Below are 72,089 nucleotides of genomic sequence, written 5' to 3'. Positions count from 1 at the left end.
GAACACATTGCATTTAATATGGAATGTTATTTACAGTTTAATGAATTATAACCATAAAACGCAAAAGAAGTTACTAACACTATCTAGATAGAAACATTTTAGATAATTTGATCAAACTACAGTAGGAAATTTAATGATATCTATTTTCTTTTTTCGCGATGGAATGGGTAGTGGTGCGTAATTTTTACTAAAACTATGTCATCCCTCCCGTACCAATTTTATTCATAATAATTTTCACACCGGATCATTTTATAGCCTTTGTCAATCTCGGTATCTGTGAACTGTAAGATCACGGAGTCCGTTATTATAGATTTTAATGCGTGTACATTATTTCAGGTTGACACACGATGGAAATATGCTTATGCGAGAAGTTTCCAATAGTTCGGCTGGATATTTACGCGTTCCGGGGTATTCAGCAGATACTGACAGACAGCCTTTTTTATCATTCAGAAGTTCGTCAAAAGTCAGAGATTAACTACCGGGGAACCATGGTAAACCTCTGGTATGCGAGAATGGCAGATTGATATTCGTATCTCAACAGATTAAATTACACTTATGGAGATCATGGAACTGAATATTTCCATGGGCTTTATCGTTCATAACTCTACTCTTCATAGCAGACGGCAAATAGAGAAGTCTATAGATCTTATAAAGACATTTTTGCATGTCTGTGAATAACGAAAATCTGAAAGAAGTGATGCTAAATTGATTTGATGCGTAAACGGCGCAGGATTTAATGTGTGAAATGTTGTGTATTACTATTAATTAGAAACAAACATCAAGAAATGCATGACGTAGTATATTACTGATCATTTTCTGCTGATTTCATTTAGGCAAAAAATGAAAATAATATATTATCGTATGAAAAGCTGTATAAACTGAACAATCCGAGCTGAAACAAAACAGAAAGTTTTACAGTTTGATATTTTATCAAACAGGAAGGAATGCTTTGTGTATGAGAGCCATCGTCAAACAATTTTAACGCTTAAAAGAATTTTGAAAATCGGACGATAGGATATTGGTCACACGGCAGTGTAAAATCTAAAACCAAAATAGCCAGCCATGGTGGCAGCAATTAGAAGGGTGTATAACCTCAATCACTGATGACATATTTATTTACCAATCAGCCTTTAACCATGATTAATTTCTAAAGCCCATTGAGTTTATGACACAAAGAATGCGAATTTCCTTCGTTCTAACTGGGAAAAAATGAGAAAATATTTTTGAACTATTATGATTATTTTCCATTTAAACCAACCAAACATGTATGAGTTGATAGAATAATCTATCCTTTTTTCTTGAAAACCTATTTTACTGTTTTCAAATTTTTTATAGAGGGATGGATTAATCTCTGCTGTAGCACAGAATCATGTAAGGTACGCGCAACGAGAAAGGGTGGTTTGATTTAACATTTGAGATTGTCAGCAAATGTTTGTTTTTTCTCACTACATGAAATATGGATAGAATAACCAATATTACCATTGTATGTAGAACATTTGGAAAAATGTGTTGGAATAAAAGATGGATTAATCCGTGTCTTTGATTTTACGACCGAGACTGTTTTAGAATTGCTTCCACTAAATGAAAAATGAATCCACCTTTTTATCAATATGTGCATCGCATGTAGAAGTTTTTGAAATGTACAAGAAGAAATGATGGATTAATCCATGTCCGCGAACTGGTTTCCACTACATGAAATATTTCGAATTACTTTATCTTTTATCAAGTTTTGAAAACTTGAACACCAAAAACGCATGTACTAATACATGTTTTGCATATATATTTTAGACGGTCTTACAATTTGTTTTTATTATATATGATATGGGTGGATTAATCCATCTTTTTATCAATATGTGCATCGCACGTAGAAGTTTTTGAAATGTGCAAGAAGAAATGATGGATTAATCCATGTCCGCGAATTGGTTTTCACTACATAAAATAGTTACGGATTACTCTATCTTTTATGAAGTTTTGTAACTTGCACACCAAAATGCATGGATTAATCCATGTTTGCATATATATTTTAGACGGTCTTAGAATTTGTTTTCATTATGTATAATAGGGGTGGATTAATCCATCTTTTTATCAATATGTGCATCGCATGTAGAAGTTTGTGAAATGTGCAAGAAGAAATGATGGATTAATCCATGTCCGCGAACTGGTTTTCACTACATGAAATTGTTACGGATGACTTTATCTTTTATCAAGTTTTGTAAACTTGCACACCAAAATACATGGATTAATCCATCTTTTGCATATATATTTTAGACGGTCTTACAATTTGTTTTTATTATATATAATAGGGGTGGATTAATCCATCTTTTTATCAATACTTGCATCGCGTGTAGAAGTTTTGGAAAAGTGCATGAAGAAAAGATGGATTAATCCATGCCGAAGAACAGGTTTTCATTACATGAAAGAAAAAAATAATTTATCAAGTTTTGAAAACATGCACTAAGAATGCATGGATTAATCCATGTCTTTGATTATATAATTCAGACGGCCTTACAATGTTTTCTCATTGCATATGATAGGGATGGATTAATCCATCTTTTCAACAATATTTGCATCGTATGTAGAAGTTTTGGAAAAGTGTAACAGGTTTTCACTACTTGAAGAAAATAATTTATCTTTGTCAAGGAAGAAAGGATGGATTAATCCATGCTTTTGACTCTACATATGAGATAGTCTGCTAATGTGTTTTCCACTACAAATATTGGGATGGATTAATCCGTCTATTTCTATATTAGCATTGCTTGTAGAAACATGTAAACATGCGCGAAGGAAGGAGGAACATATCTATGTCTTTCATTTTCAATTTTAGCATTGTCTTTACTACATGAAATGGAGATGGATTAATCCATTCTTTATATTTTTTATCAATATGTGCATTGATATGTGCTAGTTTTCAAACATGTACAGAATATAGATGGATTAATCCATGTCTTACATTTCCTGCATTAGATAGGGATCCATTAGTTCGTCATTTTATTCTATCAATATAAGCAATGATTTGTAGATGATTCAAAAACATGCAAAATAAATGCATGGATTAATCCATGTTTTTATATATATATCTATTTATATATATATACCAAGTTTATATTACCATGATTATGACATATATCAACAGTCCAAATGAAAGGATGGATTAATCCATGTTTTATAATGAACATAAAGTGTAATATTTCTTCAAAGTATGGAATTCATTTGGAGTGAATAATGGATTAATCCATTCATTATCAGTAATGAATTCTGTATTCGCAGATGAATTAAACCATGATAAAATGGAAATTATAGCTTCTTTTATTCGGGGTTCTGCCAATACATGGATTAATCCATGTCACAAATTCCGCGTTTTTTTTGCAAAGTTGACAATTTCCAAAATAGTCCTCCGATATTTGGTCAAAATAAAGACACTCTAAACGGCGTATACTACCCCCAAACAGGGAATTTTTTGTCAAATCCCTTTTTATAAAATCATCAGTTTTATGTGTTTGGATTTCCAATTCGGTCAAACGCATCAATATTTGGCCACATGCTTTCAAATTTCACCGAAGAAGAAAAACAAATTTCGAGGACAACGATGACGTTTTGGTCAAATTTTGCAAAAACTGGGTAAATATTTTTAACTTTTATTTTCATTTTGTTATCAATCAACATACATGTTTACACTACATTTTATTTAATTTTCATGAATAAACAGCTGTATCATATAACCGTATCAATTTTGAGCCCTACTGGACATGACATGTTTTTTATTAATTATTTCGTTGTTCATTCGAAATTGACGACAGAATAGGATCGGAAATCAATGTTTTAATTGCCGTTCCTATTCTGTCATTCATTTTGAAGGAACACAAAAAAAAACAAGAGGGCCATGATGGCCCTGTATCGCTCACCTGAGTACCATTGCTCAAAATGATATGATCAAGTTTCGACATAGAGCACATAGACATACACACTAAATATTATCAGGATAAACATTTTCTTGTAACACTCCCTTTTGACCTAGTCAGGGCCAATTTCCATACCAAGTTTGAGGGTCCTAGGCTCAAATGCTTCATTTTTGTACTAACATGATTATTCCTTATCCTGGTAGACTGAAATAACATTTAAAACCAATCTCATTAGATTCTGCTGATATATATTCATTTACATAAAATAAAGTGAGGTAATTTGTCATAAATTCAGTCAAAAGTTGTCTACCCTGATTGTCCGAGTCCATCTGATGGCACAAATGACATTTAAAATCAGTATCTTTATTGTTTACTGAGATACACCCATATTAATTTGAAACAAAGGGAGGTAGTTATTTGACATAAAATCAGTCCAAAGCTATCTACCATGATTGCCTCAGTCCAACTAAAGACAATAATGAAATTTAAAATGAGTACTATAAATATTTACCGAGATAAATCCATTTTTATTAAAATCAGAGGAGGTAATCATGCATTGGTATATGCATGTAGAAGATACAGAATACAGAGTACAAGCCTATACAACAAATTATCAGTGAAGTATTCATATCGATAAATGTTCAATCAAGAGATATCTAATATGACTATTTCTTACCATGAAAGACATAAATAACGTTTCAAACCAATCTCATTAGAAGCTGCTAAGGTGTATTCATTTAGATAAAAAATAAAGGGAGGTAATTTGTCATAAATTCAGTCAATATGTATCTTCACTGATTGTCCAAGTCCATCTGTTGAAATAAATGAAATTTCAGATCAGTATCTTCATTAGTTACGGAGATATACCCATTTTAATTTGAAATAAAGGGAGGTATTTTGACAAAAAATCAGTCCATAGTTATCTACCCTGATTGTCTCAGTCCAACTAATGACAATAATGAAATTTCAAATAAGTCCTGTAAGTACTTACTGATATAAATCCATTTTGATTACAATCAGGGGAGGTAATCAGATATAAAATAACTCTGGAACCTACGATTGGATCTGACAGATTCGTCATGGAATCCAAGATAATATTGTTGTTGAAGATATTTTGGAAGTTTGTATCAAATCAAACCATAAATGAAGCCTCTATATGGCTGAAAAGCCAAAATAGCAAATTTTGGACCTTTAAGGGGCCATAACTCTGGAACCCATGATGGAATCTGGCAAGTTCAAGAAAGGAACCAAGATCTTGTGGTGATACAAGTTGTGTGCAAGTTTGGTTAAAATCAAATCATAAATGAAGCTGCTATTATGCAGACAAGGTCAAAAATACCTAATGTTGGCCCTTTCAGGGGCAATAACTCTAGAACCCATAATGAGGTCTGACAAGTTCAAGAAAGGAACCGAGATCTTATGGTGATACAAGTTGTGTGCAAGTTTGGTTAAAATAAGATCATAAATGAAGCTGCGATTGTGCAGACAAGGTCAAAATAGCTAATTCTGGCCCTTTCAGGGGCAAAAACTATGGAACCCATAATGGAATCTAGCCACTTTATTAAAGGAACCAAGATCTTATGGTGGTACAAGTTGTGTGCAAGTTTGGTAAAAATCAAATCTTCAATAAAGCTGCTATTGTGCAGACAATGTCAAAATAGCTAATTTTGGCTATTTCAGGGGACATAATTCTGGAACCCATAATGGGATCTGGCCAGTTCAAAAAAGGAACCGAGATCTTATAGTGATATAAGTTGTGTGCAAGTTTGGTAAAAATAAAACTATAAATGAAACCTCTATCGTGCAGACAAGAAATTGATGATGCACGGACGCTTGGACTGACGACGGATGACGGGTGATCACAAAAGCTCACCTTGTCACTATGTGACAGGTGAGCTAAAAACAACAAGATTTTTTACATTAACATTATCATTCCTTCCTATCTGTAATCAAGGGTATGCTATAAATTTCACACGATTTGTTTCATTTAACATTAAAATCAGCTACTTGGCCATTCTGTTCACCAGACGGAACAGCTGCGACGTCATCCAAGGAACGTTCTTTCTGATAGTACGCGGACGTCGACAAAACAGCGGCCTGTTTTCTCTATGCAGCATTGAGTATTTTTAGCGCCTTTCCTTTTGGAATGTACGTCATAATATCACATGCGGAAAGCAGAGCGAATGTAAATATTATAGGTTAAACGCTTTCTGTTTCAGAAATCCCAACGTTCCAGGAAAAACCTCGCTTTTCTGGCCAGCGTTCAATATGACGTCGCAGTATTACTTTCAAATATCCAATCAAATGACGAATGCATCAGTAAAGGACATGGCGCAGTTTCACCCCAGACGAATGGCGTTTTGGTCACATCTGATCCCACATATGATAAATTTACTGCAAAGTACCATTCAGGAAACAGAGGAGATATCACACACTCGAAATGAAACAGTTCATTTTGATTTAATGCTAATTCCATCAAATGGGACTTTTCATATCTATAAATAGATTCTCTTCCGGTTATGTTTGAACATTTCTTCTTATTTTTGACAACGGCATTACGAGCTGTTTTCATCTTCTTCCAGATTTTTACAAAAGTTACTAGTTCTTTCTGATCCAACACTTTAATGAAGGATAAAGAGTCTTTTAATAATCGGCCAGCTTGATATAACTTGTGAGATAATTAAATTAAAACATTTAGAAAATGTCTGTCTTTAAAAACATGGTCTTTTAGATTCGTTTGTGACTTTCATCTGACTATGCATTTCTGTAAAATCTTTACAGTCAAAGGATAATATCTTTATCAATATTTCATTTCTAATTTATCACTATATATTTTACTTTACGGAAAAATGAAACGGTAAGTGTACAGTAATGAAAAGCACTTGGCCCTGCAAAATTAGTTAGAGTCGCCTGCCTTAAAGTAGGTCATCCACTGATAAAAACTATAGCGAAAGGATAAGCATGTAGTATACCGATGGATTAAAATGTTCCATCAGCTGTATGAAATATGATTATATACACGTTTTTGTTTTGGGTTGAACTCCGTTTGTCGTCATTATTTAAGTTATGTAACGCCGAGCAGTTACCCTAATAAATTCTGTAAATAAGATCCTTTGGAAGCAAAGAATGGAACCAAGAAGAATAATAGCAGACTCGGTTTATTTGAGTCTGTTCCTGAGAGGTAATTAAATGTGCAACACCTCTCACGCCCCCTAGCACCGGCTTAAGCGGAACTCAAGTTGAATGGACTCCATGATCCCAAAGGACCAGAAAATATAACAACACCTCATCCAAGGAGAGTTTTTGCAGCCGCCACACGGCACTTAAAGATTGCTGTCGTGATAGTTAATAAAATCTGTAAAAAAGATCCTTTGGAACCATTGTTCCTTGACTATGTACAAATACAGATCATGGAGGACAAATGAGTTCAGACACAATGTTGTTTATCAAATATAGTTTGCACATCACAATATTTTCTATTATTTCAATATGTCCTAAAGCGTTGATATCGGCTAGATAAATTAAAGTGTTAAAAATCATTTGATACATTGTCAAGTGAAACATTGACGAAAGTCCGACAGAAAACAAACCACATTCACATCACATTCAAACAAGCCATTATGCCTAGGCACACTTTTTACGAGCATGCTGCCAAATTATACAATAAATTTGAGGACAGTATAATAAAAACGTTTCCTTATTTTAAATTGAAATAGAAACGACTTAACAGCATAAAGTGTTTCAAACATATGTATTTTACAATAATTTGATTTCATATATACATGAACATACCATAACGTAGCGTAGCATAGCAAAGCATAGCATCGCATTCCATCGTATCACAATCACAGTCATGTAGTGTGATAAAGTTTCACAGTGTATAACTGTTTTACATAGAAATTCAAATCAAAACACATACTCTATATCATCGAAATTCTATGTTTCGAGATCAGTATCTTAAAAATAATAGAAACATTTACATCTGTACGATATCGTAAATTCTATATGACGTATTTAATACGATAAATTAATAAATACAAGGTGTAAACTGCGTGTAAATCTATATGTGTCAACTATGTAAAATGTCAGTTTTGTCATGAGTATTATCTAACTAAGTCAAGTGTTCATCTATTACTTCCCTTTAATATGTTCCGGGGCCTCCGGGGCCGAGTGGTTAAGGTCGCAGACTTCAAATCACTTGCCCCTCATCGAGTGGGTTCGAGCCTCACTCGGGGCGCTGAATTCTTCATGTGGGAAGCCATCCAGCTGGCTTTCGGAAGGTCGGTGGTTCTACCCAGGTGCCCGCTTCTGATGAAATAATGCACGGAGTCTGGGGTCTTCCTCCACCATTAAAGCTGGAAAGTCGCCATATGACCTATAATTGTGTCGGTGCGACGTTAAACCCAACAAAATAAATAAATTAATTAATATATTCCAATGTTTCATTACATTTGTTTTGCACTAATTTCTCTGAAGTTGTACTGAAAAATCTTAAAAACAGGTACAATTATGTAAATGCATATTAAGACTATAATTGAATGTATTAAACACAATTTTTATGGGGTTCCTGTGACCTCTGAGCTTCTGTTTTTCGATAATGGAAGTTTTCGCTTGAAGAAGAAACTGAATTTATTTAAGTCGAATGTATGCCATTTATCTTGGAGGTATGGATCAGTGAGTGCTGCTTTGCTATGGGAAACATTTGTGCCGAGTAGCGCCATAATCCCTTGCCTACTGATACGGTTATCGGTGGAAAGCTCTGAAAAGTAGACTGATGGGTGGTAGTGTTATAGATAGCAGAAATATGAGTACTGATGATAGAGTTTTTAAGGGTAAACTTGTGTACCTGTACAAACGTGTTCTCCGCAAGTAACTACCAACTTCCCCACATGAATCAGAGGTTGAGGACTTATGATTTCAGACACAATGTCGTTTATCAAATTGTCAGGGAGAACATACACCCCGCCCGAGGATCGAACTCACGACCCCGCGATCCGTAGACTAACGCTCTTACCTACTGAGCTAAGCGGAACAAAAGATGGTTCAGTTATTGAATGTAGAGTAATGGCCGATACTGGAAATAGCAACAAATGCAATAAAGGGAGGTAATTAAACAAAACATTTCAAAGGAGATATTTTTTCATGAAAATGTGTTCGAAGATTGATAGAGTGAGAGAGTCAGTGGCGCAGTGGTTAACAGGTTGGACTACAACGCCAGCGGTCTTGGTTCGATTCCCGGTCGCTGACCGTCAGATATGGTTATAGCATGCATACGTACATTAAGGTATTGGACCCGTAATAGAGTACCTCCTTTTTGAAGAGTATTAAATTCCTACCATAAACCTACTTTGACTGCAATTTTCATGGGGGCGTAGGTTCAAACCCCTCTGGGACCATTTTTTTCCCATATTTTCCTTTTTTCTTTATTAAGATTTTACTTCTTTCAAGACTTGTTATGGGTGTATTGTACAAAAGTGGAAAATTTTCATTTATAAGCGATTTTTTTACTGTTCAAAATGAATTTACCTCTGAATCAGGAGGTGTAGAGTTAGACATCTATAAAATACTGAGTTATATGCGGTGAAAGCTCTATATTTTGCCTTCATTCTTTAGATTATATATTGTGGAAGAGATGCAGGTAGGTTTTACTACAGCCCCAAGGTTTCTTTTTTTTGAATGAAGTGAGCAAAATTTAAATCAGACCCACAGGATTAGACCTTAATTTTTTATGTTGGAGTTAGAATTCTGTCTCAATAAATCTGTTTACTTGAGGTACCCTAGGAAATAATGATACTTACAGTTTTATTTTGTGTTTTATAATTGTTTAACAATAGTTTGATGTTTCTTTGATCAAACTTAATGCTGTAATGAATTCTCTGCAAACGTTTTAGAAAGTGGCCATCACATTGAAATTTGTCTCTACTTGAGCTTGAGGAAATGCCATAAATCATATAAAATTTACAAAAAAAACGACACGGTAAAATTCGTTTAAAATTTGCAACACAGTGCAAAACATGGTCAACTTTAATCCTCTAGAACCCAACCGCAGTTGTGAAATGTGAAAAATTCTGATCACTTGCTTTTTTAAGTAACTTGACCTTGGTAGATTAAAACCATGTTTATTTTTTATCTCGTTACTATGGTAACAAATATATTTTTGTAGCAGATCTGATACGCCGAGCTTTAACGGAATTGTAGCAGATCTGCTACATAATGGACAGGTTTTTTAACAAAGTAGGTGTATGAAACTCAATCAAACTTCATAATTGATGAACAAAACTTTAATACTGACTTTGTAAATCAACAATAAAACTGTCTAACAATAAACTTAAGTGAACTGTGACTAGAGATGCGATCAGTTTCTAAAATCAATAATTATATAACAGTTAATTCTATTCATGCGACTAGAGCTATGCTCGCAATTTCCATACTTTGTCTGGAGTGCCAGTGTCAACATGATCCAGACTATTTGAGAAATGCAACAACCGAATAAGATTCAAGTTTTTTTTTGAGATATGACGTTGGCAACAGGGCCATAACGAGTTGAACTTTCCCAATTAGCTCGCAGCTTGTGTACCTTGGTAAATCCCATTCGAAGGTAAACGCCAATTACAATTTGAATCTCTTTTGCGGTGGTATTTAAATCAGTTATGAAATTTTTTAGACAGGCATGAGGCGTTTGTAAGTTTTCTGGGATGGCCGCTGTATCACCAGTAAAAGAACTGTTAGGAGCCCAATATTCACATGATGTCCTAACAGAACAATAAACAGGTGTGTCAGTGATGTTACCGACTAACTGGGCCAAAGGAATATCATCATCTTCATCTTCAGAACAAGCCTTATCATCTCCAGAATCCAGCTGTCAGACTGCCACTGGGTCGTTTACGTTTCAAGTTTACTAATGTTCATCGCCACTATCAGTATCACTATCATTAGTTGCATTTTTCAGAACTTTTGTCACATCATCATCACTGTCAGATAGATCTTCTGTATCACTGCTATTGCCATCAAAGTATTTAGCGAAATCACTGATCTGTTTTTCTCTTTTCGGCCTTTGAGCCATTATCTGACATCCCTGAAATGTATAAAAGATAAATTAAAAATTATGCAAAAAGTCGGGAAATTATAGTGCAAAGAAGTCAAAATTACAGTTAAGGCAGTGGCTAGGGGTCCGAAAACCGGACCTCTAGACCCGGAGTCTAGACCGTACAGGACAGGCTAGAGGTCCGGTACTTAATATGAATATTAAGAATTGTATTACAAAGTGCAAACTTTTTCATCTTAAAAGAAACGGGAGATGATTTCAAAAGTTTGTTCACGTATTTTTTTTATTGTTTTAAAAATGGTAAGTGACAGGAAACGTAAGTATTTACATTTTTTTTTTCACGACTAATGGGTACTACTCTAATGAATTGAAATGATAAACTTATTTTTTGCTTTAGTATTTAAGACATGGATTTTGCACATGAATTGTTGAATTCGTTTTACTGCTCGGGTAATAAATAACGGTAACTACTGGAAATCGCTGTTAAAATTTCATATTTAATATGCATCGAACCGGAAAAACAACGAAACAATACTTCAACAAATTTTTGAAATCATCCCCCGTTTTAACAGTCTAGCTCTTTGTAAATATCGTTCTCAGTAGTCATATTGATTACCAGACCTCTAGCCTGTCCTGTACGGGTTGTCTAGACTCCGGGTCTAGAAGTCCAGTTACCGGGCCCTTAGCCGCTTCCTAGAGTTTAACATAAGAAGCGTAATTTATAGAATAAGTTTCAAGTGTTAACTTAAACTGTGTTGAGATAATTCAAACTTCCGATGAAAACAAAATCTAGGTACAAAAATGACAACAGACATTAGAGCCAAGCGTAGCAGATCTGCTACGGTGGAATTCTGATTCAGTTTCTGCTGAAGGTTTATAGGCCACTTCCAACCGCCTTGCTGTTCGGTTAACCCTTTAGCGACGTGGTTGAGTGTCCGCCTACAGATCTCGAGGTCCGGGGTTCGAGACCCAGTAGGGACCTTGGTATTTTCTCTCCCAGGATTTACTTTACTGCTATTCTTGTAAATTCCTATATTGAAAATTATTAACTGATGTACAGATATAGTCTTAAATTTTACGAAAATGACAATAACATAAAATTTGCCTGTTTAAACTCTGTATTTATGCTTGAAAATCAGTTGACCTTTCTAGACCATTTTTATACTACAAATGGCGGATATATAACAAAGGGACGTGACCGCGCAATACTAAAACTAAGTGTAAAGGATAGTTTTAACATATTTGCAAAGGATAGTTCTTTAGAAAAAGACACACTATTTGTTGTAATTTGTTTTTATTTTATCAAATTGTCATTATTTAAAATTGTATGTAGCAGATGTGCTACATTAGGTTTAAGAATATACCAAGCAAACGCCATTTTTTTAAACATTGCTATTAGTGGTCCAATACCTTAAAACACTTTTTATACAGAATATGTTTGCTTCGAGTAGGTAAATCAATTTTAATCAATAATGGTCCTATACCGTTTACCCTTATACTTAATTAAAATTTTAAGGTTAAAAATGATTCTATGCATTAGTGGGCACAAACTCAAATATTTGAATGTCATGAACTGAGACTTAAAAACTGAATATTCTGACAAAAGAAGTGAAAAATTGTGATTATTGTTTAGTCAGTTAGTCATACAATGAATTTACATCATGATCTTCCTCTTAACTTTGTTTGAAGCATTTAAGGCATGCGTTGTTTTAGTTAAGTCACTTTCCTCTATGTTCATAATGTTTTATATCCCCATTACTATATATTATTCCAACGAAAAGACGAGAAGTTCGTTAGAATTCAGACAAGAGACCAAAAGTCTCGGATGGATCTTGTCGCAGCATACATCTTTTAGTTTCTTTATATTATTATCCTGGTCTAGGAGCACTTCTATCTTCTTTCTTCTTGGGGATATCTTCACGACGGTGTCACTATTGTAACCAATCACATATACCCGGCCTTTCCCATCTATACAAATTCCGAGCGGAAGTCTCAAATCATCATCGCTGAATGCGCTAATAATATTGCAGGAATAGTCCAACATAAATGCGTCATCACTCTTCCAGCTGGTGACAAAAAGATGTTGTCTGTAATGGCAAGCAGTGATACGAGTAGGTACTGAAGCTAGTGGAAAAGAATGTAGAAACTCTTCAACGTTGTTAAACACTTTTATACAACCGGAAGATGGTTCATGCACATCACCGCAACACACGTAGAGTTTACCATTTGTGTATGACATTCCTCTACAGTAACTTCCTGTACTAAATGAGGTTTTCAATGCCAGTTGGTTTCCAACAGAAACAAACTGTATTTTCTTGTCTATAAATAGTGTAACAGCTGCTTCTCCTGGGCCAACATCGCATACACTGTGAGGTCCATTGGTCAGGCGAATGGAATCAACAAATGTATATGTTTTGTCAAGCCTGTTTCATATTTAATTGGTCAGTGACGAGAATGGATCCATCAACTAACTGACATATATCTACTATATGACAAACCTGAGAGTCGGATATCTCCTTTAAGTTAAATTTCCCTGACAGTTATGCCTTAGACCGACCATATTGACTAGGTTGATAGACACAATGTGCAGGAGTGAAAGCGGACTGTTGAAAGCCGGGCTCAGTGGATTTTTTGGATTCTGACGCTGGCGGTGAGGCAGATTTGTCGCTGTCGGCAAATGTTCCAAAGACATCAACTGAGCTAAAGTAGTCTTCAATTTCAGGATTGATTTTAAATTGTATAGACTCTTTTTGTTCTGTTTCAGATATTTCCTTAATCTTCCCCATAGCTTCATCAACATATTGTTTCCCCATTTTCACCAGAACAAAAAGTTCGCATTCATTATTTCTTTCAGAGACTTTCATTTGCTTTATGATATCTTCGGCCTTTGACTTTACATTTTCGAGGAACGCTGTTTCCTGATCCAAACAGCTAATGATGCGATTCTCTCTTAATTTTAACTCATCGAGACTTTTCCGTTCTAACTTAACGAAATACGTGTTGGCTTTCTTGCGAAAGTCGGCGATGATTTGCTTAGCTTGTTCTCTTTCTTTGACGACACGAGAAACGTTTCTTTTTCGGTCACTTAGGGATTTGCACACGTCTGATAAGAGTGTTTGAGTTCCGTTCTTGATACTTTGGTATTCATAGCTTTGATGTATGCCTTTGGCGGCGTCGGCTAAATTCTGCGTATTTTTACAGGTACTGAAATACATAAGCGAGACAGTCATGAGTTTCTACATCGGTTGTATGAGTTAGCAAGATACTATGTAATATGAGAGATTTAAAACAAGAATGATCGATTCCTCCGTCTTCTAATGAATGACCATATGGAAGATTAGTGCTTCTAACAAGGTAGCCGCCATATCTGAAATAATACCGCAAGAAAATCTGGTTTCTTCTATAATGAAAAGCTGGACCGTCACCGGTTAATGTATATTTGTGTCGGTGACACTTTAATTAAAAAAAGTAACAAAAAAGACTCTTGCAAATTCAGTGAATAAAAAGATACACAAATTATTTGAGAGAAGTAAACATTTATTTCTTAATTCAATACTACAAGAAACAGGAGTAAATCCTATGTTAATCATTAACTGACTTACGTTCCAATTTCCCCCTTAAGAATAATAATACACAAAGCTTATTATGTATTGTATTGTATTGTATAATACCTGTGTTGATCAGTTTTGCAAACACTACAATAAACAACACCAGGGTCACCGCAAAAGATGTTGATTAGCTCACCAGGGAGATTTATACACCGCGTAAGTGAGGACTTGCGTACGAAAGTAAATTGGCTTTGGTCCAGTAGTTTGTGTCTTGAGTTGAGAGGAAACCGGTTGTGGTACTTGATACAAGAAATGCACATATAGACGGAACATTCATCGCAGAATTTGACCGCTTCAAGGTGCCTTCCTTCTTTCTCACACAGCAAACATGGAAAATCATAGAACGGTTCATGTCCGCCTTTTAACGATCTAGATAAATATTCATCCCTCGCCATATTGTCAGACATAGTGCTTGTTTCAAACAATAAAAAATATAAAATTTACTTCACGTTTAAAGTGTCTTATCCGTAGTTAATTAACAAAGCTCTATATGTATAAAGTCAGATTGCCAATGAATGAATAATTAATCCTTTCAAACAATGAACACATCTTCTCTGCTGGTCGTTCCAGATAGATAAACCTTTATCTTTTATCTCAATGTTCCGAAATAGTCAGGCGAAGGTCAAATATTTCACAATTAACACGTATCTACTGAGATAAGACTTGTGATCAAATTATTTCAGATTTGTTAATTAGGGTTTTGTGTCATGTCAATAAAGCTACCAGACTTTTCTCATTTAAAAAAAGAACGATTATTTTGCAAAATGTTAACCTCGTGATGTTGTTGGCATATTTGACGTAAGAGAACACATTATTCTGTACATGGGCCAGATGAGATGCGTACAGTTATCGCAATGTCTGTCTGTATTTAAAGTTATATTAGACAAAAATGTTTTAAGTTAAATTAGGAATAATTACTACATACTAGTAATACATGTAGTTTATGTTGACATTGAATGAACAAGAAAACGTGTATTAACAATATTACGCATTAGGTTTATGACGAAGTGGTGACTTTGTATTTATTTTATTTCATCCTCACTATACGTATTAAACGTACTGCTCACGGCTAAAGGGTGTTCGTCAAGTATTTGAGAGTTCTTGAAATTCGGGTCGAACCAATAAAAGACTGCAACTGCAAGTAAGATTATCAAAGATAGTATTTATTTGTATATGAATATGTCCTTGTGGAAGGATAACCATATGGCAAGTGCCATCATGCATTCAATAACAAAACAATAGAATGATAATATACAATGCTATTATGATTACTAAAGATATACAACTATAAAATGTCAAATTACAATGATATCTTATTGAAGAACACCTAAGTTAAAATAATGAACAATAACTAACCCGCAAGTAAGATTATCAACTATAATATTTATTTGTATATAAAAATGTCCTTATGGAAGGATAACCATATGGCAAGTGCAATGATGCATTGCGCTTGTCTAGATCATCGATTCATAAGGGCGTAGGTGCGCGGTTAGCATGGATAAGTAGAGGGGAATATAATATTCTTGCATATCGGTCTGGCGTTTCTGGTGATTTTACCCATGCCGGCAAAATCCATCTGGCACCCCCATGCCAGATGACTCTCGTGCTGTTAATGACAACTAGTGGTTCATTCACTGATAATATATTGTTTATGTAAAATTCGAAAAAAGCAGGTACCTTGATAAGTTTCTTTTTGTTCCTTATAGTATATTTCTCGATTCAAAATACGTTAGTTTACCATAAGAACATAACGTTACGCTACAAACGATAAAACTTAAGCGGAACTTTGTTATTGTGCGTAACGCAAAACATCATGACGTCATTTCTGCTAACGGACGTAATTTTCATGCGCTTTGTGTTCATTCTCTAGTATAACAAAGAGTGCTACGTAAGTATTTCTACTTATTATTTGTAAAATACGGTTTGCAAGAAAAATAATCTGCCATAATAAAATGCTAGCATGTATTCGATATGAAAAAATATCAGTCATGTGTTTACAAATCGGGTAGAAATATCCGTCCCGGGGGCACCTGCGCATTTGGCGGTAATGAGGCTTGATATTTCTATCCGATTCATAAACACATGACAGATATTATTAGGAATAACGGCATAATTGTAAGGGTGATATATAGGCAAAATAAAAAGTAAAGGGAATATTGTATGATGGATATAACTTAACTTAAAGCTGTCATTTCACGACATAAAGAAATCTACATAATGAAAAATAACAGCCACTTTATTCATTTTATTTATATTTATTATAATGTTACCTTATGACATTAAAATTGTGCACACTTAATACATGTGTCGCTAAATACTGTAAAATATATGTACTGCAACTACAAAAAGCCCGCCCGCTTAGCTCAGTAGGTAGAGCGTTGGTCTACGGATCGCGGGGTCGTGAGTTCGATCCTCGGGCGGTGCGTATGTTCTCCGTGACTATTTGATAAACGACATTGTGTCTGAAATCATCAGTCCTCCACCTCTGATTCATGTGGGGAAGTTGGCAGTTACTTGCGGAGAACAGGTTTGTACTGGTACAGAATCCAGGAACACTGGTTAGGATAACTGTCCGCCGTTACATGACTGAAATACTGTTGAAAAACGGCGTTAAACCCAAAACAAACAAAAAAGCAACTACAAAAATACTGCAAGTGTTTGTTTTTTTGTTGTATTTTTTTTGTTATTTTTTTTTTAAATGAATGTTACTGCATGACATTTAATTATTGATAAAGCTCTATATGCACAATTGATTTGTATAGTTATTGGGGATAAATCAAATCAATGATGATTTTCTACATTTGAAGGAAATATCGACAGATACAATATTTTAGTTAATTCGGTTACACTTGTGTTGGAAAGGTGCGAAATCGTTCAATAATACGGTTTGTAGCTACAATGTCAAGGTAAAGACATGACAATTACATGTTATTGGTGATAATTATAAGGAAATGTCAGGTAAAATGAGTGTCAATTTAACTTTTACCGTTATATGAAACTATGTTTAACCTATCTATATCGCGTATATATATGATGAAATATTTAAAAGCACTATGCACAGATCCTTATGAATTATGCTAAATTAATAGGAGACACGATTTGATTAATGAAACAAATAAAACGATACCCCACGATTCTTGTAAATATATGTTTCACACAAAGCAAACCTCTATAGAAATACGTTTTTATTTTACAGACCTTATCAATGGAAGAAGTGGTGAATGAATTTCAAGAAGGGATTTGTCAATAATGTAAGGCAAACAAAAGGAAATCAGGTGAAAGATAAAGGGAAAAACATCTGTGAAAAGGAAGAAGTACTAATGAGAAAATACATTTTTAAAAATTACTTGTGCAATTTGGCTGCAGTATACAACGTAAAGTACATTGAATATCAACAGTGTTGTTATGTATGTTATACTATACAGGTCTTAGTAGCTTTCAGATATTAATAAACATATTGCTTTTAATACGATTTCACGTCTTCGTATGATGTAAAAATGAAGACAGAATGTATAATGGAATAAGTTAAGCTAATAATAAGAAATAGTAAAGAAGTCAAACGTTTAAGCCTAGAAAGAAGTTAAAAAATACTTCAAGAAAAATAAGGAGACTAGTTAGATTGTTCAGGTATTTGCGTTTAAACTGACCAAGTTTAACAACCTGTAAACAAATTGTGCATTGGAATAAAACATAGTTTACTAATTTTTCTTTCTTTTTGCAGACCCGGCTTCAGGAGGAGGGGAGTCTTCACATGGAGGGCAAGACGTCTATCAAATGGTTTGTCTCAAGGCTAAGGAACGCCTACCTTTGGGAGCCAATCAAAAAATATTTCGCAGAATCAAGGAATTCCGAATATTGGAACCAGACAATCAGGAGGTTTATCCTGGAAAGCTAGCTGGCGGGTGTGGCCAATTAGGGAGCTTTGGACAAAATGTTAGGATATTGGATAGTACTGCTGGCCAATCTGGAACAGGTTTAAGAGGCAATTTGATGATACAACCTTCTGGCGTGGCTGGCACGGGCGGAAAAACTAAGGCACTCAAGCAAAACAAGGGACATCCGGAGTTGCCATTACACCTTCAAGTAATGTTAAAGCAAGCCAACTATTACCAACATGAAATATTGTTGGTTAAATATATGCAAACATTTTTCAGATTTAAATTATAATTTCTCATGGGCCTTCGTGACAGAGTGGTTCTACCCAACTGTCCACCCGTGATGAAATAATGCACAGAGGGACGCCTAGGTCTTTCTCTACCATCATCATATGGCCTATAATTGGTTCAGTGTAATGTATAACCAAACAGAATACAAATATATATTCTCATATGTTTTTTTTAATCGAGTCGTTTTGTGAATAAAGTTAAGTCACTTTGCAGGTACGAATGCTGATGCTTGTCCACACCATCCAACTGCCCTCAAGTATATACAGCGATAGACAGAAAAGGATGTCTTGTGTGCAGAAGTAAGTAACTTAACGTTTGTTAAATTACGACAGCCACTTTTACCATATTTGTCGCTAATGTCGTACTTATATCTGCTGACTTTAGCTCGCATGGCTAGCATTCTATAGTATGGCCCACTTCGACAAAGTGGGCGGCCATATTGAATGGGATCCCTAATGGGACAAGGAACCAGATAAGCTGTTAAGATCGCTCGCTCGCCTTGATGTACATTGTGCTCCGCCTCTCACTGCTACGGGAGATGTGTGCACCATTATTAATGGTGAATGCCACATTATGCATAGCCAGTCACGCAAATGTGGGACCTCAACCATTTACATGTACTCTTAAGCGTTAGGATTTGTTAAAGAGAAAACTTCTACTGCGAAGGGCAATGACTATATGCACTAATGACATAACATAGCGCTTCATCTTAATAAGCATTTAGCAAAAATCAATTTGACACATATTATTCCACATTTTGAAATTAACAATTAGCATTTAAAAGTGACCAGTTGACAAACAATAGTTTCAAATAAACATTTGGCATTTAGTATCGTGCAATTAGCGCACAGGACCTTTAGAGGTACATTTGTATTCTAAAAGTCATTAGTTTTGGAACAGGTTCGTACATTCTATCAAAGTAGGGAGTCCGTATTTGCACTATGAAACATAAAAAATGAGTTTCAGTAATTACAAAGTTATCTAATTTTCGTGTTAGCAGACTTGCAACCGGAAGTTAATGGTACTGTTACATAAAAGTTGAGGACCAAAATTAGGATAAAAGTATAGTTCACTCATTGGCAGACTTGCAACCGGAAGTTAATGGTACTGTTTCCAACCCCCGTCTTTGATAAAACCTACTTAAACATCAAGTATGCCGACAATAGTTGGGCTCAAACTAAAGATATTGAGCATAATCCATTTTTCTATTATTAGTAACAGTGACCCAAAATACAATCCAAGTCATTTCTTCATATAAGCTTATTATACATCAAGGTTGATAGCAGTACGTTATAAACCATTTTTTGATGACCACAGTGGGAAAAAATCCTTCTATTTTTTAGCTGTGATCTTGACTAAAAAGCGCAAAAGGACATTTTTATAATTCGAAAAAAAACATGTTAGGCCCTGACAGGGAGCAAAATAAAGTTAACTTAGTTAATTTTCGCCCTGCCCTCTTGACCACTGTGCCATGGTAGAATTTGCCAAGGATGCAGCTTTAAGTTATACTGACCTTGAACTTGATAACACCTACCACATAAACAATCTTAATACAGTTTCTATAAGCTACACATAGGCCAAGTTCAACTACAATATATCAATGCAAACGAATGATATCGAGCGGAAACAGTGAGCAGAATTCCAAGAGTTAACGCCTGTCGACTGACATCCACCAACCAAAAACCAGATTTTTTTTTCTTTTGTTTGTTTGTTGTTTTTTTTTGTGTGTGTGTGTGTTTTTAAATAAACCTCTGTATGTGTTTGCTTGACAAAATGTTTAAATGTCTTTGTTAAATAAAATAAATAAAATCCATCACATTCTTTAAGGTTGTTGCTTTGAAAAATCTATATACATGTAGTGGTACATGTACATTTGTATATTATTCATGATCATCTTACTTACTAATTCTTGTGCAGCAGACATAACTCTTTCAGATAAAACAAAAAATGTTCATGTGTTACCAGGTATCGAAATGCTATCTATTAATGTCTGTATGAAATGAATAATGTTTCAAATTGAATATTGTCTCTCATTGCTTTCCTATTGTCAGTTAACTGGTCACTGGTCATCGGACTGTCGGGGGCGGGGCTGTTTATCGTGATTATAGTGGCTATTACTACAAGTGGATGATGTTGTTATTTGGCAATAATCGTCCATGATTTGGTATTTTCCAACCTTTAGTCAATATAAATGTTAACATTAATTATTTTAATTAAATTTAAAAAAACCGACAATATTTCCGAAATGAATAAATGTTGATTGCTGATATTTGAATGACTGATGAATTATCACTAAAACGCTTCATTGTAATATTTTAAAGTGTACTATATATACTCTGTATACTTACATAGTTTTATATGACATCTCGTTCGCATGACTCATGTTTCTGAAGCTTATTCAATGGAAATAGTTCCATTGTAGATAACTCTGCAGACAGTGAAAGTAGGAATCTAAGCAGAAGAAATAAATTATCTGGAACATCAAGTTTAAATAATCTTGCTGTAAGTAAACAAACGTTTTTGGCGGAAGTAAAGTTCCTGGGAAAAAGTACGATTTGTCAAGGACATTTAGAAATGTTTAGTTCATACATAATTTATTTCCGATTGTGAAGAAAGTTCTACAACTTATATTAATCACTCTCGACACCTCATTCCCGATGGAATCCGTAGCCATGAGGGTATGGGACAAGAGACCAGTTTCCCTTTTAATGCTGAGCGTCAAGCAAGGGAGCTGCTGGTACTATTTTTCACGTCTTTGGTATGACGCGGCTTTGGATCGGACTCACGACCTTCCCCCACCCACTCTAAGCGGAAGCTCTACCATTAGGCTATCGATGCGGTTAGATTAAAAATGTTTAGTTTTCAACACGCGCACATTTGTTTTGTTAAGTCTCAAAATGAACGATCTATTGATAAGAACAATCATTAAATACATGCTATTACTTTGCTTACCTTAAATTTCCTTTATTACTGATTACAGTTTCAAACACATGATAATGGCATGTTTGTAAATCACTACTATACAATCGAAAACATCACATTAATTTAACTTGTGTATCTTGGTTTAGAGACAATAAGGCAGTTACTCGTAATGAACGAATGATATCAACTGTTAATAACCGTCAAGGTTATAAACATAATAACTTCTATAAGTAAGACTCTGAACTATTTGCTTAGCTAAACAGTCTCCTAAAGTTCCTTTCAGCGAACTCATTTTTACATGTGACACCTCGACATAAAATGACCATTGTCTGATGTTCTTCCATTTTGAAGCCGTGTTTTTATCCGTACTTAAACGTTTTCTCGGACTGCACTTTTTGGTACTGTAATACATGGAAATACGACCAACGGTTCCCGAGGGATTACGAAGATGTTAGAACACAAAAAGAACATGCTAACGCATGCGCTGAAACGTTTTCTCGGAATGAAATTTTCAGTGCATTAATACATAGAAATACGATTTTGTAATATAAATTTTAAAATCATTGTGTTTCAGTATATTCAACCGTATCATATTCCTAGGGCTAGACAAGCTGAATATAACTACAACGACTGGTTCTAGACGCTTGGTCTTCAGTTAAAGAATCGGCTTACCCGAAATATACTAATACAACTTCTGGATGAAACCAAAACCTGATGTCTTATTCTATATTACCAACAATAACAACAAAACCATGAATGTTACTGACATCAATATATATCATAAATACAAAATTTAAATATAGCAAACCTTTTTTCCTACTTCTGTCGGTGCGTTTGTATGCTTTTGAATCTATAAAGGTGCCTGCTGTTTTCTTATGTGTTGTTTGTTCGTTTTTCTATGTTATTCAGTTGATCGTAGTTGTGTGTTTATTTTTGGTACATGAGTGTCTGCGCTATTGTGGTTTACGTTGTAGTGCGACTGTTTTTAAAGAACATGACATTCCCTTGTATATTCGTCCTTGATTAACTTTTCCCTTCGGATTATTCCCCCCACCCGCCCCCGACCCAGTTCGCCCCTTACCATTTCCTTCCCCTTCATCAATATTTAGCATAAATTTATATATACTTTTTCGATATTTGAAGCAACCCGTCTGAAATATTTTCCATTATAGCTTCTTTTTGTTGCGTGCCTACTATGCAAATGCGTGACTCTAGGGTTGTGTTTTTGGTGCTCTGTGCTTCCGAGAAATCTACCCTTACCTATTATCTTTTCTAAGGTTTCTGCAGTACTACTATCAAATTAAGTGATGAATGGTTTGGTGTCTGTTGGATAAATATTGTTTTGATTGAGTGTTGTGTGAACACACTCCAAGACGGTTACGAGTTTAGACATCACAATGAGGATTTTATTTTTATTTTTCATTTAGTGATTCTTATCAGTTTATGCTCCAATGAAATGTGTAATATAATTTTAAAGAACCGAATACCCTGGAGTATCTATATGTGTGTAGTCCATGTAATAAGTAATAACTTATATGCTTCATTCATGCTTAGTTGAATTGTTATAGTAATTGCACTAAACTTGTTTAATTTTCTTGTCCTTTGGGACCATGGAGTACATCAATATTTTATGATAATAAAACACAGCTTATATGCTAGGGCACGTGATGCACATTTTATTATACACTCTCGTGTACAGATTCAATTGAACCAAGTCTGGTATTATGTTGCTTGGTTTCATTCGTTGGTCCAAAAGGATCTTTTCACAGGTTTTATTACTTACTTATCATTATAATAATTAATTTTAACTCTAAAACAATCTACATTTTTCATACTAAGACTATATATGTTAGAACTGCCAAATGTTTGTCATCGGCATTAAGGAGGTATTTGAGAGATAATTCCTGGGCAACGTGTTGCCCAAGTTTATATATTTCTCTGTTCTATCGTTGAGCAAAAACAGAAACTAATCACAATGAGTTATCATTTTACGTTGTTTTGTCAAAACTGCCGAGCTGCAGTGGCCTAATTAATAATGCACTTCGAAATCCTCACAATTGAACGATTGAAGTTTCTATCCCTGTCAGAGGCAGGCAGGACTTAAATTGTGGTAAAGAAAGGTCAGTTTGTGAGCCGCCAGCAAGATTGGTTACCGATTTTAATACCCGTCTGCTGTCTGTCAGTAATGCTGTATAATGTATGTAGCTGACTCATTGGCCAATATCTGGCTCTTTCAGTATTTGAGACACTGTAATAAACAGACATTTCTTTGATTTTAAAACGAGTAATAAACTGAAAAATTTGTATTTAATAACAATGCCTTCTTATCAACCCTTAAAACATTTCTTAACATGTTAATTCTTTCTGTAGTTGAATAAGGTTATTTGGAATTAATATATTTTAGTATCCTAGAAACGGAACTACCTTCATTTAACAAACATGCAATATATTAATATCTATTGAAACGTCTGATTTAAACCGTTTTATTAAGCAAACGGATTATTTTACAATCATATGATTCAATAGATGTCCTCATTAATTCATCACTTCTTTTTTGTTGAAAAAGTCGTGCTTGGTTACATGTTAACACTTTATACACTTTAGTACTTTAACCCTCAGCCTGCAAACTTTCTAAATTGGACTGCTTCATCATTGACTTTGGGCCATACTATTTATTATTCAAAGGAGTGTCACTGGAATTTTACTGACTGAAAATCAAACAGAGCAGACCATGATCAGTCTGCACGGATGTATAAGCTGATCTTGGTCTGCACTGGTCGCAAAGGCAGTATCAATTGCCGCCAGCAGGCTAAATGTTAAAGCGTGTTTGTACCACTTTAATGTGGTTTAAAACACTACTTGTTTTCTTTACTTTTTGTGAGCAATGTTGATGATTTGTCATATATTATCTTTCTAATAAATTCGTAACAATTGATATGCTATATTATCGGTTAAATAAAAAAATGCAATATCGAGTACTTCCTTGATAGTTTTGCATTTAAATGCATATAGTATTTTTCAGATATCATAATGGTGATTGATTGCTACACATACTCGGTAATCACCCTTTACCTTCACTTTATGTCGACTTTTATTACAATAAGACCTATAAGCTTGAATGAAATAATTTAGTATCGAAATTAGAAGTAAAAAGCGTTTCTCAATAGTAATTAGTTACAAACTGGTTACCTGGAATGGACTATAGGGCGAATATAGAGCTAAAACCATATATCTACAGTGCTTTTCTTTGAAACGTCGGTAAGCAGACAAGCAGATTGCATCTTCCATTTTGTATAAATAAAAATCCGTATTAGACGTTTACTGACCAGAAATAAACCTCAACTATTGTTCCCTCACTCTGCTTAAACGTCACAGGATAGGGTTAATAATATAAAAATGTTTCACTGATTGACGGTATGGATTGATGATCTTGCTCGAGGATACTTGTTTAGGAGATAACGAGGCATCGCAATTAATAGGGGAAATAAGACAACACGAATGCTTTTTTTTATTATTTATTTATTTATTTATGCGCTATAAAGTTATACCAAACTCATGACCTCTACACGATTGGTGCTGTACATTCTGAGCTACCAAAGCGTCTTTGAGGGACCTTCGCGGCCGTGATTTTAAGGTAGCTGCACTGACTTTAAATCACTTGTCCCTGATCGATTTAGGTTCGAACCTCACACGGAGCGTTGAATTCTTCATGCGAGGAAGGCATCCAGCTGGCTTTCGGAAGATCGGTGGTTCTACCCTGGCGCTCGTTTGTGATTAAATAATGCACGGAGGGGCACCTTGAGTTTTTCTCCAGCACAAACTGGAAAGTCGCTATATGACCTATAATTGTGTCGATGCGACATTAAACACAACAAAATAAATCTTTGAAGTTAACTACCTATAAGTAATAGCTCGACGTTCAATTAACTTCGGCTAAGGCGCCGACAATAACTTTCAAGCTGCGGTCCTATTTATACCTTGACAGAATGATATTAATTAGACCAAGGCATCATAAATACAAAATTTATTACAGATCATTGATTCGATACTTTTTCTCTTCTTTTGACACGTGTAATGATTTTAAAATATTCAAATATGTATGAAACTATGTGTGTATCTCTAACATGCGCCAAGATCTAGCATATATTGAACATTTAATTTAGTTGCGTAAAGTTTTCTTAAAATATAATATGTAGAACAAATGCTCGAACTTGTCATTAGCATAGCGATGTACGCGTTGAAGCTTATTATTAAAATCTGTGTTAGTTCTATAATATTTAAATCATTCTAGCAAGAATCAAGTGCACGAACCTTTATTTTACATTACATTATGCCTATGTTTTTCGTACTTACTGAAGTTTAATAGCCTAAAGGTTAAATCAATATCTATATCGTAAAATTTGACATAAACATGCAGAATGACTTTGATACAAAGTTATATTTTTTATATGTTTTCGAAATCTGGGTTTACGATATAGTAGTAAATCTCGACCACTTAATGTCATGTACTTCAGTTTTTTTTATGTCATATAAGTTGTATTAGTTTTTACGATCAGCCTAGATTTATGTTATTTGTGCAAGGCAAGATTAGTACTTATTGCAAATTGTCTTGTGCCTCATCTGATTGGTGACCAATGTATAAACTTCATTTAAAAAAAATTCCCCTAGAATGAACATATTTAAAGAACGTTTTTCATAAGTTTCGTCTTAACCTTAATTTTCCAATGTATAATGTATGTGTATTACTGTAACTTATTTAAATCAGATATTAAAAAGGTATGAAATCATTTTATCTAGATGATCTGCTAAGATAGCATTTTTACTGTAGGTTAACTGTGCATTTTGTTGTGTTATACTTGTTCATCTGCGAGCGGAATGTCACTGATTCTACCAAGATGGCTGCTCTTATCTGTAATAACGCCCGGAGATGTAAACATGGACTTATTCATGGCTATGTTCTTTCAGACAGATTATGTCTTTTGGCACTATTCTAGCTTTAATTGTGAAATAAGACCAAATGTGTCCATACGAGCATGATTTATTTCAGGCACTCGAGGAAACCTAGGTAGAAACTCTAATCATCTGCAAGCCTGCAAGTTAACTCACATGACAACATGGGTTGGCTCGATTTTAAAGAGTTTATGGTTATTAAGTGATTTAAAACCAACAACCACAGCAACTAGACCATTATCAAAAAGAGAACGATCATAATGGTCATGAAATAAAAAAAAAAATGAACTTCTACATTTCTGAGCGATGAAATATAGTATCTTTACACCTTATCTTTTCCAGCAACATAAATTTCTTAAAAGGACATAAATACTATGAGCCTTTCGTCTTAGGAATGATGTTGTCCACCATATCAGGAAAATTCAGGCTTCATTTCTACGCTAGAGTGATAGCTTTAAAATAAAACGTGGAAATGTTCGAATTGTTTGATCAGCAAAAAAATGCTAAATGAATGTTTTGATTTCAGTAATGTATGCGTGTGTTTTGACGTCTGGTTTTCCTTGAGAATGAAAATGTAAATAAGATGACACAAACAACGTTATACTTCGTCATGATGGGAAATAAATAGAGGATATTTGTTGGTTTCGGTATCACGTTATAATTTCACCGAGTGGGCACCAAAAGTGATATTTTCACGAATGGCGCAGCCACGAGTGAAAATAACAACTTTTGGTGTTCACGAGTGAAATTACCGTGATATTACATCGATACCAACAATTTTTCTGTTTATTTTATGTCTAAAACTCTACTTTTGTTGTGTTTATTTCAATAAAATGTCGAAATTTGCGGGAAACTTTATCAGGAAGCATCGCAAAGATGACGTCATTTTAACGACGTCATCGTCATATTGTTTCCGGCTTTCACTACGCTCGGTAAACTTTTTGACGTTAATCCGGGTATCAGATTTGATAATTTTCACTGAGTGGCCAATGAGTTTATCAGGATATAATTCACCGTTATATTTCGATAAACCACCGAAAAACATAAAATAAAAGAAAAGATCCTACGCGACAAGGCAATACATTAGCAGACTAGGTTTTATTATGTCCATTCATAGGAGGTAATGAAAAGTACAAAACCCTTCAGATCGGATAAGTGGATTTCTTCTATAGTGAATGTACTCAATGATCCGAAAGGACAAGAAAAATTATCAACATGTTCTCCCACCCACATGACTCCTTCGTATATATTATTGAATATCGCAATATCAGTCTCTAAGTTTAGTGTTGCGGCTGTAAAAGTTATTCCTTCACTCTATGGCTGTGTTTATGGTGCTTTGTGCTTCCGAGAAATATATCATTACCTTATTTGTTTTTTAGCAATTGTTCCTATATTTTCTGGTCAAGGAGATTTTTAAATCCTAGTATTTGTGAGTTCCATTTTATCTTGCGCTTAAAGGCATGAGAAGTGTTCCACTTTTAATTTACTTCCTACGAACAGACTCAAACCAAATCTGGTAATATATTGCTTGGTTGCGTTCTTTCCTTCCAATGAATCTTTTCACATAAATTTGTTTCCTTATACCTGTTACGAGATTAATAAATAAATTTATTATACTGATCTAATTTTATGACTCCCTCGGGAAATAATCACTCAGCTAGTTAGGACACTGCTAATTAGGCACTTATCTTATCTGATATCAGTAATTGCGTATAAGACCTCTTTAGTGCACTTAAACATAAGCGGTAAACACTAATAAAGTATATCCGATTGTTTCATTTTAAGCTTATTGACCCGTGATGACAATTTCAGTTCATTTACGTATTCTCCATATGGGATTTCGGCATTCCCCGGTTATCCCCGGTTGTTATAAAAATCAACTTTCTGTTATGACCGAAGAATGCCGAATTCGAATTCGGAAAATACGTAAACACACGGAAATTGCCGATCCCGATGAACCATTTGATATTATGAAATAGTTTTGTTAGAGTTAAAATTCTTTTATTAGTGGTGTAAGATAAACGTGTAAGAGCTTAAGATGCATGCTCTCAAACATTTTTCTGAACTGCATTTCATGGGACAGTTATGGAGTTTGAGTGAAGAAAACTGACATGTGTGGACGCTATTCAGCAGGCCTACTGATGTTCGATGGTTCTACCCAGGTGCACGCCAATATGTGATAAATTGTCCGGCGGGGCACCTGTGTCTTCCGCGGCCAAAAAAGCTGGAAAGTCGTCGTATGAGTTATAACTCTGTGTGTGAAAGTTGAACCCGTTTTTAGATATTAAGATATAAACTAGCTTGCCAAGTCAGTCAAGGTTTCGTGACTATATATATAACCGCAAGAAACTGAGTTTAAAAGTCTTAAAGGTAAAATCAAGAAAATCAAGTATTAACGGAAATTTGTATTAGGCCTAAAAAGCTTTGTTTCCGGTAACATGTTCAAAACAATAATGGTAGGTCGGGCAGAATTTCTTTTTATTATCATTATTGAGGGAGACTTTTCGGAAATAATTATTGTGTCAAAAATGAATAAAAAAAATAGGGGATTATGCCTCCTTCAGAGCATATGTAAGTTGATTTCTAACATCACTGACCACCTTTAAAGCATAAAAGTGCTACTTTTTGTTGAAAAATTATACTCCAAACCATAAAAACATTAAAGGTCGAGCCAAAAGATTTAGGGTAGGTAGGGATACCAAACATAAACAAATTGTATGCCTTAATGGTATAGGTTCCCATGCTTGATCTTGAATTATCTACCCTTAAAAATCAGAAAAATCCAAATTTCAAGGGCAGATAATTCAAGATAGAGAAAAGAGAACTGTGTATTTTAGTTTTTTTATTTCTATTTCATACTTCATTTGCTGTCAGTATACAAGGTTTGTTTTAAAAAAATCGGTTTATGTGAAGGACAAGGACTTTGCGGGATCATTTTGTAATGTTCATAGGTAAGGAAATTCGCAACAGTCGCTATATTGACATGGGGCTTACAGAAGGAATTTCTTCTTTAGACCTTTCTTTCTAATAGACAATCAAATCAAAAACAGAAATATGAATTAAAACAACCCATAGGAACCCAGACTTTATAATGAATTATCCGTCCATGAAAGTCGGAAAATACTGAAACATAATCCACTTTCAGGGGCAGATAAGTCAAGATCAAGAATAGGTAATTTATGGTACATATTTTCGTTTTAAACATGATTCTCAGTCAGTACAAAAAAAATTTAAATAAATTCTGTCCGTAGGAAAATATTTGCCCTAAATACATATAGGGAACTTTGGCATTTACCCCAAATTACAACTTTTTATCTTTATAAGAGACGCATATATTAAGTTGCTGGGGGACTCTTTTGCCGAGCGGTTGCGGTATCTAAGTTCGAGTCACTTGCCTCTCGCCAATGTGAGTTCGAGCCTCATTCGGGGCGTTGGATTCTTAATGTGAGGAAGCCAATTAGCCGGGCTACGGAAGGTCAGTGGTTCTACCCGGATGCCCGCTCGTGACGAAATAATACACAGAGGAACACCTGTGGTCCTCCTTTACAATCAGAGCTAAGATCTCTCCATATATGACATATGATTTTGTCGGTGCAGATTTCAACCCATCGCAAACATTGCTGGGATTTGAAATTCATATTTTACAAAGTCGCTTCAGTTAAGTACAAAAAACAACACTATTATCTAAAACGAGTGTTTATTCATGTGCGGGCACAACAAGGGAAAGATATGTCAATACAAGTTTTACAATTTAACTGGATACGTAAAAATGTCAGCATCTAAATTAATCTTCCTGCTGTTTACTGTTGTTTTTTGTTTTGCATGTATAAATGAACATGCTTGACATTTTAAGCATTCATATTCATCGTATCTTTAAAGATCCAGGCGAAGTAACATTTAAGCCGCAGTGCATATTATTTATATATTCTGTTTTCAGTAATACGGCTGTTTATTACGTAACGCGCTCGCCAAATAGACCAACATGGGACGGCGTAGTTCTGACTCGCTGGGTTGTGAGTTCGATCCCCGGACGTGACATATGCCCTCCGTGACAATTTGATGAAAGACATTATGTCTGAAATCATTAAATTATTTGTCCTTCAGTTCGGAATCATTTTCATCATTGCAGAATCCATCCAGGAACACAGCTGGGGGAAAAATGCATGTCATTGCATGACTGAAGTACTGCTCTAACTAACAACAAAAGAGAAAAAAAAATTAAAAAATCACATAATATTGACGTTTACTATTTTACAACATTTCTAAATACAAATACAAATTGATATACCAATGAACAATAGAAACATTTGCCATACATGCATTACGTTCTACGTTTATGTACATGCACAATAAATCAAAGTTTGTTATTTCTTGTAAAGGAAGTCATAACGCAAAAGAATATTCAACGTTAAGTATAATAATAATAATAATAATAATTTCTTTATTTTACGAAGGTAAACTCATTATGCAATCACATAAGCAGATACAAATGAAATCACATATTTACAATGAGGCCTTCAACAAGGTACAAAGTATTTTAAAAAAATGCATATTAAAACAATACAATATAAAAAAACAACAAAAGGTAAAAACACATTTGATCTGAGCACCTGTAGCATTATGATTATGCAGTGCAGACTTCATCAAATAAAAGTTTTTTGTAACTGTATTTGAAAGAGTTCACATTCGCTGCATTACGGATAATAACTGGTATAGAATTCCACACTTTCATTGATAAAAATTTGAAAGATTGTTTCATATAATCTGAATTGAGTCTGAAATGAGTAATATAACCTTGGGAATTAGATCTTAGGTTGTATGACTTGTTGTCGGAAACAGTAATCAACTGAGAAATATATTCCGGGGTTAAACCATGTAGAGCTTTAAACGTCATTACAGCTATATGTAATTTATGTCTGTTTTCGACAGAACGCCATTTCAGTTCTTTAAACATAGCAACAGAAGAAGATATCAAAGGTTTTGCTAATATCCATCTAGCAATACTTTTCTGAAACACCGATACTCTTGAAAAGTATGTTTTGGGAGCATTACACCAAATTATCGCACCGTAGTCAATAATCGGAATGATGTAGGCATTATAAAACATTTGTTTCATTTCTAGTGTAAGAAATTTTGAGATCTTTCGTAGAAGTGTAAATTTGTTAGATAACTTTTTGCAGACATTTTCTATGTGAACATCCCACTTTAAATGCTGATCGATATGTAAACCTAAAACTTTTTGATTTGTGACAAAATTTATACGACAGTTATTCACTGTTAGATTCAGAGAGGCAGAATGTCTTATTTTATACTGGGAACCTATCAGCATCGAAGTAGTTTTTACAGGATTAAGTACCATATTGTTTGCAGCGCACCATTTATCTATGATATTTAAGTCAGACTGTAAATTTGTCTCAATAAGAGAAACTGACCGATCAGCCACATATAAAGTTGAATCATCAGCATACATGTCAAGGTTAGAATTTTTCAAATGTAAAGGCAAATCGTTAACGTATAAGAGAAACAATAAAGGGCCTAAAATTGAACCTTGAGGCACTCCTGTTTTTATGAATGATTCATTAGAAACACTAGTATTTAATTTAACAGACTGCGTTCTATTTGAAAGATAAGATCGAAACTTGATATTCAATGAATACATCTCATTAAATCTTTATATCTTTACAATTAACACATTTCCTTGTAATGTCTATAATTTCTCGTTGATCTTACATGATGTTCAACATGAACAATTATCAAATATAAATAAGAAGTGAGGTCATATCTCTTCAAGATAACAAAAATCAAACCCTTTGATTTTGGTTTTTTGGCATTAAAGTAGGATAATAATACTTTACGGAAGGTTGCCGCCTATGGCTGCAATCCAGTTATTTATGTTTAGTACTTTTACACATAGTGCAAGAAATCCGTGCATACAAAACGGCATAGTGTGCGCTCTCTGCAAAAATTACACTACATTCTTGCGGGCACCATAAGTTGTGCATTTTGCAGTGTGCTCTGGCTGGTAATAACCCCAGACATATGCAGAATGCCGCTCCAGGTCTGCAGTTAGCAACATCGATCGTACATAAGGTAACACATACTCTGTTCGGTGTTTATTATTTTCGTCCAGAAACTTCACCATGTTGTCCTGTAAGTTACAGGTATAGAAAGCTGTGATATCAAAAATAGCCAACGGCTTGTAAACAACTCTTGAATGTAACGATCAATTGTACAAAAATGACAAACTTCGTATATGTTAACTGTTTCAATTACAATACATTTACTAAATTTTAAATCACTTATTTGTAAGTGAAATATATTCCACCATGATTAAACGCATTAAAGGCGTAAGTATTAAAATTCTTAGAAGTCTCTTTTAATTATTCATCTAAAGGAAATGATGTATTCACATAGGTAGAATATGAAAACAGGAGAAAAACATTAAATCTTAATGAACGACAGACAGAATAAAAGTTGAATTTATTAATTCAATTGACTGTGACTAAAAAAAACTTACGTAGAGCGGTTTTGCTCAATTACAGACTCCGGTATACACCGGATTCAAGCGATTTGAGTGATAAGTATCTTTAATGTATATATTTTGTAGTATTGAGTAAATCGGTACCTTTTGCAGCTGCTACACTCGGTGTTTGTCCTTGACGTCGTCCAGAAACTTCACCGTGTTCTGTAATTTACATGTACAAAAAGCTGAGTTATCAGAAATATCAAATGGCTTCTAAACAACTTTTCAATACAATCATCAATTGTACAAAAATGACAAATTCCATATATGTTAACTGTTTCAATTACAATACATATAGTAAATATATTCCACCATGATTAAACGCATTAAAGGCGTAAGTTTTTGAAGTCTTAGCAGTCTCTTTTAATATTCATATATAGGAAATGATGTATTCACAAGGCTAGAATCTGAAAACATAGAAAAACATTAAATCTAATTACCCGACAACAGATAAAGTTGAATTTATTGATAATGACTGTGACTAAAAAAACTGTAGACGTGTTTTGATACAATTACAGACTCCGGCATATACCGGATTCAAGCAAATTTGATGTACGTATCTTTAATGTATATATTTTTATAATCATACAACCCTACCTCTTTACACTCGGTGTTTTCCTTGACGTCGTCCAGAAACTTCACCGTGTTCTGTAATTTACATGTACAAAAAGCTGAGTTATCAGAAATATCAAATGGCTTCTAAACAACTTTTAAATATAATCATCAATTGTACAAAAATGACAAATTCCATATACGTTAACTGTTTTAATTACAATACATATAGTAAATATATTCCACCATGATTAAACGCATTAAAGGCGTAAGTTTTTGAATTCTTAGCACTCTCTTTTAACGATTCATATATAGGAAATGATGTATTCACAAAGGCAGAATCTGAAAACATGAGAAAAGCATTAAATCTAAATTAGCTGCGACAACAGAGTACAAGTTGAATTTATTGATATGACTGTGACTAAAAAATGTGTAGAGTGTTTGTGATAAATTACAGACTCCGGTATATACCGGATTCAAGCAATTTGACTGGTACGTATTTGTGATGTATATTTTATAACCATGACAATCCTAACCCTAACCTTTAGTCAGTATGTTATACATATTGTACACTAAATTCGTGGGGGCGTACATTAAGTAGAGTATTTTGCAGTGCACTCTGATTGGTTATCACTTCCAGACACACGCAGAAGGCCGCTTCGCGTCCGCAGTTAGCAACATCGATCCTACACAAGGTAACAAATACGCAGAACGTACAAAGCACGTTGTAGTTATTTGATAACATAAAATATGCTGAATAATATTTGAGTAAATTGGTACCTATTACTGATTCTACGTTCGTCGAGGCCTGTCCGAAATCTATATGTGTGTGTATCCGTCCGGAAACTGCTAAATCATGTTGTTCTGTAATTTACAAGTAAACAAAGCTGAGATATCAAAAATGTTGAATGATTTGCAAACAACTCCTGAATATAATGATCAGTTGTATGCAAATGATAAATTACATATATGTTGACTTTTACAGTTACAATATACATTTGTAAACTTAATTTGTAAGTAAAGTCATATTCAATCACGATTAAAGGCATAAAAGGAGAAAAACATTAGTGATTGTATTAACAAAATAAAAATTGAAAATGAAATTGATATTCATGGAGGAATCTGAAAAACATATCATCATACCTGGTGCCTGTCTGCTTAAGTGTCCACGTCTACAAAAGATGATATTTTGTTAATATAATATTTTTCATAAAACTATATTGACAATATTTGCTATATATCTCTCACACATGAATAGGTAAAATATAATCATTGTAATTGAAATCTAGAATGGCGTCTAAAAAAGATCGAGTAATTTCCATTGAAAATAATTTTACATAACATGGGGCGTGGTAAATATATTATTTATTTTTACATATAAATAAAAACATCCTCATTTCCAAGAGCGGCACAAAATCAGACATTATGTCAAGTGTGTAAGGATTATCAACTAATATTGGTAATTAAATATTATCATTCCATTAACAAAACAGATACTGGTAAATTTTTAAAAAGTCTTCTATACGGAATAAGAATTGACCATTCTCGCCTCGATCAAGATGTCTCCTTCATACCATATATTTTATGGTCACATGTCATAACTCAAAGTTGTTTATTGTTTTAATGAATTTTATAGCAAAAGATCTTTCAATATTATCAGTGAACACAAAATTGACATATTCCTCAAACCAGTGAAATAGGTTAAATTGTGATTTTTTCGACTGTACTGCAAACGACACTGAAAAAGCGACTGAATAAAAAATTGATATAGCTAAACGGACATTCTAGCAAAATGTTTTAAAGATACAGATGTAGAATAAATAAACACATTACACGATACGTTTATGAAATGAAGTGGATTCTCGCAAAATTACATGCAAACTATTTCACTCAATATCCATATAAAATCTGCCGTCATGAACGACATGCCCGGGTAAATGTAACATATGTGTTATAAGAAAACAAGCAATAAAAGACAAGAATTTTGGTTTAAAAAAAATTCAAAAGATAAGTTTCCTCGTGCAATAAATGATATGTAAGAGAATTGGATGTTGTCTAGCTGCGAATATAAATATCAATTTATACCTACATACATTTATAAAATCTCTCTTTTCTTTAAAATTAAAATGAACAGGCAAAAAATCCGTTTTAACGTATTGTAATGCACAATATTAACATATGCATGACAGTTCTATAAATAGTACATAAAAACGTCACAATGTCATAAATACGATACATGAGAATCCGTTCGAAAAAAAAATGAGTGTAACAAACGGATGAAAAACAGTATGTCTGTTTTTATGTACCATATTTGCAAAGGCTGGAACACTCTTAGCCCAAAATCATCGAGTGAATTAAGTATCCACATCGAGCCCTATTCATAAAGCACCTTAATTACTAGATTGAACCTAAAAATTAAGTATACTGAAGTTTGTGTATATCAACTTAATCTAAGAAACACTTAAGTTCTAGTCAATAAAACAGCTAAAACTTAAGATACTTAAGAAATTATTTAAGTCAGAAAATAGAATAGCGTGGTGAGTACGATTAAAGTGTTGTTTTCAGATAAAAGCACTTTAAACATAATTGTGCATGTTGTGTCTGTCTGAAATTAATGCAGATTTTTTTAATGTTTTCGTCCACAATAAAAAAAACAAGAATTACTTATTAAGTTGTTTTATGAATAACAAATATACTTAAGTAAAATAAATTTCTAACCTAAGTAATACTTAAGTAAATAATCAATTTCTTATATTTATACTTAAGATGCTTTATGAATACGGCCCTTGAAATCTATAGGCATAATGTCACATTGACCTTGATTTCGCCTCGGTCAATGTGTCTCTCTGCTTGTGCATATCATGTGATAATTTATGGCTCACAAGTCAATAACTGCGAACTAAGTTGTTTCTAATGATGATTCTCCACTTGTACGAATAAAAAGTTCAAGGTCTATGTAGCAGTATTTAAATTTTAAAACGGTATATTAAATTTAATAAACGTCTCTTACCTTAGGTATCGTCTTATTATAATGAGTGTTCCTACAGCAAGAAGTATAGCTGCCACAGATCCTACTCCACCTCCAACGAATGCACCAATATTCAACGAATCTGCCGCGTTATTGGAATCGGATATGATCCCTGGGATAGCTGTAACATATACGCTTGTCTTAATTAAGAAAACAAGCAGATAAGAGACACAGAATTTTGGTGTAAAGAAAATTACTTTAAAAATCTGAACTGAAAGTTCGTCAGCATATTTAACATGCAGTAATGTAATGAGAATATGGTATTTGCTTGTCTCGCCCGGATATAAATATCAATTCTATACCTACATACATTCTGTAAAATCTCGTCTTTTACTTTAAAATTAAATATGAACAGGCAGAAAAAACTTCCGTTTTGTACCGTATTGTATGCTGCCGGACTACCTTTAACAATATGCCTAACATGACACAGTTCTATAAATAGCGTACATAAAAACGTCACTTAATTCCATTTAAATATCGATGAACATTGAAGATTCCGTTCAATAATAAAAAAATGTAGCGGCATATAACAAACGGATCATTAAAACAGTAGCTGAATCTGGGATTTTGTATTCGGTTCTCATGGATTTTGCAAGGTCGGATCACACTCGGCGTTTGCGCGCCTCGCAAAATCCAATCGAGCCGAATACAGTATCCCACATCGAGCTATGTTATAATAGCCCTGTTATATTCCGATGAGTGAACCATACACAAACATTAATATCGAATATCTGTGTAACTACGTCAACACATCAAACAAATCATTTCCAAAGATTACGAAAGTAATGATCAGAGGGAACGGCTTTTTCTGCCATTTACAGAACATAATTTTCTTCTGGGAAAATACAAAACGCTCATGCTTACATTGTGTGCATCCTTTTCCTTTAAATCCGTCGACGCAGCCGAATTTGCAGCCACCGTTTGCCTTTAAGCAGACACTGTTGATGCAGTTTTCACTGCAACTGTCTTGACACATGGCGCCATAGTATCCGTTTTGACAGTCTTTTACACAACTTCCATTCGTGTCAAAACACCGTCGGCCTTCGCCATCTTGTAAACATGTCGTCGCACACGTCATGTTGCACTGCTCGCCGTAATAGTTAATTCTACAGCCACCATTACACACATCTTTTTTTTTAATACAAGTTCCGAGCGCACAGTTTTTAGAACAAACATGTTCACAAGCAGTTCCATACATACCGTCGACACATTTATCGCATTTACTTCTCGTGAACCCAACCATGCACCTATAACAATCTCCATTATTTTTACAATTGCCATTCCTGCAACCAGATGGGCATGTAATGTTACAATCAGTTCCATATTTACCATACTCACACCGATGACACACGTTTCCAGTAAACCCAGTCCTGCAGCTATAACAGTTACCATTGATGTCACATGAATTATTTGCGCAACCTGCGGGGCAGTTAATGTCACATGCATTAAGGTATATACCGTTTACACATTGATCACATTTATCACCTTGAAAATTTGATAAACATTTGCAATTTCCACTTGTTATGTCACACGTACGATTTTGACATCCAAGCCCGCACTCGTGTTGACAGGATGGTCCATACTTTCCAGATGGGCATGTGGTGCAGTTGTCAAACGATGTACAAGCTACAAAGTTAGTGCATTTTATAAGATATACAGTATTTGCAAATATCTTGACTTTTATGCAATAGCATAGGAACTTCATACGAAAATTATTAAACAATGGCAATTAAGAAACTTTTGCAAATATGAAATATTTTGATCATACGAAAAAATTCGCATGCTTCCATTGATAAATTCAAACATTACGTATCAAATGCTTTTTTTTCAAATTATGAATTTTAGCTAGCAAATGAATACAGTTACAGTTGCCCCTGAGTAAATAATAAGTTTAAATTATTTTAATGTTATCATTCGCATTACTTTAACTGCAATAAGATAAGTTAATACGAGCCTGTGCAAACAACAGAAACATCCTCGTTATGTTTACAGTCTCCAACTGTAGTATAGGTGCAGTTGTTTATATGTGTTGCGTTTTCCTCACAGCTAAGTTTGTCTACAATAACTGGCCCTGTGCCTTGTCCATAATGGGCATAATTATAATACCTTACTGCTGGACTTTAAACAGAAATACCATATGAATTCAAATGATACAGTAAAAGTTTAATGTTTGAAGTTTAAGTTGCAAATTTGTCTGACTAACGTTTAGGTTATATAAATTGACTTATAGGTGAAATACTGTCTTGAAATAGAAGTTTGCTCAAGTCAAGAAATAACATAATAATTTCATTTTATTATAAGCCTTTGCATGCTTACGGGTATCCTAGCATACTACAGATAGTATCAGCCTCTTCCTTTCCAAAATAATCATCGCATACTGTTCCCCATGTATCCAATATTTTTAGCTCGACCTTTCCATCCGTTGGACTTGGACCATCAGACAATCTTATATCAAATGAAAAGCCTGTATTAAACGAATAAGAAAGATGTATTTTACAATGATGAAATTTAAATGTAACATGAATTTAGCCGAAATAAGATAAAAACAGACATTGTACATTTTATATTGCATCATATAACTATATCATGCAAGGTCAATTAAGAAAATATACGTCACACAGCTTATTTCTGATAAGAATTTGATTTAGATATATCAAAGTCTGATGATAGGAAATGCAGATAAGATCGGATACTCCAATTCAAATATTATTATAGTAAAGCCGAACTGACAATTATAATGAAATTTAACACTCTTTAGCTTCTCTTGCATATTTCACTTGCAACTGTAACTTGGGAAACAATAATGGTTAATGTACGTATGAGCAAATCACCGTATTTATCGATGGGAATCGAACCGAGGCAGTCGCGGCAATAAAACTTTCTTTGCGGTCATTTAACTAATACCGCCACGGAGGATTGTGTCTTTAACCCGTTAAATAAATACTTATAATAATTTTGAAGTAGATTAATTTGGAAATGTTATACACTGAATACATATTTAATCAAACTACCTTGTGTTTTAAATATTTAACATTTTTACATGTATGTCAACGATATGCAGGCCCAATAGTAGAATTTGTTTAATAAACTTTTTAAATCATTACCTGTACAAAAAACAGCAACATCGTCGTAATGCGTACAGTGATTTGAAATCTCATAACTGCAAAGGTTTATATGAGATTCTGTTCCCGTGCAATTCAACTTGTTGACGTAGATAGGGCCGCTGCCTATACTGACCCTGGCGAACCGACGTTTGGGTCTGTAGGCCTTTCTGAAGCTGTTATATCTGTTCAAGTATATATAGCGATATTATACTAAACCAGAAGAATCCTATTGTTTTATCCACATATATCTCGAGAACGTGTAATCTTAGATAAAGTCTACTTTTTACACTTGATCCTCGCATGTAACAATGGGTGAAAATATTTACGACCAATGCAATCTGGGAACTGTAAACGCTTTGTTAAAAAAAAACAGTACCAGTTTACAAACAAATAACTTTAGTGGAAATATACATTATGTCCATTTTATTTTTTATACATTGAGGTTTACTATTTGGCAGCATAAAATTGTTAAATACCGCTGCAATAATCCAAACGTCTAGAGTCACCCTAGCAATGTTCTTCAAGAACTCCCCTCAGAGCCTACATTCGTCTCTCGAAGTCTAACTGAGCACATAATGAATTGCGTGAAACACATACTTACTTTAGTCCAAACATTTTGCAAATTACTCTTGCGTCTGCAAAATCAAAATTAGTGTCACAAATTGTCCCCCATGTTCCATTAACCAAAATTTCAACACGTCCTCCGAAAGCTGCATCATTATCCTTTAACTGAATGTCACTAACATTCAGTGGAAAAGCTGCAATGAATATACATTGAAACATACATAGAACGGAAAATAAATGTCAAGAACATCTTTATATGCCCTGTTAAAGCTAGGCAATTATCCGGTTTAGTTTTAAGGCCATTTTGAACTTGGCCAAAGAGGTACGGAGTTAATCAATAATCTTCAGACCACACTTCAACATCTTAAAATGTAATTGACGACAGAAGGTCAATAAGTCTTACATATCTTGAAAAAAATATCGTTTTCAGTTTTAAGGTTACTGTCCCCACTGCAAATTGGCCATACTAAAATTGAGGCTATCTGGTGACATAGGCGCAATAATTCTATAAAGTTTAAAATCATTAAATGTAGTAACAAGTGGACATTAGATATTGTATAGAGACAGGTTCTCTCCTCGGCATCTTTTTGATGGCTCATCCACCCATGACATGCATTCATCCTATGACGTTTGACTACTTTATACCAAAGCGTTTGAATTAACTTTAGAGCGGGGTTATTTTGACCATGACATTTGATCTCTGATCCAAAACATTTGAGGTACTGAGTAGACAAGGCCGTCGCGGACGGTCCGGCCGGTCCGGCCATGGCCGGACCACTTTTATGGCCGAGCATGACTTCGGCTGTAATCATCCGGACCAGTTTTTCGCATTAAATTTCATCTTTTGCTTTCATTAAAAGTGTCGAAACATTGCCTTATTTATGCAATTATCCACCAAGAGCGGTATCCGTCATGAGTGCCCTCAGGTGTGAAAACAACTTCGGCATTTTTCATGTCAAACTTATCAACCCTGCTTGACTGGATTAATCAGAATTAAACGATTATCTGATGGATCTTTAATCCGATATGATTTAAAAGACGATTTCTTTTATAATCTACGATAATTGTTTAAATAAAAAATCATGCTGTATCTTTAAAAAAATGGGAAACAATTTTGTTTATAACAAAACTTACCGAAAACTAATTTCTTCAGATTGTTTGGTTATTTCTTTCAGTTATGATTATTTATCTTACATAGTGCAAACATACATATCAACTATAATAATTAACCCTTATCCTGCTGAATTTCTATAATGAACTTGTCCATCTTTCAATTTGGACAGTACCATTAACTGTTGAAAGGGGTGAATACCAAAAAGATACTGACTGAATGGCGAACACTGCAAATCTTGATCAGACTGCACAGATGTGCAGGCTGATCATGATCTACACTTGTCGTAAAGGCAGAATTAGTTGTGTCCAGCATGATAAGAGTTAATGCATCAACATTTATAGCAATCTGCAAATGTTGGATAGTTATCCTTGAAAAGTATCATGAAATCGACTGAAAATCTTAACAGAAACAGCTTTCGAGATGCAAGAAAAACGCACCTACTGGCATCCCAAATCTTAAAATTTTCTCGGGGATGAACCCCCGAATCCCTCATATAATCCCACTCACGGTACACTATTTGGTGATTGTTTTAAGATATGATTATCTATATTAGATAATCGTTTTTAATCCAAAAACACCGAAATACATCTAAACTGTAAAACAATACATCAACATTTATAGAATCTGCTAAAATTGGCCTAATGTTGGATAGTTATCCTTGAAAAATGTCATGAAATTGACTGAAAATCTTAACAGAAACTGCTTTCGAGATGCAAGAAAAACGCACTTACTGGCATCCCAAATCTTAAAATTTTCTAGGGGGAGAACACCGAACCCACCTTAGAGAGAGAGAGAGAGAGGGTAGGGAAGAACGGGAAATCTCTCTCTCGTGGTCATCCCCCCCCCCCCCACCCCCACTCCTGCCTTCAGCACTCACGGGACACCGAAGGCCGGACCACTTTTCCGAAGCCGGCGACGGCCCTGGTACAGGCTTTGAATAACTTAAAAACAAAGCATTTATAGTCACTGATCGGAAAACAGTTGGTCTACCTACCGTTAAATGACATTTATACCAACTAACTTTATATCTATTCGTTAAACGTACTTAAACCTTGATTTGGAGAAGCAGCTTTTTGAAATAATTAAATCCACATGCCTTGATAAGAAAATGTTCTTTTGCCCTCAAGCCAACTGAGCTGACGTTGAATACACACAACATGACACAACCATTATTACAAAGAGTATACATGATTATGCATTAATATACTTCTCGTCTTCAAAACATAACTCAAGCACCTATGAAGACTGTTGAGTTCTTTTGTATGGAATTTAGATTGAATATTTAACATGTTGTTAAATCTATAGTATCTAGAAGTCTTTAACATGATCATATCACTTCATAACCGACATTAGTTGATTTATGATAAATACCAAGTGCAAGTGTATCTGGTTTAAATCTGCAGAAAGAAAAAGTTCTAATCTAAACAAACCAACATGCAGATACATCGATGAATTACTATTTTTTATGGGAATTTTTGAATTTTAAACAATTTAAGGGTAATAACTCTACATTTTCTGAAGTGATCCTGATTAAAGGTATGCATGGACGGCCGTCCTTAGTAATCAATGTCTGTGTTAAAGTTCATGAAAACCCATCAGTGGATTACTTTGTTATGTGGGAAATAATGGAAAAAAATATCAAAAGGTAATGATTAAGAGGAATAATGTGATCTTGACGAAACTTTGCATACATCACCACACTAAAGCGGTCAACATTAGTGAATAGGTTCATGAAGATCCATCAATAGGGTACTAAGATACAGTAAAATATCTTGTTACACTGAGTCAAGAGGATAATACTATGTGTGGGCAAAGGTTGTGTGCTTATCTATCATTATGTGAGTGGCATCCTTGTCAGACTGGTTAAAGCCGCTGACTTAAAGTCACTTGCCACTCACTGCTGTGGGTCCGTCCCTCACTCGGGCGTTCTACCCAGGCCAGGCTGCTAGTGATGAAATAATGCTGGAAAGTCGTCATATGACCTATAATTGTGTCGACGTTAAACCCAACAACAACAGAAAAACGCTTTAAGTTTGGTCATTCTAATCAAAATATTTCAAGCATTATTATTTTTCAACAAAGTAAATGGTGGAAGCACTGCTTTCACAGGGTCAACATGCATGAAAATATCATGCGTTTATAATAATTATGTGAGGTGTGACGATTCTAGCTGAAGTATTTTATTATTTATAAGCATTTTCGATTTTTCCACAAGCAAAGCAAATCAAGGGGAAGCCCGGCTTTTACTGAATCAAGGGGGTTAGTGGTAATGTAAGCAAAGGTCTTGATCTTATATAATAATATGTAAGGTTTTCTTATTCTACCTTAAATGATTTTTTTCTTCTCTTTTTTTAATTACAGGCGTTTACAATATCGGACAACTAACGGACGTTTTGTTTTCTATATTGTTCCACTAGCCGTGTAAAACAAAAATAGACAACATAAAAGCTTACGGAATAAATGATATCAAAGAAAATGTACATTAACCTCATGTTCCTATGGCCAACTTATCATGCAAGAGTAAGCTAGGGCACACCAACACACGGACGGCACCACGGGCGAACGGACGCACAGATGGACTAACGATACTAAAACAATATATCCGACAACCTTCACCGGGATTGTTTAATGAATTTGAAGAGTATTTAAAAGTTTGAATCCCACCGTACGACATCTCCTTCGTTTATAAAACATTTTTTTTTATTTATTTTTTTTTATTTATTTTTTTATTTTTTTTTTGCTTTTTTGAGGCCCCCAAAAGAGTTACTCATTTTATTTACTTTTTCGATACATGAAAAAAAAGGTTTTACAAAAATACATATATGCATTTACATCTAGTGCGTTTAATACTCAAGAATTAAGAATTTTTGAAAAGCAATATATTTCTATAATAAGATTTTATACCAAACATTAATTATGTTATCTTTGACATCATATCTAAAACGTCAATATAGCCGTATAGAAAGTAGGTATATTCTTTTTATCTGCATTGCAAATTAATTGAGTATTAATCGTACCAAGTAAATATGGTACCGAGTATAAAAATGAAAAGTAAAAAAAAAACAAAGACAAACAAACATCCGCTCACGCTCTCATTCATATTAAGTTTATTTTATTCCTGAAAGTAAAATCATCCCACCATTAAGTAATACGACCACTAATGTCCGACCAGTTAAAATATTTATTTGTATTCTAACCTCGGAATTGCACACTTATCAAAACACACCTACCAACTCACATAATCAGACTGCCAACGGACTAATATGTTCTACATTAAGGCCCATGCATCTACTACATTAGAGACCATTTGCGGTATTTTTTTTATATTTTTTTTATATTTAGCGTATGAATGGCCGATAAATTTATTGTAATTCTAAGCGTTTCATCTTCTAAAGGTAAGAACAATCCTGCTGTTATTTCAGGAAATAGTATTGAGGAAGTGATAATGAGCTTTGTACAAATGGAATGTTTGTAGCCTGTTATGTTTTGATGTGAAGAATTAATGTCAATAACGTTCATTTTGATCAAAATGGAGAAACGAACACGTAAAGAGCTTAATTTGAAAGACAAAAACAGCAGTGGCAGGAGCCAAAGTTAGTTGACAGAGCTGTTTGGTATCAACTGAGGTAAAAACTGAATAAGATCTTATCAATTAATAACTGGATATGTTACAAACTGCAAACAAATATTAGATTAGTGCAAGCAGTCGTTCATTCAATTTTTGATTAAATTGAGATATGGTATTACATGTAAGCTGATTTGAAAAAAAAATGTGTCATAAAATGTTTTAATTAAAACCAAATTATTTCGAATATATTAAAGGCACATACATTGCTTAACATTCCTTCATACGTAACACATTTGTTTAGACATTACGTGTTTGTTGGATGACTTCCCCTATATTAAGACAGCGTTTTGAAATAACCATTTATGGTCTTATAAGCGGGGTTTTACTGTAAGATTCATTTTACATACCATGATAGGGAGTGCATCTTTGTTCCTCGGACCAACTATTATTTTTTAGACATTTCATTTTAATCTGGGTTGGGTAGAATCCTGTATGACATGCCACTGTTAATTCAGTTCCATTGAATGCTACTGGATCTCCGTTATAAATCTCTGGTAAACCACAAGCTGAAAATACAAATTAGAACATCGTCACATGTAGTGAAAAGTACTAGCAAAACGCATATGAAAACTTCACAAAATTCTCGTAGTCAAATTAATACATCTGCTAAATGCATTTTTCGTTTTAAGTAAGTGTTACTCAGATAAAACCAATTTGATAAGCTTACAAACAACATGTTATATTTTAATCAATCGCTAAATGCAATTTTTGGTGGAAAAATATACTTTATCGTAAGTAAATAGACTTGAGTTTTTGTTTTGTATTTGTTTCCTGAGAATTTATTGTGGCGTAATAGTTCTATAAACCAATATAGTAAAACGGTGTTATATATCGGACTTAACCTTTATAAAATGACAACACCTGAAAACACAACATCATCACAAAACAAGAGTCTAAATATGAACGACTTCAAATACAAGTAGTATACATGCAACATTTACTCGTATATATACGGAGTCTAATGCCACCTGTCGCCAAAATAACAAGTTGTGTGTACATACTTGTACATCACTTTTATATGTAGCAAAGTCAATTTTCACTTGTTAATTTAAGTTGATGAAATAATTCAATTATTATACTTATATGTCCTAAAAGTCGTCATATCAGTACTCCGTAGTATCATATTGTACTCTGTGTTCCATTGTATTATATTGTACTCCGTGTTTGTCTAATCATGTCCAGTCATGTCTTCACCCGTGCATATGAACTTGTTTTGTAAGATAGAAGAGTGACGTTTGGACTGCATGCTGGTCAGTTATGCTTTCGCACAAATAACATTTTGCGTGAACTAATATTTAAGTGTACCATCAATAGACGTATCTGGTAAACATTTCTAATTGGCATTTGTTCTTTTAGAATTAAGTAATAACCGCGAGAGATGTATTTTGCGAAATTCTGTATTTTCACGTTTGCTATTGTTGTAATATTGTAATTTGTATTGTTTCATGTTCCTGATTTTACTGTTTTATGTTTTAAGGTTTTCTTTGCGTACTATACTGGTACTCTGTCCAACAAATAAACATAAGAACGTATTACATGGTTGTGCTCGCCATAATTACAAATTACCACCACTACATATATAAACCCTGTCTAAGAAACTCTGTTTCGTTGAGAATCGGACTTTATATTTAAACAAAAGTATATACCTATAGAACTATTCGAAGTTCGTGTATTTTAAAGACAAAAGTTACATAATAGGAGATAATAATGTATATACTTACGTGTACAAACTATGGATAAGTCGAACAGGTGTGAGCTATTAGGACGGTATGGTGATGATAAAAGACAGCTATTTACGGTATCCATTTCTTTAGTGCAGTATAAATGACGTATCAGTATTGGCCCAGTTCCTACCCCATATATTGCAGTATCAAAGTACATAGCTAAGCTACAACAAACAGAAAACAGATCAATGGATGATTATATAAAAATGGTATTTTTTTTATTGCATTGTGCTAAATGACTTCCACATACAGTATCTTTTAAACATTATTATATCAGTCAACGATTAGTCAACAAAGAAATAAAATGATTATGCGAATAAAGATATGATATGTCTTCAAAAGCGTTTGGCGGTGTGTCACAAAACCACAGATATATGTGGTTAAAAAAACAACATCTTTGCCAACAAACTACCGTTTCAATACATGTTTTACGTACTGTCTCATTGGACTAGATAGTTCTCAAGAAGTTGTCCCAGTTAAGATTAAAGAATCGTTTTCAAGAAATAAAAATAAACAACAGCTGAAAACTACGATTCGCCTAACAGATGCATGGAAACGAAAATATGTAACAGTTCTCTGAAAAATGGCGAGGTTTTAAAGGTGTTGAACAATCCGAACATGTCGTTCCTTTAAGCAGTTTTTTTTTTTTTCAACCCGGACATAGTGCCGTAAAGTCATTTATCCGGGTAAGATAAATTAATTTAGAATAAAGCTCTGGATTCGGCGCACGGAAATGGAAATCATTCAATGAATTAATGGCAACCGGTGAGTGAATTATTATAAAGGCAACAATACTATCTTTCTAATGTTATGATATTCCTCTGAAACATCTAACTTGTTAAACCATTCCAAAATATACTTTAGGGTAAGCTTGAAATGCGCTGATTGATTTAATCATTGGCAAATATCTCAAAATTAGGCACACTGACAAATATATTATACTTAAAAATATTATAGGCCAAGAGTTTACTTACGACTGCGAGGTTTCATTAAAATCTACATTATAGAAAATATGTTATTCGCGAAAATGTTGTCAAAATTGTAATTTGCTATAGACTTCAATTATGAAAACTACCGTGAGGTCAAACGTTTTTGAATCAGTCTAGAAAATATATCGAGCACACGACCCTATCCTTTTTATTTGCCCAATTTTCTAAGTACATTCTGAAATTTTGAAAAATCAAGATATAATAAATTCTACAGTGTAAAAAAATCTTGAACTTTTTGAACTCTAACTTAATATAATTATTTGTTCAACATATTTAATGTCATTTGGTACATACTAATATTACTTAAAATATGCAGACAGATACTTTGATCAAGGTCGTTATTTTGCTTTCATAATAAAACATACACTTATCTTGATATTGAACATTCTTAGCCACGCATCATTAGATTTAAATGAGCCGCGCTATGAGAAAACCAACATGATAGTGACTTTACGACCAGCATGGATCCGGATTCCATGTGTTCGCTAATGGTTTCTCTCATTGCAATAGGCTTTGAAAGCGAACAGTATGGAGTGTGACCAGACTGCGCGGATTCGTAGGCTGGTCTGGTTCCATGCTTGTCACAAATCCATTATGTTGGTTTTCACATGGCGCGGCTCAAATTATGTTTGAATACTTTATTCTTATAAAAGCTCATATCATATTTTCTTTGTTTAAAATATGGCAGCCACATTTTCCGTTATTAGCACAAAATAAATTAATTTCATTTTAAATGCTATTTCTGATAATTGCTTTCTACATATTTTGTCACAGGTTTGAATATTGTTGTTAGAAAGTTATATAGAATCTATTGCTTTTGATTACCTCCCTTTATGGTTCTACCCGAAAACGTGCATGTATTAAAAGTAGGGCTTTTCTAATCATGTATTTATGCTTAACATCTATTTGTCTAAAAATTTCGTCTGTTTAAAGCATGAAAATTTTAAGTCAAATGGAACTTTAGACTTTAATATTGATACATTATATATGTATTTACCTTGCACCGTGTGTATTGCAGATTGTCTTTGCTTGGTACATATCTATGAATCTTCTATCAATGGACCCCCATTTCCCGTCCACATATAACTCGATACGACCGTCGTACGGTCCTGATCCGTTGACTAGTCTCGTATTGGTAATGTTAAGATAACCCACTATAAAAAAGCAACATTGAAGGTTTGTTAAACTAGGTATATAAGGTTTCGTTTAAGAATTTTAGCTGTCATAATTTATATACATTAAGCAAGCCTTGACAAGCATGACTTGGTCATACGTTATATCATTCTTAGAAATTGATAAAATGACCAGATTAATATTTTAATCGGTAAGAGAAAGGTACACAGGTATGTGAGCATATTTATAACGAATACAGTATGAATAGAAACTTCTTTAAAGAGTACTTTTTAAATACTTTGCAGCAATTGCAGATCCAGAGCTTTCTTGATTGTCTTTTTGTATTCACGTTTGTGTCATAGCCTACTGTATGATAGAACAAAATTAGAGGTTTCGTTTTAAACAATAATAGTTTCTGGATGAATATCAAATATGCGTCTGGTCAAAAGTGGTAAAGTTATGTGCAAACCACCATGTGCAAGATTTTTGCGTCCGTGTAATTTGACACTTATGACAGAAAATAACTTCTTCATCAAATATGTACTACGCATCTTCATCAAGATATTCATAGCCTCGTTCTGACGACCCTTTCGCTAGCCAATCAGAGCTAACTTACAACATTTTGCAAATCCTCAACTAGCCTTAATATTTGATATTTGATATTTACAATTCTTATGTCTTAATCTGTTAGATAGCCGGTTAGCTCAGTCAGTAAGCCACTTGCTCTGTAAACGAGGCGTCACTGGTCCGAGCCCTAGATTCATTGCACATTTTTCTTACTCTTTGACATACGAATAAATAACAATATTAGAAATCCAAAATATACAGAAGGCGAATGTGAATGGGTCGTTCTCAGATCTTCGTTTAGAAGATCAAGTACTTTAGTCAGATTGCATTTTCATTTACTTATGGTTGCAGTATACCCTAACGGGAATCGGTTGCTTTCTACAGCATATACATCTAACTGACTTTTACTCCAACTGTTTTAATTATGTCTTAAGTTTGATGCTGAATTGGGGAAAATATGCTGACACTAAGGAATGATACGTAGCATTACCATAGCAGGACCATACTCTAATATATTTAAACACGATGAACAACTTTGAAATATTCTATGCGATGTGCATATCAAACAACAATGGATCTAATATCGATTATTTCGATTCAAATATATATCTTTTTAACTAAACTTAAGCATTAAAATATATACCATCATAACGTCGCCGTGTTTCAATGATATTAAAGCATGACAGATAGGTTACACGTCCCTCACAACAATGAGTACATAGATGTCTAATAAGTTATTTTGGGCGTTTAATAATATATTTTAAAGCGTGTGAATTATGTATACAACCGCTTTTTTCTATCATCAAACTTCTGAAATATCTTTATGTAAAATAGAAGATAAAATGAGGCTTTTTTGTTGAGTTTAGCGTCGCACCGACAGAATTATAGGTAATATGGCGAGTTTCCAGCTGTAATTGTGGAGGAAGACAACCAGGTGCCCCTGCGTGCATTATTTCATCACGAGCAAGTACCTGGGTAGAACCACAGACTTTCAGTAAGCCAGAAGGATGGCTTCCTCACATGAAGAATTTAACGCCCCGAGTGAGGCTCGAACCCACAGCGGTGACAGGCAAGTGACATAAAATGTGGCTGCCCTCTTTCTCGACATCTGCATGGTGCCAAATTATAATTTGACTTAGCGTCAATATTTTCGAAGTTTTAAGGAAAATTAACTTTTATTAATAAATATAATATAGAGGATAATTGTTGGTTTCGGTGTAATATCACGTTATAATTTCACCGAGTGGGCACCAAAAGTGATATTTTCACGAGTGGCGCAGCCACGAGTGAAAATAACAACTTTTGGTGTTCACGAGTGAAATTACCGTGATATTACATCGATACCAACAATTTTTCTGTTTATTTTATGTCTAAAACTCTACTTTTGTTGTGTTTATTTCAATAAAATGTCGAACTTTGCGGGAAATTTTTTCAGGAAGCATCGCAAAGATGACGTCATTTTAACGACGTCATCGTCATATTGTTTCCGGCTTTCAGTACGCTCGGTTAACTTTTTGACGTTAATCCGGGTATCAGATTTGATAATTTTCACTGAGTGACCAGTGAGTTTATCAGGATATAATTCACCGTTATATTTCGATAAACCACCGAAAAACATAAAATAAAAATGAATAACCGCATGGTCGCAGCAAAACATTATTGCATTTATAAGACAACATCGACGTCATGACGTTACTAATCAGTTACCGATTTAATTGCCAGAACATCTTTTCCCGTTTTCATTAATATTTCCCGTTTCAATGATATTTCCCGTTTTCATTGATATTTAGGTGTAACACTAAATGATCATATTTCAGGAAAAAATATAAATGTCTGAAGCAGAACTATTGTTATCAAAGAATCGACTCATACAAACGTATATATCTTTCTGGAACGTTTTGACACCGACAAAATGAATGAATCTGTGTCTCATCCTATCTGCATCTTCGAATGATAATATTGCAAGCAACGTTCATGTGTGTGTGAGTGTGTGTAAACAGTGTGAACTAATTTATGTGATACAAACTATGGTATGTGTAAAAATTAATTATGCTACTTACTAATAAATAAATAGTCAACATGAAATATTACAGATGGTACTACTTTATATTAAAAAAATACGTATAGAAAAATGTGTATAACGATATATCAAACATCCAGTACGCAATCGAAGGCTTTTAGAAACATGACTTTCTAAAGGCATGAATTTTCATGTTATTTTGCGATAATTATATTATTCGTATCACTAACTAAACATCCTATATTTGAATACCAAGAAACAGTTTAAAATGACATTACTGAAAATTAACCTAACCGTATAATTTTTGTTTCATCATGCGCCTTTTATTTATAAACCACTTTATTATCATGCTGCATAGTTGCCTTGGGATTTCGGTTCCATGACAACACAGATAACATTCATTTGCAAAATATGGTAAAATTTGATTGGCCTTACTTTAATTCAGGTACAATATACCAGTTTCTTGCTTATGCTGGAATATAAGAAGAGCAATGATTTCCAGCGTTATAACTGTTTATCATGCAATATTATATCATGTCAATAATCCCATATAAATAAAATAGTTTATCACAGAAATGATGATTTAAACAACCTACAAATTGTAAATTATTCATGTTTTCTTTCTATTTCGTATAAAGTTACTTTTAAAGGGTAATCTTTGCAAACGTGGATGGAACTTTTAAAACGGACAGAGACAGGTACAAACACATAAAAGTTTTAGCAGCTACAACAACATTGACTTACACGAAAAATATTAATAACTACTTTTCGATGAATTTCAAACTACCATGTAGAACGACATCAAGCAACAACTGATCGTTACACTCATTTAAATCGGACAGATTACCCTGATGGCTGACGGTATAAAGCTAAAACCATGTACTAGCAAGGCAGTGCCAACAAGTCATTTCTAATAACAAGTAAACTTATAATAATAAAATTACACCATACCGTTGCAAGCAACAGCTACATCCCGGCTATGATCTGTACATGTCACATCTAGGCTATATGTGCACTGATTTAAATCTGCCTCATGTCCAGTGCAGCGAAGATTGTCTATATGAATAGGACCTGTTCCTTCTCCATAGCTGTCGGAAGTCGTATGATACTTAAGAATCTGTCTGTGTGTATAAAAATAACGTCTATTGCATTTCAATATATTGAATCATATTCAAACAGGGTCGATTTGACTTCAAGTTGAACAAAGAAAGAGTTCAATTGCTGTATATTCTTTGATAAACAACGATTGACGCACGGACTGGATGTAAGAAAGTATTATGTCGTCAATTATGACGTCAAATAACCATATGACGTCCAGTTAGTTAATACTCGAATAAATGAAGCCGTGCTTTTTTATCAAAATATGTCAATGAACATGTAAGAATGAAAATAATCAATTCTTTATTGTGGTTTGTCGTTCGATTTACCACTGTTCGTCGTTTATATGCTGATATGAAACCACTCGGGCTGACTATCTTGTGGTTCAGTTACTGCGCATCTGAACTCTGAGTCAAATTAATCCTAATTTGACAGGATCATATTATGATACTGATGGTTAACAAATATTTCATATACTTTTAACCATTAATACATACGCATACATTTTGAAATAACAAAATTGAACATGTTTTGTTAAGAGCATCATCGTGTCATTTTACATGTTTCGCAACAAATACAGCAAGAAAGTCTAGTCGCATACTGATATTATTTTACAGCAGGTATTTTAGAACTGAAAAAAAGCCAGCCTGATACTAGTGTTAGATCTATCAACATAGATTTACATTTGAAAACGTCAGTGGTGGATTCTATATGAAAGAAACTTACAGTTTTACTCTGGAATATTGAAATTAATTCATAATAATTCAATTTGTAACAAAACTGACAAAAAATAGAAATGCAATATTTGTTTTTCTATACTACTGTTAAAAAAGTCAATACTCGTGTATAAATATTAGATTGTAGGTATTAATTTCAACTGCATCAGTGGTGAAATGGTTACGCTCTCTGCCTTCTGTCCGTTTGATCGAGGTTCGAATCTCGATCACCAAAGCTATTTTTTTTTCTCTTTTTTTATTTTGTTTTTGTTTTAGATGTAACAAGATATCTATTATTTAACCATAGCTTTAATTCATGAGTGATACATGTTTTACTCTATATTACAGGAACTTGACGACTTATTGCCAGTTTTTGGCTTTAATTGTGCAGTTAGTAACTAGGAAGACAACGAGCGTATGTTTGATGAAGAAAATAGCACAGATGAAGTCATTGGTAAACAATTATCATACTTCTGTAATTACAACATAACGTCATGATAACGGTATGTTTTATCTTTTAAAAATGAAAAAGAAAATACTACGTAAGCAGTAAATTAAAATACACACATGACGACCGTGCCACCGTGGAGCCAGTGTGTCGCAGTGGAAGTGTGTTCGCCTTAAGATCGAAGTGTCCCGGGATCAATCTCGGCTACCATTATGGTGTTAGTGTCCTTTTACAAGGTACTTAACTCCATATATACTGCTCTCTCTCTCTCTCTCTCTCTCTCTCTCTTTGAGGTTAATTCCATTTAGAGCGATAAAACTTAGTTGTAAGAACTTGTCTTGCAATCGAGAATAGATATATTATTATAAACAAAACAACATTTGCATATATTTATATAGCCTTCGATTAAACCGAGAATTAAGGTCTCCTGCATTTATACTTTCAGATGATATTGATATTTCTGTGGATGCTCGTGTGGAACAGTATCTGGCTACACCACTCATTCTTACTGAACAAGAGAATGGGCATGTTACATTTCCAGCTGGCGGTCCCGATGATCCACAAAATGATCTTGAAATGATCCAGTGTAAAATGCGTAATGAATGTGACTGTAGCAAACATTACTGCAATAACTTTAGTGAAAGAAAATACAAGATCACGTGCTGAATTTGTGAGAAATGGAAAGGAATGAGAAGGAAATGTATATTATGGGAACAATTGGTAAAGTAACTGCTAGTGTAAGATGTAAAGACGGTGAAAGGAAACGAACAGGTTGGAGTATGCTTATGAGGAAAAGAAGGTATGTCGAAATGCATTTCTGTTGATATTTGACATAGGGAAAAGAACTCTGGAGGGACTCCTAAAACATATGAATGAACAAGGCGCTGTACCCCGTGTTCATGGTTTAACAGGAAAACCCTCTAATAATGCTCTTCCCGGCTAAGGAAGTGATTCAAGACGCGGTACAGTTCCCTGTTAATTATGCAGCTGAGGAAGGACTTCCGCAACCGGCACCATCCCGGGGACGTGATGGTATACCTCTAGTTTATCTTCCTGCGTCAAACACTAAACTCTCAATACATAAAGAGTATGTAACAGCTTGCGTGCAAAATGATAAACGTAGTGTTGGGCTTACCTCCTTTAAAGATGTATGGAATAGATGCGTACCTCACATTACGATAATGGGTCCTCGTGAAGATGTGTGCAAGAAGTGCGAAGATTTCACAAAGAAATATCCCTGGCAAGAAATGAGGATGACAAATTGTCCCCAACAGGCAAATATCATCAGCACGTGCTTGATGCCCGTTCCGAACGTGCTGTATATGAACAATGTGTAAAGGAATCAACAGAAATGTTCCAGCAACAGTTGTCAGTGCATAACTATAACATGGTGCATTACACATTTGACTTCAGTCAGTACCTGAAATTACCCCATCATTCAAGGGAAAAGGGTCCCACATTTTTTGTACAGTCAAGGAAACTCCAACTGTTTGGCTTCAGGATTGACGGATACAGACAATACAACTACCTCCTTTATGAGAACCAGACAGTAGGTATGTATACATCTATTAATACGCTCTACGTGCGCAATTATACAGATTCTAAAAGTTTATACCATTATTGAATTTCGAGCAATTAGTGATGTCGTACACTTCTCCGCGGCATTTACATAAGTAATCCTGTATGTTAAAACTGCATTCACGAATCAATGCCTGAAATCGAATTATTGTTAAAAAGATTTAACAAGGTCATCGAATTGTTTATCGTCTAATATACCACGATTCAGAGTTTGGACGTTTCGGGATTTAAACACGAGAGCATTAGCCCGAGTTGTTACAATATTCAAAATATAGGAATGGTGAACCATGGTATATCCAAAGATAAACAACAGCCTGAACAGGATGACCTTGTTTTATTTTTTTTATTTATTTTTTTCTTCATTTTAAATATTGTTTTGATCATAAATAATCTAAACTACAGTCCGTGTCTGATAACTTCGGAGTGACTATTTGGACGAGTCCAAGTCAGGGGGGTAATCGATAATTATCATTATCTAAGTACACACTTTTATATTATACTACTAACTGGAACGCTTACTTCGGATTAGTTCCGGCCGTAGAGCGTTAGTCTTACATGTGCGATTCTTTTTATTTCCATTGTCGCGTTAGTTCGAATCCCATCGTAATTTATACTTTTTAAATATTCGTTTTTTATTTATGTTTTAATTACATTTTTTTTCAAAGACAACTGAAAATATTCAAAATGCAGTAATACAGCACTACGATATACAATAAAGAACTGAAATATGGAAAAATGATGTTGCTTGAAATAACCATTAGAATATTTTGTAGCATGCATTTAGCTTCATTCTTATACTGAACAATGTTTCTCTTTGCAACAAAAGGCGTGGACGCCTCGGACATGTTGACTACACTAATACTTGCAATATACCAGAGAGGAATTTAACCTGCACGAAATTTCCGAGCGTTTTCGTGACTATGCATTCATAACACGATGTGTTTACACGAAGCTGATGGCTGATTACCTTTAAACAATAATTAATTTAATAATATTTCTATCCAAATATATTAATATATTTCAGGAAAAATGAATGATTATGGTGGTTACACTGAAAGAGAGGGAAAAAAACACCTACCACGATTCGAACCTACGGCCCGCATAATTAGACATTTCAAACATCAATGCTTAAACACTGAGCTACCGGGACTGACAGACATTTTGCAATAAAATATACCCAATATTAGTGTTTATGTAAGCTGCTTTACCTATTTTGTTAGTTTTATAAGTCCAGAAAACATAAACAAGCGTGACGTCACTCCGAAGACTGTAATTCATCCGCCAAGCGATAAATACGGTGCAATCACTACGGTAAATCAAATATGTTTTTCTTACCAGCTGACTGGTCCGCGCGCCAAACCGTAGTTTATAACAGTACTTAAATGAAAATGTTATCATTCATTTACATTTGTTTATTACTCATATCTGAACTATTATGACATTTTTTAACAGGTCAAGATGTACAACTAGCTCATGGGCCAGACTCAGTAATTTCAATGTTGGATGAAGCTTCGAAAAGTTTGGTATGAAAGAAGACGAGTGCCGAATCCATGCAGATAACTGTTGTGGTGAGTGCAGACCTACATTATTTATAATATTAACAAAACATGTACAAAAATTATATACACAAAATTGAAGCTTTTATCAAAACCTAGTTTAAACAATACTCAATAAAAATTATCTAAAAAATTACTTTCAGAAGAATTATTCATAAAATCTTTCAGAAAAATCAGGTAGAAATTTGAGCTTTTTAAAGTCTTACTTAGCGAGGCCAAACTATATATGTACACACAACGATTTATTATTAAGTATTATTTAAATCTTGTCTAAAATTTCAGGACAAAACAAGAATCGTTATAATCTGGGTTATTTTAGCTGGAAAACAATGACAAAAGCGGCATAAATAAATCATATACAAGATGCAGCTACCAGCACACACACGGTAAGCTTGATTACTCTGTCCGGCTCTGAAGCCTGAAATTGTATATTAAAAACGTAACAGGAAACTGTTTTGCATCATCACATTTTTCTCCGTAGACACACTGTACTTGTATATGACATATAAAGTAAATACTCCCTCGACAATTAGCTTTGCATTTTACACTAAGTATTTACTTTTATTTATTCTTTTTATTACTTCATTTGTACAGGTGCCTAATTGATGCCGAATTTGGACGGATAAAGAAGCTGTACCGGAAGTCAGATGTCGACACCGTTAACCTCCAAGCAGAGTTGTCGTTCGTTCCTCACCATGTAACCGATGTGCAAGAGAGTGCGACACCGTAGATCATGCGGGTGATGTAGTGAATAGGTCATCCCATAGGAACGAAGCAGTTATGTATGGAAACGCTAACTGGACATGGAGACAATGGATTTTTTCTTGCAGACAGGTTCAAAGAAGTTCAGAACATTGCCAAATATCACAGTTTTCGCTTCACTGCAGACGAACCCGGGGTTGTTTACATGAAAGTTTCTTCGATGGACGAAGCGGAAGTGAGATTTGTCGTCTGCAAAACTCATCTTCTAGAAATGGACCCGTCTAGTATTCCACCGGAACTTTCAGTGGGAGGTCTTAGGTCAGAACGCCATCGGTATTTATATAGGCACATTAGACCCCTTGTATGACAGCCGTACCAGGCCCCGTGTTCACAAAACATTTTTCGGTCTCAGCTGAGTTTGAGTTTGAAATTTTAATATCATTTTTACTAAAACTTCAAGACTTAATTCCAAATGAAACTGACCATCAATACTGAAAAGTCATTTGAAAATAGTTATAAACTTAAAATTTAGTTTTTAATATGCTATTTAGATATAAATGACAAATAAAGTTTCATTATCAAACTCAGATGAGACTGAAAATGTTTTGTGAACACGGGGCCAGGACAATTTTGCCTCCCTCCAACAGCTATGGAATGACGACAGATGTCAAAATTTACTGTTTAAGAACGATAAATTCAAGTGATTAAATATACAGATTTCAGAAAAAAAAATTATTTTCTGATTAAGGAGGAAACTTTAAATGATAGTTAAAATTACATTTTGGTAACAGCAATATGACATGTTTATTCTGTGAAATATTAGACGCTAACACTTTCTTCCAATAGCTATATGTATTAATTAATTCCAGTTTGTAAACTGTATTAAAATTGTGATGATAAGTAGATTGAATCATTTATTTAATTTTACATTAAAACTATGACGGTTCATGTGATATATTAACAAGATGCATTTATTTCATGCGCACTACAAACCACATCGTCGCAAGTAAATGATTTGACGTCATCGCGACGTAATTGGCGTTATTTCATTGACTGATAACTTATAAAATGTTCGCAGTTACTAACGATTGCTTCTATATAGATATAACAATATTTACACTTTTAGAAAGAGGATTTATTGCAGAGAAACATTATACAAAATGCTGAAAATGTCAAAAAATCACCTTAAGCCACATTTCAACTTGATGCGTCATCTTTTGGTAGAATACAACGGAAACAAGCACAAAGATAACAGATACTAAATGAGTGAATCTTTACTTATGAGGGAAATGAAATGTACAACACACCACATTAACTTCTCTTCTTGCATGTTATTCTGTAGACACGCGTGCAAAGGTTATATATCAGATACGACTTCCTGTAAATACTTTTGGTAACAAGGTACAGTTACCTACCCAACTAAAGGAAGTGTATCCGAGAGAAAAGAGGTCCAGTGTATCCGAGAGAAAAGAGGTCCCTCATTTCATGATGGATTTGATTGTAAATAGATATTCTGAGCTTCTGAAAGTAGCCAAATTTTATAGATCTGATGTAAATGAAGAGAAAGGGGTAAAAAAATCTGTAAAATCATGGTTTCTTGTGCAAATGACTGTCTGCGGATTTGTATAAAAAGTAGGCTGGACCGCTTCACTTTGTAAAAATGCAATACAGTATTCATTCTGACAGATGTGAGGAGAAAAGTAGCAGGTCAACAGGTCACTTCAAAGTGATTTTTGTGTTTCTCTCAAATAGATTTCTAAAGAGAAGGTATTTGCATTTGTCTTCAGAACATTGTGTCAAAGCCTTGCATTGATATATTTGTATGTAACCCTATGGGAAATTAATTGTACTTTGGGGCCTTTTCATCTATCTGCAATAATTATATGTGAGTGACGACATAAAATGCATTAAATCTTATCTAGTGGATCTTTATTAATACTCCTTAAATCATGTTCAAACACAAATTGGTATACAATAAAGAAATGTTTTTATTTATCGACCATTAAAACATTAATAGGATATCGCTTTTTATTTTACATTTTCAAAAGTATTATAGGAATTCGCTTGTTTTAAAAAATATCAGACATACGTACATAGTCCGTGCACCAAAAAGTATTTCACATATAGACGCTCTCTCGTAAGAGCCAAAAGATGTACTACAGATTGTTCCCCAAGTTCCATTCATCAGTATCTCAACTCTACCATCAAAGATTCCTACCCCATTGACAAGCCTAATATCTGTGATATCTGATAAACGAGAAGTGAAGTAATCACCGAATACCTGACATATGTGATAAACAAGTAGATAAATGATCACTGAATACCTGACGTATCTGATAAACGAGAGTAGGAATAAGCGCAAAATGACTATGATATCTCATGCTTGTATTTCGATGCTATATTTCTGAAGTAAATGTAGAATTGCATAATAAATTAATATAAAATAGCAATGGAGTTTAACGCTGCTTTCGCAAACCCGTAAAATCCTATAAGATATAAATCGTTAAATAGTATATTGATTTTAACAACTTATAACGATGAAAAAGCAGATGACAATAGACGACAAACAAAAAAACTTGAATCCAAATGAAAATCTAAGACAATATTACCCATTGTATTGTTATATTAAAGGCAAAACTTGATTTGGGAAACAATCGTCTTACCTGTTGCAATGCTGATCAAGACATGATGCAACAAAATCACTAATACTACGTGCATACTAATGAGTTTCTCACGCGCCATCTTTGCTATCTCTTTGTTCCTGCAAATAATAAAAACGTATATAAACGATTACTTTCAATAATTTCGCTTTATGTGAACATTTCAAATATCTCCCGAGACAATCTTTATCAAACTGATTTTGTTACAAGATTGCATGGTTCCAGACTACACTCCTAAATAATCTTTAAATATATTTCATTGGTATAATTCATTTTATCAGTGTTTTCAAGTGCCAGTTTTCGGTCACAACAAGTGGTCAGTTATTATTTCTGGTTACCTTGAATGATGGAATCCACTGCATTATCTTTAATTTAGGTAGAATTAATTAAATTAATATGAGCCGCGCCATGAGAAAACCAACATAGTGCGTTGGCGACCAGCAGTCTGGTCAGGATCCATGCTGTTCGCTTTCAAAGCCTATTTCAATTAGAGAAACCGTTAGCGAACAGCATGGATCCTGACCAGACTGCGCGGATGCGCAGGCTGGTCTGGATCCATGCTGGTCGCAAATCCACTAGGTTGATTTTCTCATGGCGCGGCTCATATCTTTACAGAGAGTTAATTTCTCCAACTGCTGCGCCTTTATAAAAAGTATTACGCCCGACGTATTACAGGCAAACGTGTATAAATAGTGTTAAAACACGGTTTTGCTATAAATTGTAAAATCAAAATCAACAACCCGTATACATCAGTGCACATTTAATTCCTTTAATTCCGTTCCTTCTATTTAAATACTTTAACCATTCTGCTGGTGGCAACTGATTTTGCCTTTGCGACGAGTGCAGGCCGAGATTAACCTGCACATTCGTGCAGTCTAATCTTTGTCTGCACTCTTCGCTAATCAGTCAGTAAATTTTCAGTAAACACCCCTTCGAATAATGAATGGAATTTCCCAAGTTAAATGATGGACCAATCCATTTTTGAAATTTAGCAGGGTAAGGGTTAAAGTGAATGATGTCTATTTTTACCATAATAAACTTCTTTACGCAATCACACAGCTCCACAGGTAACAAGATATGTCGCCTTGTTTGTGAATTGTATATATAATTCAAATATTGAAATTGTTCAATTTGATTATAAAAATGTACATTATCTAGGTGTTTAACCATACTTTTATCAAACTTTTCCAAAATCGGTAAAAAAATAAAAATATTAAGTAGAAACAGATAATGCACAAAAAGAAGCTTGTTCATCTAAATATCATCGATATTTTTGTAAACCACTTCAAATCATTAAGTAAAACAGTGTATACGCGTGACTTGTAACCCTTTACTTTAAGTGTTCGTTGTATCAAGTGCCACTTTGGAAATACTATTATCTAAATTACACACACTAATTGCTTATGAAACCGCGATTCGAAAAAATAAAATAAAACTAGTCAAATAGTCAGAGAACACATAATATAACAAACAGCTGAACTATGACTTGATCTTAAGGTAGTTCTGCACGTTCAAATCAAAACTTTTCTGCAATGTAGAATTTATCAAACCCCGATTATTCAATGCTTAAACTAAGATACACACTCTATTGCCAAATGCTTCTGAAACCGCGATTCGAAACGATAGGGATAATTCACATTCAAATTAAAAGTAAAAATTGTAATTAAGTTATGTGTTTAATCAATATACAGATCCAGAGAATAATATTTAGACTACACAAAATATAACAAACAGCTGAACTATGACTTAAGGTAGGGGCCTTCGTGGCCGAGTGGTTATGGTCGCTGACTTCAAATCACTTGCCCCTCATCGATATGGGTTCGAGCCTCACTCGGGGCGTTGAATTCTTCACGTGAGGAAGCCATCCAGGTGACTTACGGAAGGTCGGTGGTTCTACCCAGGTACCCGCTCGTGATGAAATAATGCACGGAGGGGCACCTGGGGTCTTCCTGCACCATTAAAGCTGGAAAGTCGCCATATGACCTATCATGTGTCGGTGCGACGTTAAATAAAAAAAAATGACTTAAGGTAGACCCGCACGTTCCGATCAAAACTTTTTCTACAATGTAGAATTCGATTATCCCCGATAATTCAAAACTTTAGAACACATTTAGAAAATTCGGCAATTGAAATGGATAGGGTCGTGTGCTCGATTTTCTGCTAAACTGATTTGAAAGAAACAAATAACATCACCACAATTTTCATATGTGAAAGTTTATGGGAAAAATCACAATTTTGATAACATTTTGGGAATTGAATTTTTTCTATCATGTTGAATTTAATAAATCTTCTCACAGTTGTAAATAAACAAACGGCCTTTTATATGGTCAAATAAAATGAATAGGTATATGTACTGTTTAATCCCGAGATATTTGCCCATGACTAAAGAGATGCGCACTTTCAAGGTAATTTTAATACATTTTTCAGAACTATTAAACTTGTCATATGTTTTAACATCAGAGAGATAGTAACGTTGCCGTTGTAATAAATTCACTGACCTGTTGTCATCAATTCAGAAAATAATTTTCATTTCCGTACAGAGAATCCAGGCTTTATTCTGCTTTTACCGGATAAATGACCGTACACTATTACTTCCGGTTTATCAAACTTGAAGAACTACCTTAAACACGGACTTAATGAATCATCATCATGTACAGATCTTTAAGGAAATAAAAGCTGGCGTTTTTCTATTTTGTCAGAAGCATTCCTTAATGTTTCTTACATCTGGATTAAAGTAACATAACCCGACATGTGAGTTTAAGAAGCAACAATGAAACATACATTTATTTCTCCTTTCTTGTGCTAATTTTGCTTTTAACATTTTCCGTATACGTTTTATACACAATATCAGAAAAAATATAAATAAATCGTATATGTTTTATGACCAATGAATGATGGATTATCAATAAAACGTTCATGTTCTATAACCAATAACTGATAAATTATTGAAACAAGGTATCTGTGGTACTGACATGCCAGCTTGGAGTACCAAACCGCGCACCAAAAACGACATATATTTTCAGGATTTTAAGTCTTTATATTGAACCCACGGCCTCCCGCACTTGATGCGGGCGCTCTAACACTAGGATACCAAGGCGGTCGTCTTTTAAGCATATACAATTTCTCAATGCTGGCTGTAAAAGTTTCAGCTAAAGCCAAAAGACTATTGCACAAAAGCAAACCAACGTCCTTATCTTCACGTATCCGGCATTTTGATACCACCAGCTTGAAGTTAGCAGTAATAGCAGTACCAGCAGTAAAAGTAACTGCTGGAAGTTATAGCAGTAACAACAGTAAAAGCAACTGCTGGAAGTTATAGCAGTAACAGCAGTAAAAGCAACTGCTGGAAGTTATAGCAGTAACAGCAACTGCTGGAAGTTATAGCAGTAACAGCAGTAAAAGCAACTGCTGGAAGTTATAGCAGTAACAGCAGTAAAAGCAACTGCTGGAAGTTATAGCAGTAACAGCAGTAAAAGTAACTGCTGGAAGTTATAGCAGTAACAGCAGTAAAAGCAACTGCTGGAAGTTATAGCAGTAACAGCAGTAAAAGCAACTGCTGGAAGTTATAGCAGTAACAGCAGTTAACAAGTAACTGCCTGGAAGTTATAGCAGTAACAGCAGTAAAAGCAACTGCTGGAAGTTATAGCAGTAACAGCGATGGCCAATAACATTCGATTATCGTGCAATGCCTCTTATTTGTGAATATATATGCTTAGTTGAAAAGTTCGAGCCCGTTTCCTGATGAATAAAATAGACATACAAAAAAATGTATCTTAAACAGCTTTTGAAAATTTTTTTGACGGCATACAGCATAAATTTTTTAACATGATTTCTAACTTTCAACCCTTTTTTGTTACGGTTAACTTCCTCTAGTAGAAGGATAAATATGTGTTGTTGCTAATAAAACTGCCAGCAGTATATATATGTGAAGTCTAATGTTGTTACTGCTATAACATTTACAACACAGTAATAAACGTTAATACGCATGCTACTGCTATAAATTTCAGCAGTATTAATAAACCAGAGAGTAATACGCTGCTACTGCTAAAATTCCAGCAGTAATAACAGTAATACCGTGCTACTGCTATAAATTCCAGCAGTAATAATAGTAATACCGCTGATACTGCTATAAATTCCAGCAGTAATAACAGTTATACTGCTGTTACTGCTCTATTGCTAATTTTACGCCGGTTTTGATGCCCATTTCGAATTTCCAATTAGGTAGTAAAGGAAATGATGGGAAAATGCACGTGTTTTTTTGTTTAACTATGTAATTTCTTCTGATACTGCATGCCATAAAAACTAAGATTGCACGTAATTTCACATTTCTGCAAATAGTTGAATTATGCATTTGATTTGTACATTTTAACATAAACAAATCTTGCTTTTATCTTATACCGAATAGAACAAAAGTAGATATAAAAACATAATTACCTTAGGTTATATATCCTTCCAAACAGTTTTGAAAACACTTTCAAATTAAAGTGACCAGCTTCCAGAGTTTCTTTTTATAGTACTAACACGGAAGAGAAAATATAGGACCTTTAACCTCCGCCCACTTACTACTTATTTGTCACCATAAGTATTTGCAATGAGGTTGAAGATTTAATACAGTTGAATCACATTCTTTACAAATTTAACTCAGGGGTTGTCTTACCTAATTCCATTCATGGGATACAATTTAACATTCTGCAACACACTCCTTCACCGGTTGCGAGCAAATAGTTCGTGACGGACAGAAAGGTTATCCAATATTTTTGCTGGGACCTGTACTTGGGTAAACGATGAGCTAAAAAACGACGATAAATGTTCGTTTTCACACTGTTTCACCCTTCAACAACCATCCATGACATAAAATATATACAATCAATGTTTCAAACGGAAATTTACACAGTATGTTCTTCGTCTGTGTTACTTTTGGTGGAAAGACAGATCTTTACTATTTTTGACACAACTTTTTCTAGGCTCGAAGATACTTAATTTGATACAAAACCCAGCAAACTATATGCTAAAATATTTGTAAATTTGTAACAAGTGCAACTATGTCAATAAAACTGTTTAAACCAATGCTAGAAGCTTTAATCAAGCGTATCCAGGGCGCTTCAATAAATTAATTTAGTATCATTCATTAATTTTTATACATTTTGCAATCAAATTTCTAACAATATATTACCTACAAGAGGTCTAACAATACTGTCCCCTAAAACCCAGCATCACACGTGTTACAATAGTGTCTGTTGTATCCAGGTTTGTATTTCTTGCAGTGACCGTCATTCTGACTACAGGTGTTGCCTTCACAGCTTTCGGGACATATATCGGTACAGGCGACACCGTATTGTACCCGAGTATATGCGAGGCACTTTTCACATGATTTACAAGTCAGAGGACAGGGTATGCTGACACATATATCCCCAGATCAAGTAACACATTGAACAATGGTTTGAGGATGAAAAGAATTTAAAATATCATTAAATATAGTTAATAGCATCATTAAATAACCCGATTTTATGATATCATAATTTCAGAGGTTTAGATGAACATGCAAATTTCATAATGCAACGTTTAGTAAACGATCCTATAAACAAGTACGGCAAAGGTCAAATGAAAAACGAAACAGACTGTATAAAATATTGAGTATACAACTTGTTATATCTATGGTTTACCAAAGATTCGTAAAAGAAAGATAATAGCAGATGAAAATAAGAAACAATGGTTCTAATACATAAAGGTCTTAAACCAAGATGACGTTCCTTTCAGACCAATAATAGGTGGGCCTAATAGTGTTACACAGAGGCTCAGCCATTTTCTCGCTAATACACTAAACCATTGTGTAAAAATGTCTCGCAATTTCATCAGAGACGACTTAGACTTTCTAAATTATTTGCGAGAACAGGTAGAAGAAAACTTAATACTTGCAACTTTTGATGTCATCAGCTTATACACAAATATCTCACATGACCTTGAATTGGATGCAGTTCGATTATGGATAGAAAAGAAAGTCCGGGAAAATAGAGACACGTTTTAAAATAACCTTCATCCTTAAATCTCTTTAGATTATATTACAGAACAATGCTTTACATTATGACGGAAAATTCCAAGTCAAACAAAAATGCACAGCAATGGGCACTAAAGTCGCTCCAAATTACGCAATATTAGTACTTGGATACTTAGTAGAAACAATTTATACATTTTTCACTTATTTACGCCTAAGCTTGATAGCTGGGCAGATAAGGTTATTTATTTGGGAAAATACTGCATTTGGTGATGGCAAATTAGTAGTTTTTACATTAAACGGCGGCCATCTTGAACAAAGACGCCATATTGGATTTTTGAAACGTATTTTGTCTATCAAAAATAGGTATATAGGTAATATATAAAATATCAAAACATCTTAAAAGGTATCTTTTCCTCAAAATTGACAAAAATCAACTTCCTGTGGCGGCCATCTTTAATAATGGCCGCCATTTTGAATTTTCAAGCGGTTAACGAGTTTTTGGAAAAAAATTAGGCTCAGATGAGTACACATGCCAAATTTCGTGCTTGCATCACCAAATGCAGTATTGTTTCAGTAATCTGCCCAGCTATGAAGCGATTTCTAGATAAACGTTTCCTAATTCTGAACATAAAGATCAACGCATTACAATTTCTACAAAAACTAAATAAGTTACATCCAAGAATACAGTTCACATGCTGTGAAGATGATGCCATAATGCTGTTTTTAGATATACTTACTAAAATTCTGGAAGTAATATGACGACGGACTTGTGGTGTAAATCTACTGACACATATAAGTACTGTACTGAACTGTAATTTGTATCACCCAAAACACACCAAGGTTAATTAATATGGTGGTCCAATGGTCTAGTGGTAACACGCTTGACTGTCAATCCAGATTTCTGGGGTTCGAATCCCGGTCCAGGCACTTGAAATTTCTGAGATGCCCTTGAGTGTTTTCCACCTAACTAGAGGCCTCTACTGGTACTTCCCAGGAAAGACGGTTTCGCGTGTATTAGTGCTATACACCGGGCACGTTAAAGAACCAGACGGTCTGTTTGCAAAGAGCTAGGCTAAATTAGCCGGACACGTCTGTATCTAAAACGTTCTCGCTATCTGTTCGTGGGGGGGGGGGGGGGGGGGCGCTTGTCTCACTCTGTTCCCCTGATGTGTCTGTACTAGTATAGGATGAATTTCGCGCCTTGTGTGGCTGCGTTTGCTGTATGTAAAGCGCCTTTGAACGTGTTTACCATGAAAAGGGAGCTATATAAATCTGGTATAATGATAGTAAATAACAATAATAATGATAATAATATAACGTTAAACTAAGCTTCAATAACTAGTTACTATAGTGAAAGATAAACATTTACAAGACAGACGCCATTCATAATTAAAATTTCAATTATTGAAACAAAACTACACTGAAGAATTTATTAAGCACATTATATCAATGGCGAAATCAAAAGGATCTATAATAGTAACGAAGGATCGCGAAAATCAAACATCAGATTATACTGTCTTTTCATTTGTAACTGTTACAGCGTTTAATCCACGTAATAAGAATATGTCACCAGCAATAGACGCATGCAAAGCAATGCTACAGAACATCGACAGAATGAACAGTGTTTTACAACAAAAAATGATAATAAATAGTAAAAGGTAAAAATTGAAGCGCATTCCATCTAAATCGAAATTTGATATGGTAATGATATCGCGACTGTAACTAAGTATAACGGAAGCAGATGTAAAACGTGTCAAAACTTGTTAGAAGGAGGCACAGTTCAATTTTCAAATGTTAAAAAGTTTACTGTTAAACAGAGTATGAATTGTTTTTCAAAAAAAAATGTTATTTATTCTATTACTATTATCTACACTGATTGCCAACAATTTTACAACGGTCAAAGAAAGAATGAACTGTGCAGTCGAATAACTCTACACAGACAACAAACTAACACTGAAGAACTACGTATGATAAAAATGACTACAAACATCCATCGTTGCTCTGGTGGGAAGTTTAATATATTCCCTCTACGTAAGAACATTGACAGTTTCAGAGAACAGTGACAGTTTCAGAAAAGAGAAAGAATTGTATTTCCTAAAAATTTAAAACCGGAGCTATATAGCGTTTGAATGTGATAGAAATCGTATTTCTTCTTCTTGAGCGATCATGTAAAGTTTTCCGCAAAGTCTTTTTACGACTTTTCCCGTACTTTTTGTTCCAACGTTACTTCATTGTATTATTTCAAAATGTAACTGCCTAAAGATATGAAACTGAAAGAGCTTGCAGTGAAAATTCAAAATTATTGATAAAAAATCAGAAATCTTCTACTGAATTTCTCTGGATATTGAACTTTTATATGCACACATACATTTTAAATCAATTATCATATAAAAACATAAAGCTTACATATTGTTTGTCAACCAAAAACAAATCACAGTCAAAATCATTTGCCTGATCAACATTCAAATTGTAACTTAGTGGAAATGCATGCTACCGTCCACGCCCTCTAGCCTCATATGGGAAATGGTGCAAGCGTTTTCACTAAGATATGTTAAGTTATATAGCATTGAAATGCAGTGAGCGATAACTACACAAATCGGCACCCGTAAATACTCCTGATGGAGTGGCTGTCACTTCTATTTATACTACATTTTATTACCAAAGGTTAGGTAATTAATTATTTCAAGGGATGTTTTGGGTACTTTTTTCAAGACATAAATCTATGGCTCGTTTAAACAGAACTACAATGCAGATTCAAGAAAACAGAAATAGGCTGAAGGAATGTCAGAACTTTAACAATTCGAATTTGAGAAACAGATTTTTCAAACTTCACTGCAAAATAGTCAAAGGGTATTCTTATCAGGACAGAGCCTGTGAATCATTGAAAATCATGCACAAATGTTATGTGGTGTTTAGAAAGTTAAGAATTGATAAATACTATTGTTTACAGATATTGTCTTTTCATATTTGATATATTTCAGGTGTTGCATTTAATGAATGTAATATCTGTGTATGTTGAAACGGTGGAGCTTCCCGTTGTCAATGCTGCAACACTGTAAGTAATTACTGTCTGGACTGCTTTATTGATGGATATTTCATAAGCTTGCATGAGTAATTGTCAAACTTGTGGATTTAACGACATTGTTTCCCATTTGAAATATTCTGATTGTAAATGCCACGATAACTGTTAATATGTTTAATGAAGCATATAAAGTGTTTACATTGTGTTACACATGCGACAAATGCGCTGATGGAAAAGACAACGGTTTGTACAATAACTGCATAGGAAGCTGTTATCAAGCATGTACATGTAAATCGTTGAACAACTGCAGCATCAAATGTATACATGGAAAATACAACGGTTTGCCCACTGATTGCACAGAAAGCTGTCATCCAACACGTAAAGTGTGTACATTGTACAACAGTTGCACCAAATGTATACATGGAAAATACAACGGTTTGCCCCCTGATTGCATAGAAAGCTGTCGTCCAACATGTAAAGTGTGTACATTGTACAACAGTTGCACCAAATGTATAAATGGAAAATACAACGGTTTGCCCCCTGATTGCATAGAAAGCTGCCATCCAACATGTAAGGTGTGTACCAAATGCATAAATGGAAAATACAACGTTTTCCCCACTGGTTGCACAGAAAGCTGTCGTCCAACATGTAAAGTGTGTACATTGTACAACAGTTGCACCAAATGTATACATGGAAAATACAACGGTTTGCCCCCTGATTGCACAGAAGGCTGTCGTCCAACATGTAAAGTGTGTACATTGTACAACAGTTGCACCAAATGTATAAATGGAAAATACAACGGTTTGCCCCCTGATTGCACAGAAAGCTGCCATCCAACATGTAAGGTGTGTACCAAATGTATCAATGGAAAATACAACGGATTGCCCACAGGTTGCACAGAAAGCTGCCATCCAACATTTAAGGTGTGTACCAAATGTATAAATGGAAAATACAACGGTTTGCCCACTGATTGCACAGAAAGCTGCCATCCAACATGTAAGGTGTGTACCAAATGTATAAATGGAAAATACAACGGTTTGCCCACTGATTGCACAGAAAGCTGCCATCCAACATGTAAGGTGTGTACCAAATGTATAAATGGAAAATACAACGGTTTGCCCACTGATTGCACAGAAAGCTGTCATCCAACATGTAAAGTGTGTACATTGTACAACAGTAGCATCAAATGTATACATGGAAAATACAAAGGTTTGCCCACTGATTGCACAGAAAGCTGTCATCCAACATGTAAAGTGTGTACATTGTACAACAGTTGCACCAAATGTATACATGGAAAATACAAAGGTTTGCCCACTGATTGCACAGAAAGCTGTCATCCAACATGTAAAGTGTGTACATTGTACAACAGCTGCACCAAATGTATAAATGGAAAATACAATGGTTTGTCCACTGATTGCACAGAAAGCAGTCATCCAACATGTAGAGTGTGTACATTGTACAACAGTTGCACCAAATGTATAAATGGAAAATACAAAGGTGTGCCCACTGATTGCACAGAAAGCTGTCATCCAACATGTAAAGTATGTACATTGGACAACAGTTGCACCAAATGTATAAATGGAAAATACAAAGGTTTGCCCCCTGATTGCACAGAAAGCTGCCATCCCACATGCAAAATGTGTACATTGTACAACAGTTGCACCAAATGTATAAATGGAAAATACAACGGTTTGCCCCCTGATTGCACAGAAAGCTGCCATCCCACATGTAAGATGTGTACTAAATGTATAAATGGAAAATACAACGGTTTGTCCACTGGTTGCACAGAAAGCTGCCATCCAACATGTAAGGTGTGTACCAAATGTATCAATGGAAAATACAACGGTTTGCCCCCTGTTTGCACAGAAAGCTGCCATCCAACATTTAAGGTGTGTACCAAATGCATAAATGGAAAATACAACGGTTTCCCCACTGGTTGCACAGAAAGCTGCCATCCCACATGTAAGGTGTGTACCAAATGTATAAATGAAAAATACAACGGTTTGTCCACTGGTTGCACAGAAAGCTGCCATCCAACATGCAAGGTGTGTACCAAATGTATCAATGGAAAATACAACGGTTTGCCCACTGATTGCACAGAAAGCTGCCATCAAACATGTAAGGTGTGTACCAAATGTATCAATGGAAAATACAACGGTTTGCCCACTGATTGCATGGAAAGCTGCCATCCAACATGTAAGGTGTGTACCAAATGCATAAATGGAAAATACAACGTTTTCCCCACTGGTTGCACAGAAAGCTGTCGTCCAACATGTAAAATGTACACATTGTACAACAGTTGCACCAAATGTATAAATGGAAAATACAACGGTTTGCCCCCTGATTGCACAGAAAGCTGCCATCCCACATGTAAGGTGTGTTCTAAATGTATAAATGGAAAATACAACGGTTTGTCCACTGGTTGCACAGAAAGCTGCCATCCAACATGTAAGGTGTGTACCAAATGTATCAATGGAAAATACAACGGTTTGCCCCCTGATTGCACAGAAAGCTGCCATCCAACATGTTAGGTGTGTACCAAATGCATAAATGGAAAATACAACGGTTTCCCCACTGGTTGCACAGAAAGCTGCCATCCCACATGTAAGGTGTGTACCAAATGTATAAATGGAAAATACAACGGTTTGTCCACTGGTTGCACAGAAAGCTGCCATCCCACATGTAAGGTGTGTACCAAATGTATCAATGGAAAATACAACGGTTTGCCCACTGATTGCACAGAAAGCTGCCATCAAACATGTAAGGTGTGTACCAAATGTATCAATGGAAAATACAAC

The 72,089-nt window shown here is 34.5% G+C and overlaps 2 protein-coding genes across 4 annotated transcripts in view; one reads left to right on the top strand and one right to left on the bottom strand.

Moving 5' to 3' along the window:
- LOC123542725 (neuroligin-3-like) overlaps nt 1-6,419 on the top strand; it is a 20,481-nt gene extending 14,062 nt beyond the window's left edge. The window contains exons 3-4 of the mRNA XM_053532126.1: nt 3,494-3,618; nt 6,119-6,419. Coding sequence (XP_053388101.1) covers nt 3,494-3,618; nt 6,119-6,404 — 411 coding nt within the window. The 3' untranslated portion in view covers nt 6,405-6,419. The remainder of the gene's footprint in view (nt 1-3,493; nt 3,619-6,118) is intronic.
- A 24,397-nt stretch (nt 6,420-30,816) lies between these two features.
- LOC123541743 (scavenger receptor cysteine-rich type 1 protein M130-like) lies at nt 30,817-60,397 on the bottom strand. 3 transcript variants are annotated; one of them, XM_053532149.1, is made up of 16 exons: nt 60,278-60,394; nt 59,708-59,861; nt 52,468-52,637; nt 48,814-48,970; nt 46,825-46,991; nt 45,451-45,609; nt 40,399-40,555; nt 39,798-39,979; nt 39,010-39,157; nt 38,648-38,811; nt 37,558-38,319; nt 36,676-36,814; nt 34,809-34,837; nt 34,446-34,529; nt 33,216-33,275; nt 30,817-32,738 (listed from the first exon to the last, which is right to left on the bottom strand). In XM_053532149.1, exons 1-16 carry the CDS (start codon nt 60,354-60,356, stop codon nt 32,707-32,709), a joined length of 2,643 nt encoding a protein of 880 aa, XP_053388124.1. In that variant the 5' UTR covers nt 60,357-60,394; the 3' UTR covers nt 30,817-32,706. The 3 variants fall into 3 exon arrangements, 2 of the variants coding, with proteins under 2 accessions (XP_053388124.1, XP_053388125.1); XM_053532150.1 differs by lacking the exons at nt 38,648-38,811; nt 39,010-39,157; XR_008368757.1 differs by lacking the exons at nt 30,817-32,738; nt 33,216-33,275; nt 34,446-34,529 and having other exon boundaries at nt 36,676-36,833; nt 60,278-60,397.
- Nucleotides 60,398-72,089: the final 11,692 nt, after the last annotated feature.

The sequence above is a fragment of the Mercenaria mercenaria genome, chromosome 19 (genome assembly GCF_021730395.1).
Source record: "Mercenaria mercenaria strain notata chromosome 19, MADL_Memer_1, whole genome shotgun sequence".
NCBI classification, from domain to species: domain Eukaryota; kingdom Metazoa; phylum Mollusca; class Bivalvia; order Venerida; family Veneridae; genus Mercenaria; species Mercenaria mercenaria.
Note: the sequence above shows the minus strand (reverse complement) of the source record. Positions and strands in the feature narration are given on the sequence as shown.

Bases quoted from the DNA above. Each gene is read 5' to 3' on its own strand.
- LOC123541743 (XM_053532149.1), bottom strand. From the start codon at position 60,356: ATGGCGCGTGAGAAACTCATTAGTATGCACGTAGTATTAGTGATTTTG. The intron at 52,638-59,707 runs GTACGTATGTCT...TTATACACACAG, and splicing joins CTTTTTGGTGCACGGACTAT to ACAGATTCTTAAGTATCATA. The intron at 40,556-45,450 runs GTATGTAAAATG...TATTCATTGCAG, and splicing joins AAGATGCACTCCCTATCATG to CTTTTCCACTGAATGTTAGT.